This window comes from Procambarus clarkii, chromosome 9 (genome assembly GCF_040958095.1).
Source record: "Procambarus clarkii isolate CNS0578487 chromosome 9, FALCON_Pclarkii_2.0, whole genome shotgun sequence".
Taxonomy (NCBI): domain Eukaryota; kingdom Metazoa; phylum Arthropoda; class Malacostraca; order Decapoda; family Cambaridae; genus Procambarus; species Procambarus clarkii.
The window spans coordinates 40668337-40735501 of NC_091158.1; the positions used below are offsets into that span (position 1 = coordinate 40668337).

Sequence of the window (67165 nt, forward strand, 5' to 3'; positions counted from 1 at the left end):
ACCACCTTTGAAACCCTTGCTAATCAACTCAGTTGGCCTGTCGACCAATGGGCCACACTTCTCAGAGTCCATCTTACAGGTAGAGCTGCAGTCACACTCAGTACTTTGGCGTCTGAGAATGACTACCACACTCTGAAACAAGCAGTGTTGGACGCCTACCTCCTCTCTACTGAAAGTTATAGAAGGAAATTCCGTGACCACCTGAAGGCAAGTACCACTACCTTCCTTGAGTTTGCTAACACAAAACGGAGATATTTCATGAAATGGCTGGAAGCAGCACATGTCTCTACTTTTACAGAACTCGTCAACCTGATGCTAGTTGAAGAATTCTTGAGACGTGTGCCGCCTCCTGTCCGTCTCTACTTAGCAGATAAAGAAGAAACCGACTACCTGAAGTGTGCTAAGTCGGCTGACACTTACAGCCTCATCCACCGGCTGACACCCGAACCATCCTCCAGTAAGAAGTCGTGGTACAGTTACAAGAAAGTGAGCCCCGATCAAGCTGGCTCGCAATTGTACTGCAAGTATTGTAGACTCTATGGACATACCATAGACAAGTGTGGTAAGTCTCAATACAAGGGAACCACTGACCCACAGAAACCCAAACCAACTCCTCCTAAGTCCGGTAAGCCTGTGATGAATGTTGGTGTTAATGTTAATGATCTTTCTCTTTTCAGTAACCACCTGTATACTGGAACTGTCTCTGCCAACGGTTCAAATCCGGAGGGACGTTTCAAATTGAAGATCTTGAGGGACACAGCGGCTCTTCAATCGATCATCTTGAAGTCGGCTGTGCCCAACATCTTCTACACCGGAGAAACTGTCTTCATCACTGACCTCACTGCTACCACTCCATACCCTCTCGCCAGAGTCCACCTGGATTGTCCCTACGTGAACGGAGAAGTCCAAGTCGCCGTCAGGGAAAAGCCTTTTCCCATGCCTGGAGTGCAACTTCTCCTAGGCAACGACTTGGCAGAAGACCTGCAACCGACCAACCTGATCATCATGGACAAACCCCCAGGTGTGTAACTCTGTGCCAAGTAACCCTATTCTAGAGTATGTTCCAGCAGAGGTTCAAGAAAGTGATGAAGTTTCTCCTCCGGTTCTTGTGACCGCCCGTGCACAAGCCGCACGTCCACAGCCAGCTGACTCTACTGCTACCGCTGTCCCTCAAGACCCTCAGAAACTACCCCCGCATCTGACCAAGTTGGAGTTCCGTAAGTTGCAGAGGGAAGATCTTACTTTAACACCATTGTTTTTCCAGGCTGAGACTCAACCCGACAGTATTCCTGGGTTCTTCCTAGAGAACGACTTGCTCTACCGCAGATATAGACCCAGTAAACTGAAGGAGGAGGACGATTGGGCCAACATCGAACAACTTGTGATTCCTACCAGCCTGCGGCCCACTATTCTACACCTGGCCCACGGAGCACTCTCCCACTACGGCTTCAACAAGACTTACCATGGAATTCGTCAAGACTACTACTGGCCAGGTATGGTAAATAACGTCAAACAGTACGTAAAACAGTGTCATACATGTCAGATGGCAGGCAAACCGAACATCTCCATTCCCAGAGCGCCACTGATTCCCATACAGGTGCCTGCGGAACCTTTCCACAGACTCATAATAGACTGTGTTGGTCCTTTACCTCGGACCAGTTCAGGTAACGCCTACATCCTAACCATCCTGTGTCCTACCACCAGATTTCCCATAGCAGTTCCAGTGAAGAACATCACGGCTGCTACGGTTGTAAAACATCTATTGAAGATCTTCACTCAATACGGATTTCCCAGGGAGATTCAGAGCGACTGTGGTACCAACTTCACCAGTGATCTCTTCAAAAGGACACTGGAGGAGTTCAACATCAAACAGGTATTGTCCAGCCCCTATCATCCTGCTTCACAGGGTTCTCTTGAACGTAGTCATCAGACTATCAAAGCACTCTTGAAAAAGTTTTGTAGTGAAACCTCTAAGGATTGGGATAAGCAGATTGACCTTATAATGTGTATTTACAGAAGTCTTCCCAATGAGTCCCTAGGAGTATCTCCTTATGAGATGCTCTACGGCCGTAAGTGCCGTACTCCCCTTAAGGCTTTCAAAGACTCTCTCAGAGATGCCACCTTCAGTGAGCATCAGAATGTGCCCCAGTTTCTTCAAAACCTTCAACACATTCTAGAGAGAGTCCACCGTTTTGCCCATGATAATCTATTGAAAGCCCAGGAGAGGATGAAGACTCATTACGACCAGACCAGCAAAGTAAGAAAATTCAAGCCGGGAGACTTCGTCCTAGCATACTTCCCTATCCCAGGTTCACCTTTACAAAACAGGTTTTCAGGACCCTACCGCGTCAAAGAGTACAGAAATAACAACAACTACGTCATAGAGACTCCAGATAGGCGGCGGAAGACCCAGCTGTGCCACGTCAACCTCCTGAAGCAATATAATGGTACTCCTCCCACTGTCCTGATTAACTGTTCTACCTTCACAGAACCTTACATCCACAGTGAGACCTTCCCAGCTTCTCCCGAAAGCACTGACAAGGAGTCAGCACTTTCTAATTCCGAAATCCTTAATGATCTTCCCAAATACTTTCAGGATAATAATAGTGCTCCTTTGCCCTATTCTAATTCCACTCTCACCTCGTCAGATAAGCCCTTCATCCTCCATGTCGACGCCAGTGGTACCGACGTTGGTGGTGTCGCGATGCAGCAACGAGGCGAGGAGAATACACCTGTCAGCGACTACTGCTACAAGGAACTACGGAACAATTGGCAAGGAACTACTCTTCATCATCCTGAAGCTCCAGCACTTCACTCCACACCTGAAAAGTGCTCGGTCCACCATCAACACGGACCACACCACCCTACACCTCCTGCAGCACGCCCACTTCTCACCTCAACATCTTCTACTATGGGCTTGCTAACTGCAGAAATTCAACCTGGAGACACGCTATACCAAGATTCCGACAACATCTTAGCCAATGATCTCTCCAGAGTTTATGAAGTAGAAGCGACTCCATCTATTACTCCACCACATAACGAGGTACTTCTTCCAGAACCGCAGGCTTCGGGGGAGAGTTGTGACGATAATCTCCTTCAAGAGATTGAGCCTGCTCTTCCCTCCAAAAATACGTCGATACATCTATATAAAACTACTATGGAAGAAATGTCCAACAACGACAACAACATCTCCAAGGTTTGCCAGAGAGCAAAACGTATGCAGCCAGGAACACCTGCCTCACCTCAAACCGCCAAACTACCTGTCTTGTTGCCGGCTCCTCGCTGATTGGCCGCCGGTCTGGCTGCAACTGCACTCCACCCACAATACTACTTGATGTCTGGGGCCGCCACGACCTCAGTCCTCAGAATATTCAGTGCTTTCATACGGTTAACACTTCTCCCTGGTAGACTGAGCTTTGGCTTACGTGTACTAAGAGAGATGATAGCTTAAAGCCAATATTCCTGAACCTCTCATTTTATTGTATATTGCACAGCTTGTTATTGCTCACTTGTCTTAACGTAACTTTTCATTTTTTCATTTAATTATTCTTATTATTTTGATTGATTGATTTTATTATACGAATTTGTATGTCCATTTTATTCATGTTTTGTTTATTTAACGTAATTAAAATTTCATTGTTAAAATTTACTTGTGTTTTGTGTGTCTTCTCCTTACCTTACCACAGACGAAGTTCCAGATTTTCTATTTTTTTTTAATTCTATGTGACGAGGCCATACCCCTAGCTTTGAACAGCCGAACACCAACGCGTTACTGTCACAATATATATATATATATATATATATATATATATATATATATATATATATATATATATATATATATATATATATATATATATATATATATATATATATATATATATATAACTGAAAACTCACACCCCAGAAGTGACTCGAACCCATACTCCCAGGAGCAACGCAACTGGTATGTACAGGGACGCCTTAATCCGCTTGACCATCACGACCGGACATAAGAAAGTGATGGCCGAGGCTATTTGAACCACTTCCCCGCCGGCACTCGGATGGTAATCTTGGGCATAGCATTTTATCAAATCACCTCATTCTTTGGGGCACACGTGAGGAACACAAATGCAAACAAGCCTGAATGGTCCCCAGGACTATATACAACTGAAAACTCACACCCCAGAAGTGACTCGAACCCATACTCCCAGGAGCAACGCAACTGGTATGTACAGGGACGCCTTAATCCGCTTGACCATCACGACCGGACATAAGGAAGTGATAGCCGAGGCTATTTGAACAACTTCCCCGCCAGCACTCGGATGGTAATCTTGGGCATAGCATTTTATCAAATCACCTCATTCTTTGGGGCACACGTGAGGAACACAAATGCAAACAAGCCTGAATGGTCCCCAGGACTATATACAACTGAAAACTCACACCCCAGAAGTGACTCGAACCCATACTCCCAGGAGCAACGCAACTGGTATGTACAGGGACACCTTAATCCGCTTGACCATCACGACCGGACATAAGGAAGTGATAGCCGAGGCTATTTGAACCACTTCCCAGCCGGCACTCGGATGGTAATCTTGGGTATAGCATTTTATCAAATCTCCTCATTCTTTGGGGCACACGTGAGGAACACAAATGCAAACAAGCCTGAATGGTCCCCAGGACTATATACAACTGAAAAGTCACACCCCAGAAGTGACTCGAACCCATACTCCCAGGAGCAACGCAACTGGTATGTACAGGGACACCTTAATCCGCTTGACCATCACGACCGGACATAAGGAAGTGATAGCCGAGGCTATTTGAACCACTTCCCAGCCGGCACTCGGATGGTAATCTTGGGTATAGCATTTTATCAAATCTCCTCATTCTTTGGGGCACACGTGAGGAACACAAATGCAAACAAGCCTGAATGGTCCCCAGGACTATATACAACTGAAAACTCACACCCCAGAAGTGACTCGAACCCATACTCCCAGGAGCAATGCAACTGGTATGTACAGGGACGCCTTAATCCGCTTGACCATCACGACCGGACATAAGGAAGTGATAGCCGAGGCTATTTGAACCACTTCCCCGCCGGCACTCGGATGGTAATCTTGGGCATAGCATTTTATCAAATCACCTCATTCTTTGGGGCACACGTGAGGAACACAAATGCAAACAAGCCTGAATGGTCCCCAGGACTATATACAACTGAAAACTCACACCCCAGAAGTGACTCGAACCCATACTCCCAGGAGCAACGCAACTGGTATGTACAGGGACGCCTTAATCCGCTTGACCATCACGACCGGACATAAGGAAGTGATAGCCGAGGCTATTTGAACAACTTCCCCGCCGGCACTCGGATGGTAATCTTGGGCATAGCATTTTATCAAATCACCTCATTCTTTGGGGCACACGTGAGGAACACAAATGCAAACAAGCCTGAATGGTCCCCAGGACTATATACAACTGAAAACTCACACCCCAGAAGTGACTCGAACCCATACTCCCAGGAGCAACGCAACTGGTATGTACCTCGCCTCGGCTATCACTTCCTTATGTCCGGTCGTGATGGTCAAGCGGATTAAGGCGTCCCTGTACATACCAGTTGCGTTGCTCCTGGGAGTATGGGTTCGAGTCACTTCTGGGGTGTGAGTTTTCAGTTGTATATAGTCCTGGGGACCATTCAGGCTTGTTTGCATTTGTGTTCCTCACGTGTGCCCCAAAGAATGAGGTGATTTGATAAAATGCTATGCCCATGATTACCATCCGAGTGCCGGCGGGGAAGTGGTTCAAATAGCCTCGGCTATCACTTCCTTATGTCCGGTCGTGATGGTCAAGCGGATTAAGGCGTCCCTGTACATACCAGTTGCGTTGCTCCTGGGAGTATGGGTTCGAGTTACTTCTGGGGTGAGAGTTTTCAGTTGTATATAGTTCTGGGGACCATTCAGGCTTGTTTGCATATATATATATATATATATATATATATATATATATATATATATATATATATATATATATATATATATATATATATATATAACACTAAGAATTCTTTGACCCGGTCAGAATTCGAACCCATGCCGTCCAGGATCACCCCTAAACGTACACAGTACTGTGACCACCGCACCAATGATCGTCTCATTGGTGCGGTGTTGACAGTACTGTGTACGTTTAGGGGTGATCCTGGACGGCATGGGTTCGAATCCTGGCCGGGTCAAAGAGTTCTTTGTGGTATATGGCTTGTGGGTTCATGCAGCTTACACACACACACACACACACACACACACACACACACACACACACACACACACACACACACACACACACACACACACACACACAAAACAGGAAGGAAAACACAAAACACACACATACAAAAAGGGCGACAGACAAGAGGCACTGAACTACCGGCCAGTGTCCTTGATTTGTATACCATGCAAGGTGATGGAGAAGATCGTGAGAAAAAACCTGGTAACACATCTGGAGAGAAGGGACTTCGTGACAAATCGCCAACATGGATTCAGGGAGGGTAAATCTTGCCTTACAGGCTTGATAGAATTCTACGATCAGGTGACACAGATTAAGCAAGAAAGAGAGGGCTGGGCGGACTGCATTTTCTTGGATTGTCGGAAAGCCTTTGACACAGTACCGCATAAGAGGCTGGTACATAAGCTGGAGAGACAGGCAGGTGTAGCTGGTAAGGTGCTCCAGTGGATAAGGGAGTATCTAAGCAATAGGAAGCAGAGAGTTACGGTGAGGGGTGAGACCTCCGATTGGCGTGAAGTCACCAGTGGAGTCCCACAGGGCTCTGTACTCGGTCCTATCTTGTTTCTGATATATGTAAATGATCTCCCGGAGGGTATCGATTCATTTCTCTCAATGTTTGCGGACGATGCTAAAATTATGAGAAGGATTAAAACAGAAGAGGACTGTTTGAGGCTTCAAGAAGACCTAGACAAGCTGAAGGAATGGTCGAACAAATGGTTGTTAGAGTTTAACCCAACCAAATGTAATGTAATGAAGATAGGTGTAGGGAGCAGGAGGCCAGATACAAGGTATCATCTGGGAGAGGAAATTCTTCAGGAGTCAGAGAAGGAAAAAGACTTGGGGGTTGATATCACGCCAGACCTGTCTCCTGCAGCACATATCAAGCGGATAACATCAGCGGCATATGCCAGGCTGGCCAACATACGAACGGCATTCAGAAACTTGTGTAAAGAATCATTCAGAACTTTGTATACCACATATGTCAGGCCAATCCTGGAGTATGCAGCCCCAGCATGGAGTCCATATCTAGTCAAGGATAAGACTAAACTGGAAAAGGTTCAAAGGTTTGCCACCAGACTAGTACCCGAGCTGAGAGGTATGAGCTACGAGGAGAGACTACGGGTATTAAACCTCACTTCGCTTCGCTGGAAGACAGAAGAGTTAGGGGGGACATGATCACCACATTCAAGATTCTGAAGGGGATTGATAGGGTAGATAAAGACAGTCTATTTAACACAAGGGGCACACGTACTAGGGGACACAGGTGGAAACTGAGTGCCCAAATGAGCCACAGAGATATTAGAAAGAACTTTTTTAGTGTCAGAGTGGTTGACAAATGGAATGCATTAGGAAGTGATGTGGTGGAGGCTGACTCCATACACAGTTTCAAGTGTAGATATGACAGAGCCCGATAGGCTCAGGAATCTGTACACCTGTTGATTGACGGTTGAGAGGCGGGACCAAAGAGCCAGAGCTCAACCCCCGCAAACACAACTAGGTGAGTACACACACACACACACACACACATATATATATATATATATATATATATATATATATATATATATATATATATATATATATATATATATATATATATATATATATATATATATATATATATATTAATCTTTTGAGAATATATCTTTCAATTTTAATAATTTCTTTGGTGGTTCCAGGTATGCCAACTGGGCACGGTGTTCGTCCCATCAGCGGCGTCGGAAGTGTGGGCGGTGGTGACGGGATCTCTCCTGGGGGTGGCGTAGGTGGCCCTGAGGCAGGTGTGGGCGTGGGCAGCGTGGACGCCGAGGAGGATGAGGGCCCCGGTGGGAACAACAGGTTGTTGGAGCTGGTGCCTCCCATGATCATAGTGTTGGTGGCTTCCCTGACCACCATCCTGGTGATGGCGCTCCTGGTGATTCTTCTTCTGAAGAGACGGGGCAGGTTGAGACGCCTGGAGCAGGAGATGGAACAGGTGTGTGTGGTTAAGTAGGGGTGTTGTTAAGCAGGTGTGTGGGGGTGCTGGTGTGTTTGTGTGAGGAGTGGTGAGGCATGTGCAGTGGTGAGGCATGTGCAGTGGTGCAGGAGTGTAGTGGTAGACATATTGGTTGTGGGAGTGTCAGGAGGATCTGGTGTGAGACCGTGGTAGTGGTTCAGGTATGTGTTAGAGATCCAGGTGTGTGGTAGGGTTAATTTACGTGTGAAGACAAATGCAGAGCTTCTCTTAACAACTATGTGCCTTAATGTGCTAGAAACTATTTTTGAACTGCTATATTTAACGACCATTATAAGGAAAGGTTTCGTTTAAGGACAAAATAATCAGCATATAATAAACGACATACAAAGACAGATTGTGAATTCCATAAAATCAAAAGTAATATAATACCACAACTGTGAGACTATTAAGAAGTAACTGTTGTGACTTACTGTGAGATGTGCCAGTGCGGTATACACAGTTGCTGTGAGAAGTACCAGTGTGGTACACACAGTAACTGTGAGAAGAAGCTCCGTAATAATATACACAGCTGCAACTAAATAAATCCTAACAGAACAAACAATAATAATTAGGTAAAGCCCAGGTAAAGGTAGGTTAAAAAATAAACACAAGTCATCTTGGGTTGTTAATTCCTTCCTTTTGTCAAGCTCCTTCACAAGGCGTTATACTGCTCTGTTATGAGGCCTTGATCGTCTGTGACTCTCTGCTTCTCTGTGCTCTGTTATGAGGCCTTGATCGTCTGTGACTCTCTGCTTCTCTGTGCTCTGTTATGAGGCCTTGATCGTCTGTGACTGTCTGCTTCTCTGTGCTCTGTTATGAGGCCTTGATCGTCTGTGACTGTCTGCTTCTCTGTGCTCTGTTATGAGGCCTTGATCGTCTGTGACTGTCTGCTTCTCTGTGCTCTGTTATGAGGCCTTGATCGTCTGTGACTCTCTGCTTCTCTGTGCAACAGGTCAAGCTGAACAAGAAGATGGTGCCTGTACACAGCAGAGGTGAGGACAGCCCCTCCTCCAGGTACACCCCAGGTAAGCCAGCAGCTCTTCTGTTATTGTTACCTTTTCTTATGAAAGAGATTCAACCTTCTCTGGGCTGGTAAGTTGACATTTTCCTCGTTAGGAAAATCTTGTAACCCCTGATGGTGTATTGCATTATATAAATGTTTAGAAAATTGATACGATTTGGTTTATTAAACTTAAACATGAGAGGAAAGCATTTTTGTTTGGGGGAGGGGGGATGTTGTGACCACATATGCACACACACAAACACACACACACACACACACACACACACACACACACACACACACACACACACACACACACACACACACACACACACACACACACACACACACACACTCACACTTAGACACACACACACACACACACACAACGAATTTTCTCGATCTTTCTTATGTTTCTTTTCACTGTTGATGGTAATTGAAAAATTAATTCTCCAAAATTCATTTTTATTTCTAATCTGACGCGACACTTGAGCGCGTTTCATAAAACTTATTACATTTTCAAAGACTTTAGTTCACACACACACAACTATAACTGAATAGAGCTTAAACATTTTCGATATTTTATACCTGCATTTGGGTGAGGTGATATGTTAAAACAGTTTTGGATGAGGTGAAAACAAACTTTCAACACAAGACAGAACACGAAACAATGGGTATTTAAGGTAAGAATGGAAGTAATTGCAGAGGGCCTATTGGCCCATATTTCTTGATGCTTCTATATTGGAGCGGAGTCTTGAAGTGGGTAGAATATAGTTGTGCATTAATTGGCTGTTGATTGCTGGTGTTGACTTCTTGATGTGTAGTGCTTCGCAGATGTCAAGCCGCTTGCTATCGCTGTATCTATCGATGATTTCTGTGTTGTTTGCTAAGATTTCTCTGGTGATAATTTGGTTTTGGGAAGAGATTATATGTTCCTTAATGGAGCCCTGTTGCTTATGCATCGTTAAACGCCTGGAAAGAGATGTTGTTGTCTTGCCTATATACTGAGTTTTTTTAGGCTTACAGTCCCCAAGAGGGCATTTGAAGGCATAGACGACGTTGGTCTCTTTTAAAGCGTTCTGTTTTGTGTCTGGAGAGTTTCTCATGAGTAGGCTGGCCGTTTTTTTGGTTTTATAGTAAATCGTCATTTGCATCTTCTGATTTTTGTCTGTAGGGATAACGTTTCTATTAACAATATCTCTCAAGACCCTTTCCTCCATTTTATGAGCTGTGGAAAAGAAGTTCCTGTAAAATAGTCTAAATGGGGATATAGGTGTTGTGTTAGTTGTCTCTTCAGAGGTTGCATGGCGTTTCACTTTCCTTCTTATGATGTCTTCAACGAAACTATTGGAGAAGCCGTTGTTGACTAGGACCTGCCTAACCCTACAGAGTTCTTCGTCGACTTGCTTCCATCCTGAGCTGTGGCTGAGAGCACGGTCGACATAAGCGTTAACAACACTCCTCTTGTACCTGTCTGGGCAGTCACTGTTGGCATTTAGGCACATTCCTATATTTGTTTCCTTAGTTTAGACTGCAGTGTGGACCCCTCCGCTCCTTTCCATGACTGTTACATCTAGAAAGGGCAGCTTCCCATCCTTCTCCATCTTGTAAGTGAAATGCAACAAAGAATTCAGCTCAAATGCCTCCTTCAGCTCCTGCAGATGTCTGACATCAGGTACCTGTGTAAAAATGTCATCAACATACCTGCAGTATATGGCCGGTTTCAAGTTCATGTCGACTAAGACTTTTTGCTCGATGGTACTCATGTAGAAGTCTGCAAACAGGACACCTAGGGGAGAACCCATGGCGACCCCATCTACTTGCTTATACATGTGCCCATCCGGGCTCAAGAAGGGTGCCTTTTTAGTACAAGCTTGGAGTAGTGTCCTTAGAATATTTTCTGGTATGTCAAGAGGAGTACAGGCCGGATCACGATACACTCTGTCCGCTATCATCCCGATTGTTTCATCCACAGGTACGCTGGTAAACAGTGATTCTACGTCCAACGAGGCTCTTATCCCTGTGGCCCGTGTTCCCTGCAGTAAGTCAATAAATTCCTTTGGAGACTTCAGGCTGAAGGTGCAAGGGACATAAGGAGTCAGCAAGCTGTTGAGTCGTTTTGCCAGTCTGAACGTGGGTGTGGGTATCTGGCTGATGATTGGCCGAAGTGGGTTTCCAGGCTTATGTGTCTTGACAGTTCCACTTCGGCCAATCATCAGCCAGATACAGACACCCACGTACAGACTGGCATAACGACTCAACGGCTTGCTGACTCCTTATGTCCTTATGACGACGAGAGGACGAGAGTGAGGGATGGTACTGAGGAAGATGGGACAAGGGAGGAGGTAATGGTGGGGAGGATGAGGGGACTGGGGAGAGGGGGATTGATTGGGAGGACGGAGGGACGGGGAAGTGGGTGATGGAGGAGAATACGAGGGGAAATGTGGAGTTGGGAATAGTAAGGACGTGGTAACGGAAGATTGGGGGATGGTGGGGAGGAAATGGGGAATGGTTGGGAGGACGAAGGGACAGGAGAGTGATCAATGGTTGGGAGAACGAAGGGATGGGGGAAGGTTGGGGAGGACTGGGAGACAAGGGGAAGATTGCTTTGCCTCAGTAACGCATGTGCGTTACTTAGCCACAGCAACGCGTGGACGGGTACAGCTAGTATATATATATATATATATATATATATATATATATATATATATATATATATATATATATATATATATATATATATATATATATATATATATATATATATATATATATATATATATATATATATGCGGAAAAATACACAATGAAATGGGGAAGAGAGATGAACGTTTCGGCCTGTTAAAGCCGTTGTCAACACCAGACTGACTAGATAATGTGTTGGAACTTATCAAAATATGTATAAAAGACAATTATTTCATTTTCAATGGAAAATTTTTCAAACAAACATTTGGAATGGCAATGGGCAATCTCCTTTCCCCAGTTTTGAGCAATTTGTATATGGAGTTCTTCGAAACAAAAATCTTATCCAGGATTATCCCCTCTAATGTAGTCTGGTTTAGGTATGTCGACGATATTTTGTGCTTATGGTTGATGATTTTGACTTTCCGATGTGTAGGGCCTCACTGATGTCGAGTCTCCTGTTGTTGTTGTATCTGTCGATAATTTCTGTGTTGCTTGTTAAGATTTCTCTTGTGATGATCTGGTTGTGGGAGGAGATTATATGTTCCTTGATGGAGCCCTGTTGCTTGTTCATTGTTAATCGCCTTGAGAGAGAGATGTTGTCTTGCCTATATACTGATATCTTTGGAGCTGACAGTCCCCAAGTGGGCATGGGATGGCATAGACGACGTTGGTCACTTTTAAGGTGTTCTGTTTGGTGTCTGGAGAGTTCTTCACAAGTCGCTTTGTCGTCTTCTTGGTTTTTTAGTAAATTGTTAATTGTATCTTCTGATTTGTGTCTGTGGGGTCATTATTCCTATCAATAGTATAACGTTCCTATCAATAATATCTTTCAGTACACTTTCCACCGTTTTATGAGCCGTCGAAAAGAAGTTCCTGTAAAACAGTTTAATAGGAGGTACAGGTGTTGTGTTAGTTGACTCTTCAGAGATTGCATGACGTGTCACCTTTTATTTAATAACGTCTTCAACATAACCGTTAGAGAAGACATTATTGACTAGGACCTGATTAACTCTACAGAGTTCCTCATCGACATACTTCCAACCAGAGCTGTGAGAGAGCCACATAGACTAGCCAAGCGACTCAACTGCCTGCTGACTCCTTATGTGCCTTGTGCTTTTAACCTCAAGTCTCCAAAGGAATTCGTTGACTTACTGCGGGGTGCACGGGGAGTATGGAGCACAGGGGTAAGAGCCTCTCTGGACGTGGAGTCGCTGTTTACCAAGGCGCCTATGGACGAAACAATCAGGATGATGACGGCCATAGAGTATCGTGATTTGGCTTGCACCCTTCTAGACATAACAGAGAACATACTGAGGAAGTTACTCGAACACTGTACTAAAGAAGCACCCTTCTTGAGGCCGGATAGGCACATGTATAAGCAAGTAGATGGGGTCGCTATGGGTTCTCCACTAGGTGTCCTGTTTGCAAACTTCTACATGGGTACCATAGAGTAAAGGATCGTAGTTGACAAGGACTTGAAACCCGCCATATACTGCAGGTACGTCGATGACATTCTTATGCAGGTACCTGTGAGGGGAAATCTGGCTCTAGTTTAATACTAATTAAATGTATAATTCTATGAATGCAAAATAATAATTATTTCTAAGATAGCTCGAAAGACTAGAATTATATTCTAAATGAGAGAACCAGTGGCTTATGGATCTCTATGATTAAATGCAATAAATTCTATTATTCTATTATGCAATGAACCGTATATTCTATACATACTAGAACCATCTTCTCATTACACATTTTGGGGAGGTCTTCTATGAGTTTAGTCTACGTGATGCATATATAATAATTGTATACATGATAATGATGATACTATACACACACACAGATTATATTGATTAGTAAATTCTAATGCAAAAATAAACTACTACATGCTAAAGATTAAATATTATGTAATCAATATGCAATATAGTATGTGTTGACTCACACAGCTGAGAGAGAACTATCTACAATAAGAACTAATTAAATCTCAGCTGTGACAGAGGAACGTAGTTGGAGTCCAATCTCTACAACAGTCTGGAATCAGCTCTGAGATAGTGATCCTGGGAACACGTGAGCATATGAACAGTCACACGCCTCCTCAGTTGTGTTACTCCATGCTGCAATAATTAACTTCCATAACTTCTACTCCAGATTAATATTCACACACATAAATGCAATATCTAAATAATTGTAGGGGAGGAAACAGCACTTACATGGGGTTTATATTTTTGCCTGGAGCGTCACGACAGGGCACCTACATGAATATTATCTATTGAGCTCACAATAATAATACAAGAGGGAATAATGCCTGCCGATACTGGTGTCCGTGATACTGAAAGGCTGGGTCCTCAATCTGAAGCCCGATGATGAACGGATGCTTGCATTATTGTCTGATATAGAAGGACAGCTTCGGTATACCTTGCTGCCAGTAGATCTAATATGGCGAGAGTCCTCCTTCCCTCCCGGGGGACGCGCATGCACGATAACTCCCAGTAGGGAGCCCGAGCATAAATGCTTTTCATTAATTAAAGTTAAATAGGGAAGGAAGTGTTTATGACGACTGATGATATTATAATTGAATACATTATGTGGTAATATTTGATTATCGTAGTGCAAGTCAGTTAATGCAGACTGAACAATAAAACGAAAATCTTTGGAGGTGAAAATTATTTTAGATTATGATATTATTTACTACAACATCTATCTAGCTTGGTAAAGGAATTCTAGTAAACTGCTGTATACTAAATATAGGTAACCTATTACTAAATAATAATCCTTGATAAAGGAAAGTAAATGGTTGGACTTCTGTTAGATCTACAGATATGTGGAAGGACTACGGATTAGTGGTGTTAATTAATTATGACACTTAGTACAGGAAATACATCCCATTGTACTAAGGATTAGTAAATGAGTATTAAATGATTGTGAGGCCTAATACAGGAAATACATCCTATTGTATTAGGGATGAGAATAATTGTTGGAAATTTCCAACAACCTGATGACAGACGTCTGCAGCAGCTGAAGCAGACATTCGAGCAAAATTCGGTGTTAAGTTTCACTTACGAGATGGAGAGTGATGGGAAGCTGCCCTTTCTTGATGTAACAGTCACGGAAAAGAATAATGACTTCCACACTGCAGTCTACACTTAGGAAACAAACATAGGAATGTGCCTTAATGCCAACAATGACTTCCCAGACAGGTAAAAAGAGGAGTGTTGTCAACGCTTACGTCGACCAGGCTCTCACCCACAGCTCTGATTGGAAGCAGGTCGATGAAAAACTCTATAGGGTAAGGCAGGTCCTAATTAAAAAATGGCATATCTAACGGTTATGTTGAGGACGTCATTAAAAGAAAGGTGAAACGCCATGCAATCTCTGAAGAGTCAACTTACACAACACTTGTACCCCCTATTAGACTATTTTACTGGAACGTCTTTTCGACGGCTCTTAAAACGGAGGAAAGTGACCTGAAAGACATTATTAATAGGAACGTTATCGACACAGACAAAAATCACAAGATACAATTAACAATTTACTGCAAAAACAAGAAAACGGCCAACCTACTCATGAAGAACTCTTCAGACACCAAACAGAACGCCTTGAAAGAAACTAACGTCGTCTATACTTTCACATGCCCACTTGGGGACTTAGTTTATAGGCAAGACAACAACATCTCTTTCTAGGCGATTAACAATACACAAACAACAGGGCTCCATTAAGGAGCCTACAATCTCCACACACAACCAGACCATCACCAGAGAAATCTTAGCAAGCAACACAGAAATTATCGATAGGTACAGCGACAGCAAGAGACTCGACATCAGCGAGGCCCTACACATGAAAAAGTCAACACCAGCAATTAACAGTCAATTAACAAATAATTACATTCTACCCACTTCAAGACCCCGAACCAACACAGAAGCTGGAAAATAAAATAAACAATAATTCGTGTTTTCAGTATGAAAAATTATCTTTACCTCATGATCACCCATTGGTTCGTGTTTTATCACTTCACCCAAGAATATTTATGACTTATCACCTCACCCAAAAACAAATATAAGCATGAAACAGAGTACATAAAAATTTGTCTTTGTAAATTTAAGAAGTCTCTTACGAAATGCTTCTAGGCGTCACACCATCAATAAAAATTTGAAAATTAACTTTGGAGAGTTAATTTTTCAATTACCTTTGACAGCGAAGAAAAACGCAAGAAATATTTTAAAAATTCGTGTTAGAATCTTTCCCTTTCGGTCATATTGAACAAAATATGTTTACAAGAAAGATTGCTACCAAAATATACTAATATACATATATATATATATATATATATATATATATATATATATATATATATATATATATATATATATATATATATATGTATATATATATATATATATATATATATATATATATATATATATATATATATGTATATATATATAACTGAAAACTCACACCCCAGAAGTGACTCGAACCCATACTGCCAGAAGCAATGCATCTGATGTACAGGATCGCTTAACCACTCGACCAACACGACCGGAGAAAAGAGGGTGTTAGCCGAGGCTAATTCCCATCCCCCCCGCTGGCACTCTGTTGATAATGTTGGGCATGGTATTTTATCAAATCACCTCAATCTTTGGGTGACACGTGAGGAACAGAAATGCGAACAAGCCTAAACGGTCTCCGGGCATATATGCAACTGAAAATTCACACCCCAGACGTGACTCGAACCCATACTGCCTGAAGCAATGCATCTGATGTATAGGATCCCTTAACCACTCGACCAAAACGACCGGACAAAAGAGAATGATAGCCGACGCAAAATCCCATCCCCCCACCGGAACTCTGTTGGTAATGTTGGGCATGGCATTTTATCAAATCACCTCAATCTTTGGGTGACACGTGAGGAACAGAAATGCGAACAAGCCTAAACGGTCTCCGGGCATATATGCAACTGAAAACTCACACCCCAGACATGACTCGAACCCATACTGCCAGAAGCAATGCATCTGATGTACTGGATCCCTTAACCACTCGACCAACATATATGCAACTTGTTGCACATATGCCTGGAGACTATGCAACTGGTATACAGGGAGTCCTTAACCACTCGACCATCAGCGACCGTACAAAAAGAGGTGATAGCCGAGGCTATTTGAACCACCTCCCCGATGGCACTTTGATGGTAATCTTGGGCATGGTTGTTTTATCAAATCACCTCCTTTTTTGATTTGGTTGATTGGTTGATTTGGTTGATTAGGTTGATTTGGTTGATTTGATAAAACAACGTTGGTTGATTTGATAAAACAAGGTTGGTTGTTTTCCAACGTTGGTTTCCTTCAAGGCGTTCTGCTTTGTGTCTGGAGAGTTTTTCATGAGTAGGTTGGCGGTTTTTTTTTTGGCGATTCCACGACCCAGAGATGGCTTCTTGAACCTTGGTGGAATCAGCCTCACTAAGAACCAAATCACTCTCCTAAATCTGGTTATAAACTGTAACGTTAAGTCCAGACCAAGTGAGATGGCCCGGAAAGTGGAGTTGGCAATCCTATTGGACTACATATTCGACCTCGAGACGCAAAAGAAGGTAAGGAGTCAGCAAGCCGTTGAGTCGCTTAGCAAGTCTGTACGTGGGTGTGGGTATCTGCATAATGATTGGCAAAGTGTGTTTCCAGGCTAGTGGGTCTTGACATTTTCATACGCGGCAGTGTCCAAGTGGCTGCGTCCAAATAGCTGTGTCCAAGTGCCTGTGTCCAAGTGGCTGTACCCAAGTGGCTGTGTCCAAGTGGCTGCGTCCAAATAGCTGTGTCCAAGTGGCTGCATCCAAGTGGCTGTGTCCAAGTGGCTGTGTCCAAGTGGCTGCATCCAAATAGCTGTGTCCAAGTGCCTGTGTCCAAGTGGCTGTACCCAAGTGGCTGTGTCCAAGTGGCTGCGTCCAAATAGCTGTGTCCTAGTGGCTGCATCCAAGTGGCTGTGTCCAAGTGGCTGAGTCAAAGTGGCTGTGTCCAAGTACTCCAAGAATCAAGGGTTGAGCTTTGGCTCTTTGGTCCCGCCTCTCAACTGTCAATCAACTGGTGTACAGATTCCTGAGCCTACTGAGCCCTATCATATCTACATTTGAAACTGTGTATGAAGTCAGTCTAGACCACATCACTTCCTACTGCATTCCATTTATTAACTACTCTGACACTGAAAAAAATCTTTCTTACGTCTCTCTGACTCATCTGGGTACTAAGTTTCCACCTGTGTCCCCTTGTTCGTGTCCCACCCGTGCTGAAGAGTTTGTGTTTGTCCACCCTGTCAATTCCCCTGAGAATTTCGTAGGTGGTTATCATGTCTCCCTTTACTCTTCTGTTTTCCAGGGATGTGAGGTTCAGCTCCTTTAGCCTTTCCTTGTAGCTCATTCCTCTCAGTTCCGGGACAAGCCGGGTGGCATAGCGATGAATCTTCTCTAACTTAGTCCTGTGTTTAACTAGGTATGGACTCCAGGCTGGAGCTGCATACTCCAGGATTGGTCTTACATAAGTGGTATACAGGGTTCTGAACAATTCCTTACACAAGTTTCTAAAGGCACTTCTTATGTTGGCCAGTCTAGCATATGCCGCTGACGATATTCTTTTGATGTGGGCCTCTGGGGACAGGTTCGGTGTGATATCAACCCCCAGATCTTTCTCTCTATTTGACTCTTACAGGATTTCACATCCCTGATCAGAGACAGAACACCTTGTGTTCTGTCTCCTGTTCCCTTCGCCTAATTTCATTACCTTTCACTTTCCTGAGTTGAACTTTAGCAGCCATTTTCTAGACCATTCCTCCAGTTTATCCAGGTCATCCTGTAGTCTCTGTCTATCTTCATCTGTCATGATTCTTCTCATAATTTTTGCATCATCATCAAACATTGAGAGGAATGAGTCTATACCCTCTGGAAGATCGTTTACATATATTAGAAATAGGATGGGTCCAAGTACTGAGCTCTGTGGGACTCCGCTGATGTCATCTCGCCACTCTGATGTCTCCCCCCCTCACCGTTAGTCATTGTTTCCTGTTGCTTAAGTATTCCCTTATCCACTGGAGCACCTTCCCTTTTACTCCTTCTTGTTGCTCCAACTTTTGCAATAGCCTTTTATGGGGTACTGTATCAAACGCTTTCTGGTAGTACAGGAAAATGCAGTCGGCCCACCCTTCTTTTTCCTGAGAAGTGGTTGTGTCCAAGTGGTTGTGGTTGTGTCAAAGTGAGTGTGTCCAACTGGTTGTGTCCAAGTACCTGTGTACATGTTGTGGGGTATCTGGGGCTTGACTCAATTTATTTAATTATTAAATTAATGAAATCAATTACGAAGGACCACCCACTTTTAAGAAAAGAGGGAAACTAATAAAAAGTGATCATTAGAAACAAAGGAAGAACCAGTGTCTATGGATAAATATTAGAAAGCATAATCACTTAAATAAGTAATGGGCTGTATGGTTAATTAACTAAAGTCAAAGCCTCAAACACCTACATTGGGGGGGGGGGGGTATTGCTAGAACTTCATATACGTCTAGGAACTAGTGTGGTTCGTGCACCAGTTCATTGTTTGATAAATAATATTGTGACCAAAATATTAAAGAATCAATAGGCGATTACCAATAGAAATTATAAAGATTATTAGCATTAGCAAGCAATCATCTAAATAAACACATATTATCTCCAATGTACATGACGAGTATTCAATTTGAGAGAATCATGAACATATAACAAAAATTGGAGTAATTAAATGTGTACAAAAAAGTCTTAGCTTTAAAACGATTTCTATGGCATCATTCACGCCTCGTCCTCGTGATCTCAGGAATTCCACGTAGAAGCCCTTAGAGGTGAATAACACGAATGTAGGTAACAGCTCGTTGACTCCTCACATACGAGCTGTAATTTAAGGGATATTACGTAGCATTGAACTAGGCTACTTAAATCTCAGTATTCATGAAATATAAAATAAAAATTAGTGCGGTACTAACGTTGGATTTTTTGTAGTCGTTCGATATAACGACAAGCTGCCCCGACATATACAATCTCTAATGAAGCATCAAAAAAGAACTATATACTTATCTAAGGGTGCAAATTATGCTGAAGCTTGCCGGTATTGCGTCTCAGTCTCAAACTTCCACAATGTCATACACGTGGTTGAGAGCTTGGCCTGAATATCGACGCGTTATTAGTTGACCGAGCACTGCAGATCACGTAGAATAATAATTATTCATTCTGGGTTGAATATCAGTGTAATTCTTGCTGATAATCCCAACGTCACGTGTCTCAGACTCTGACGCCACGACTTTTGTTGCTCAATTCCGCAACACGAGTACACCACACACACACAATGGCGTCCCTCTTCCTTCTTCAACCCGCGTCCCCGCATTCACCACAGAAATTATTTATCACGAATAATATTATTTCGCGCAATTGTGGCTGAAAGACTTTAATAAAGACTGGGTTGTAATTCAAGGGATTTAAATATTATTACTTTCTCGTCTCATGGTGGTAAACAAGAAATGGAGAAGATTTTAGTTTTCTCCATGGCATTCACGCGTGACGGTAAATTTCTTACTTGATAACAATTGTAACTAAAAACTCTCGATTTAGAATTATCTGGGAGTTATGTTATCCATAAATAATTATCACACGGAAAACTGATGATTTTAGAGAATCACATTCAATTCTCTAACACATTGACTATAAATGTGTTTAACTAGATATAATCTGATGCAATACTGGTGCTTGGTTTCGTAAGAATTCCAGTATCCATATGCAGATATATTGGATAGTTCATGTGAACATTACTGTTAGTAAGTTTTAGTAACTACTGTAATTAGTATATTTTAATACTGATTTATATAATACAATAGTATTGTATTAGTGTTGGAAATTTCCAACACATGTCGCTTTGTCCAAGTGGCTGGATCCATGTGCCTGTGTCCAAGGGACTTTGTTCAAGTGGTTGTGTCCAAGTGACTGTTTCCAAGTGATTGTGTCCAGGTGACTGTGTCTAGGTGACTGTATCCAAGTGGTTGTGTCCTAGTGGCTGTGCCCAAGTGCGGTGTCCAAGTGGCTGTGTCCAAGTGGCTGCGCCCAAGTGGCTGTGACCAAGTGGCTGTGTCAAAGTGGCGGTGTCCAAGAGGTTATGTCCAAGAAGCTGTGTCCAAGAGGACACAGCTTATTGTGTCCCTCTGTGAAGCTTCTTGCTGTGAAGCTGTGAAGCTTCTTGCTTCTTGTGAAACTCTTGGACACAACCACTTGTACACAGCCACTTGTACACAGGACCAAGTGGCTGTGTACAAGTGGTTGTGTCCAAGAGTTTCTGTCCTAGTGGCTGTGGCGAAGATTTTGTGTCCAAGTGACTGTGTCTAAGAGGTTTTGTCCCAGTGGCTGTGGCCAAGTGGTTGTGTCCCAGTGGTTGTGTCCAAGTGACTGTGTCCAAGTGGATTTGTCCAAGAGGCTGCGTCCAAGTGGCTGTATCCAAGTGACTGTGTCTAAGTGGCTGTGTCCAAGAGGCTGCGTTCAAGTGGCTGCGTCCAAGTGAATGTGTCCAAGTGCCTGTGTCCAAGTAACTATGTCAATGTGATGGTGTCCAAGCGGCTCTGTCAAAGTGGTTGTGTCCAAGTGGTTGTGTCCAAGTGGCTGTGTCCAAGAGACTGAGTCTATGTGACTGTGTCCAAGTGACTGTGTCGAAGTGGTTGTGCCTAAAAGGCTGTGTCAAAGTGGCGGTGTCCAAGAGGTTATGTCCAAGAAGCTGTGTCCAAGAGGACACAGCTTCTTGTGTCCCTCTGTGAAGCTTCTTGCTGTGAAGCTGTGAAGCTTCTTGCTTCTTGTGAAACTCTTGGACACAACCACTTGTACACAGCCACTTGTACACAGGACCAAGTGGCTGTGTACAAGTGGTTGTGTCCAAGAGTTTCTGTCCTAGTGGCTGTGGCGAAGATTTTGTGTCCAAGTGACTGTGTCTAAGAGGTTTTGTCCCAGTGGCTGTGGCCAAGTGGTTGTGTCCCAGTCGTTGTGTCCAAGTATTTGTGCCCAAGTGGCTGTGTCTATGTGACTGTGTTCACGTGGTTGTGTCCCAGTTGTTGTGTCCAAGTGACTGTCCATGTGACTGTGTCCAAGTGGTTGTGTCCAAGTGGCTTAGTCCAAGTGGCTGTGTCCAAGTGGCTGTGCCCACTGTGATTGTGTTCAAGTGGTTGTGTCCAAGTAACTGTGTCCAACTGGTTGTGTCCAAGTGCCTGTGTCCTTGTGGCTGTGTCCAAGTAACTGTGTCCAAGTGGTTGTGTCCAAATGACTGTATCCAAGTGGTTTTGTCCAAGTGGTTGTGTCCAAGTGACTATGTCGACGTGACTGCGTCCCAGTGGCTGTGCCCAAGTGGCTGCATCTAAGTTGCTGTGTCCAAGTGGCTGTGTCCAAGTACTCACCTAATTGTGCATGCGGGGGTTGGGCTTTGGCTCTTTGGTCCCGCCTCTCAACTGTCAATCAACTGGTGTACAGATTCCTGAGCCTACTGGGCTCTATCATATCTATATTTGAAACTGTGTATGGAGTCAGCCTCCACCACATCACTTCCTAGTGCATTCCATTTATTAACTACTCTGACACTGAAAAAATTCTTTCTAACGTCTCTGTGGCTCATCTGGGTACTAAGTTTCCACCTGTCTTCACTTGTTCGTGTCCCACCCGTGCTGCAGAGTTTGTCTTTGTCCACCCTGTCAATTCCCCTGAGAATTTTGTAGGTGGTTATCATGTCTCCCCTTACTCTTCTGTTTTCCAGGGATGTGAGGTTCAGCTCCTTTAGCCTTTCCTCGTAGCTCAATCCTCTCAGTTCCGGGACGAGCCTGGTGGCATACCGCTGAATCTTCTCTAACTTTGTCTTGTGTTTAACTAGGTATGGACTCCAGGCTGGAGCTGCATATTCCAGGATTGATCTTACATAAGTGGTATACAGGGTTCTGAAAGATTCCTTACACAAGTTTCTGAAGGCAGTTCTTATGTTGGCCAGTCTAGCCAACTAGAATATCATGCCGCTGATGATATTCTTTTGATGTGGGCCTCTGGGAACAGGTTCGGTGAGATATCAACCCCCAGATCCTTCTCTCTATTTGACTCTTGCAGGATTTCCCCTCCCAGATGATACCTTGTGTTCATTCTCCTGCTCCCTTCGCCTAATTTCATCACCTGACACTTTCCTGAGATGAACTTTAGCAGCCATTTTCTAGACCATTCCTCCAGTTTATCCAGGTCATCCTGTAGTCTCTGTCAATCTTCATCCGTCTTGATTCTTCTCATAATTTTTGCATCATCAGCAAACATTGAGAGGAACAAGTCTATACCCTCTGGAAGATCGTTCACATATATTAGAAACAGGATGGGTTCAAGTACTGAGCCCTGTGGGACTCCGCTGGTGACATCTCGCCACTCTGATGTCTCCCTCCTCACTGTTACTCGCTGTTTCCTGTTGCTTAAGTACTCCCTTATCCACTGGAGCATCTTCCATTTTACTCCTGCCTTTTGCTCCATTATTATTAACAGCCTTTTATGGGGTACTGTGTCAAAGGCTTTTTGGCAATTCAGGAAAATGCAGTCGGCCCACCCTTCTCTTTCCTGCCTATTTTTCGTTGCCTGGTCATAAAATTCTATTAAACCTGTGAGGCACGATTTACCATCTCTGAACCCATGTTGGTGGTGCGTTACAAAGTTATTTCCCTCCAGATGCTCTACGAGCCTTTTCCTCACGATCTTCTCCATCACCTTGCATGGTATACTAGTTAAGGAAACTGGCCTGTAATTCAGTGCCTCTTGCCTGTCACCCTTTTTGTATATTGGGACCACGTTAGCTGTTTTCCAACTTTCTGGTAAGTCTCCTGTTTCCAGTGACCTGTTATACACCATAGAAAGTGGCACACTTAGTGCTTCTGCACCTTCCTTTAGTATCCATGGTGAGATTCTGTCAGGCCCAACAGCCTTTGTCACATCCAGCTCCAGCAGACACCTTTTAACCTCATCACTGGTGAGGTCAAATTCCTCCAAGGTTGCTTGGAGTGGTTGAAGTGGTTGTGTCCAGGTGACTCTGTCCAAGTGGTTGTGTCCATGGAGTTGTGTTCAAGTGACTGTGTCCACGCTTCTGTGTCCTAGCTGCTGTGCCCAAGTGGCTGCGTCTAAGTGGCTGTGTCCAAGGGGCTGTGTCCAAGTGGATGTCTCCAAGAAGCTGCGTCCAAGTGGCTGTGTCCAAGTAACTGTGTTCAAATGGCTGCGTCCAAGTGACTATGTTCACGTGGCTGTGTCCAAGTGACTTTATCCATGTGGCTGTGTCCAAGTGGTTGTGTCCATGTGGTTGTGTCCAAGTGGCTGTGTCCAATTGACTGTGTCAAAGTCTCTGTGTCTATGTACTCACCTAGTTGTACTCACCTAGTTGTGTTTGCGGGGGTTGAGCTCTGGCTCTTTGGTCCCGCCTCTCAACCGTCAATCAACAGGTGTACAGATTCCTGAGCCTATCGGGCTCTGTCATATCTACACTTGAAACTGTGTATGGAGTGAGCCTCCACCACATCACCCCCTAATGCATTCCCATATGTGGTTGTGTCCAAGTGGCTGTGTCCAAGTGACCGTGTCCAAGTACAAGTATCAATGTGGATATGTCCAAGTGGTTCTCTCCAAGTGGTTCTGTCCAAGTGACTGTATCCCAGAGCCAGTGTCCAATTGGCTGTGTCCAAGTTACTGTGTCCAAGTTGCTGTGTCCATTTAACAGTGTCCAAGTGACTGACTGTGTCCAATTGGTTGTGTCCAAGTGGCTGTGTCCAAGTGACGGTGTTCAAGTGGCTGTGTCTAAGTGATTGTCCAAGTGGCTGCGTCCAAGTGCCTGTGTCCAAGTGGATGTATCCTAGTTGTTGTTTCCAAATGGTTGTGTCCAAGTAATGTGGTGGAACCTTTTGCTGGAACCTTTTGTTGAGTTCTTCACACACCTCTTTGTCATTCTCTGTGTACCTGTCCTCGCCCACCCTAAGTTTCATCACCTGTTCCTTCACTGTTGTCTTCCTCTTGATGTGACTGTGTAGTAGCTTTGGTTCGGTCTTGGCTTTATTAGCTATATCATTTTCATACCTTTTCTCAGCAGCTCTTCTCACACTAACATACTCGTTCCTGGTTCTCTGATATCTCTCTCTACTTCCTGGTGTTCTGTTATTACGGAAGTTCCACCATGCTCTTTTGTTCAGCTCCTTTGTTTTCATACATTCCCTATTAAACCACGGATTCTTCCTTTGCTTCTCTGTTTTTCCCTGTCGGGCTGGTATAAACCTGCTTACAGCCTCCTGACATTTTTGGGTGACATAGTCCATCATGTCTTGTACGGACTTGGTTCCGAGTTCTGTGTCCCAATGTATATCCCATAGGAATTTATTCATCTCCTCATAGTTTCCCTTTCGGTACGCCAGCCCTTTGTTTCCCAGTTCTTTTTTTGGGGTTGATAATTCCTAGCTCAACCAGGTACTCAAAGCTCAATACACTATGATCAGTCATTCCCAATGGGGCTTCCAACTTAACTTCCCTTATATCCGATTCATTTAGGGTAAATATCTGATCAAGCAAGGCTGGTTCATCCCCTCCTCTCATTCTTGTCGGTCCCTTGACGTGTTGACTTAGAAAGTTTCTTGTTGCCACATCCAGCAGCTTAGCTCTCCATGTGTCTGGGCCTCCAAGTGGGTCGCTGTTCCCCCAATCTATCTTCCCATGGTTGAAGTCTCCCGTGATTAGAAGTCTGGATCCGTTCCTGCTAGCCACAGAAGCTGCTCTCTCTATTATATTGATGGTGGCCAAGTTGTTTCTATCATATTCCTGTTTGGGTCTTCTGTCATTCGGTGGGGGGTTATATATGACTACTACTATAATTTTCTGTCCTCCAGTTGCTATGGTGCCTGAAATGTAGTCACTGAAACCTTTACAGTTCTGAATTACCATCTCTTCGAAGCTCCAACCTTCTTTTAGTAGCAAAGCTGCACCACCTCCTCCTCTCCCTTCTCTCTCTTTCCTCACTACATAGTAGCCCTGTAGAAACACTGCGTTTGTTATAGTTTTCGTTAGCTTTGTTTCGTTTGCTTTGGTTGTGTCTAAGTGGCTGTGGCCAAGTGACTGTGTGAAAGTGGCTGTCTCCAAGTAACTGTGTCCAAGTGGTTGTGTTCTAGTGCCTATGTCCAAATGACTATGTCCAAGTCCCTGTGTCAATGTACTCACTTAGTTGTACTCACCTAGTTGTGTTTGCGGGGGCTGAGCTCTAGCTCTTTGGTCCCGCTTCTCAACCGTCTGTCAACTGATGTACAAATTCCTGAGCCTACTGGGCTCTGTCATATCTACTTTTGAAACAGTGTATGGAGTCAGCCTCCACCACATCACTTCCTAGTGCATTCCATTTACTAACTATTCTGACACTGAAAAAGTTCTTTATAATGTCTCTGTGGCTCTTTTGGGTAATCAGCTTCCACCTGTGTCCCATTGTGCGTGTGCCACCCGTGTTAAATAATCCATCCTTGTCCACCCTGTCAATTCCCCTGAGAATTTTGTATGTGATGATCATGTCTCTCCTAGCTCTTCTGTGTTCGAGCGACGTGAGGTGAAGTTCACGTAGTCTTTCCTCATTACTCATGCCTCTTAGTTCTGGGACTAACCTAGTGGCATACCTCTGAACTTTTTCCAGCTTCGTTTTACTTGACTAGGTACGGGCTCCATGCTGGGGCTGCATACTCCAGGATTGGCCTTACATATGTGGTATACAAGGTTCTGAAGGATTCCTTACACAGGTTTCTGAAAACAGTTCTGATGTTAGCCAGCCTCGCATAGGCCGCTGATGTTTTAATTTTGATGTGGGCTTCAGGAGACAGGTTTGCCGTGATATCAACTCCCAGATCTTTCTCTCTTTCCGTTTCTTGAAGGCGTTCATTTCCCATTCGGTATCCAGAGACTGGCCTCCTAGTTTCATTACCTTACATTTACTTGGGATGAACTTTAGTAGCCATTTGTCGGACCATTCCTTCAGTTTGTCTAGGTCATCTTGTAGCCTCATACTATCCTCCTCCGTCCTGATTCTCCTCATAATTTTCGCGTCATCAGCAAACATCGAAAGGAACGAGTCAATTCAATCTGGAAGATCATGTGGATGTGGATGTGGATGTGTCCAAGTGGTTCTGTCCAAGTGCTTGTGTCCTATTTGCTGTGTCCAAGTGTCTGTGTCCCAGTGGCTGTGTCCAAGTGGTTGTGTCCAAGTTTCTGTGTCCAATTAACTGTGTCCAAGTGACTGTGTTCAAGTGACTGTGTCCATGTCCCTGTGTCAATGTGGATGTGTCGAAGTGGTTCTCTCCAAGTGGTTGTGTCCAAGTGCCTGTACTCACCTATTTGCTCACCTAATTGTGCATGCGGGGGTTTAGCTTTGGCTCTTTGGTCCCGCCTCTCAACTGTCAATCAACTGGTGTTCAGGTTCCTGAGCCTACTGGGCTCTATCATAGCTACATTTGAAACTTTGTAAGGAGTCAGCTTCCACCACATCACTTCCTAGTGCATTCCATTTATTAACTACTCTGACAATGAAAAAATTCTTTCTAACGTCTCTGTGGTTCATCTGGGTACTAAGTTTCCACCTGTGTCGCCTTGTTCGTGTCCCACCCGTGCTGAAGAGTTTGTCTTTGTCCACCCTGTCAATTCCCCTGAGAATTTTGAAGGTGGTTATTATGTCTTCCCTTTCTCTTCTGTTTTCCAGGGACGTGAGGTTCAGCTCCTTTAGCCTTTCCTCGTAGCTCATTCCTGTCAGTTCCGGGACGAGCCTGGTGGCATACCGCTGAATCTTCTCTAGCATTGTCGTGTGTTTAACTAGGTATGGACTGTGGCTGTGTTCAAGTGATCGTGTCCAAGTGGTTGTATCCAAGAGGCTGTGTCCAATTGGCTGTGTCCAAGTTGTTGTTTCCAAGTGGTTGTGCCCAAGAGGCTGTGTCCATGTGGCTGTGTCCAAGTAACTGTGTCCAAGTGGCTGTGTCCATGCAACCCGTCCTCTGAAAAATTACGTCACTTTTGGCTCGTATGCGCGCTATGGCCAAATTTGGACGTAATTTGAAATGAAATCTACTCACAAAAGTGATGTTCTGTTCCGTTTTCTATTTGAGTCGTCCGGCTTACGCGCAGAGGTTATAAGATGACACTTTAAATTAACGTTTTTCATAACGTTTTGAAACTTTATGAGAATTTCCTGCCCACCTAACCTATCAGAGGACCCTCAACTTACTGTTGTTGAAAAAAAAATCCCAAATTTATTTTCATTTTTTTTCAATTTCAAATTACGTCCAAATTCGGATATACGGGCAAAGGGATAAAAGCGACGTTCTTTTTAAGAAAACAGGTTGCCGTGCCGTGTCCAAGTGACTGTGTTCAAGAGGCTGTGTGGAAGTGGTTGTGTTCAAGTGATTGTGTCGAATTAACTGAGTCCAAGTGACTGTGTCCAAGTAAATGTGTCCAAGTGGTTGTGTCCAAGTATCTGTGTCCAAGTGGCTGTGTCCAAGTGACTGTGTCGAAGTGGCTGTGTCCAAGTGGTTGTGTTCAGGTTTCTATGTCCAAGTAACTGTGTCCAAGTGACTGTGTACATGTCCCTTTGTCAATGTTGATGTTTCCAAGTGGTTCTGTCCAAGTGGTTGTGTCCAAGTGGCTGTGTCCAAGTGCCTGTGTCCAAGTGGCTGGGTCTAAGTGGTTGTGTCTAAGTGGCTGTGTCCAAGTGATTGTGAACAAGTGGTTGTGTCCAAGGGCCTGTGTCCAAGTGACTGGGTCTAAGTTGCTGAGTCCAATTGCCTATGTCAAAGTGGCTGTGTCCAAGTGGCTGTGTCCAAGTGTCCGTGTCCAAGTGACTGTGTCCAAATGGCTGTGTGCAATCGCCTGTGTCCAAGTTCCTGTGTCCAAGTGGTTGTGTCCAATTGGCTGTTTCCAAGTTGCTGTGACCAAGTGACTGTGTCGAAGTGGTTCTGTCCAAGTGGTTGTTCCCAAGAGGCTGTGTCCAAGTGGTTGTGTCCAAGTGGCTGTGTCCAAGTGACTTTGACCAAGTGGCGTGTCCAAGTAACTGTGTCTAAGTGGCTGTGTCCAAGTGGCTGTGTCCCAATGGTTGTGTCCAAGTGCCTGTGTCCAAGTGACACTGTCCAAGTGGTTGTGGTCAAGTGGCTGTGTCCAAGTGGCTGTGTCTAAGTGGCTGTGTTCAAGTGCCTGTGTCCAAATGGCTGTGCCCAAGTCAATGTGTCCAAGTAGTTGGGCGCAAGTGGCTGTGTGAAACTGGCTGTGTCCAAGCAGCTGTATCCAAGTGGGTGTGTCAAAGTGTCGTGCGCAAGTGGCTGTGTCCAAGGGGCTGTGTCCATGTGGCTGTGTCCAAGTAACTGTGTCCAAGCAGCTGTGTCCAAGTGGTTGTTTCCAAGTGTCTGTTTATAAGTGGCTGTGTCCAAGTGCTTCTTTATAAGTGGTTATGTCGAAGTTAATGTGTCCAAGAGACTGAGTCCAAGTGACTGTGTCCAAAAGACTGTGCCCAAGTGACTGTGTCGAAATGGTTGTGTCTAATTGGCTGTGTCCAATTAGCTGTGTGTAAGTGACTGTGTCCAAGTGGTTTTGTCCAGGTGGCTGTGCCCAAGTGCCTGTGTCCTATTTGATATGTCCAAGTGTCTGTGTCCAAGTGGCTGTGTCCAAGTGATGTGTCCAAGTGTCTGTGTCTAAATTACTGTGTCCAAGTGCCTGTGTCCTATTTGATGTGTCCAAGTGTCTGTGTCCAAGTGTCTGTGTCCAAGTGGCTGTGTCCAAGTGATGTGTCCAAGTGACTGTAACCAAGTAACTTTGTCCAAGTGACTGTGTACAGGAGACTGTGTCCATGTCCCTGTGTCAATGTGGATGTGTCCAAGTGGTTCTATCCATATGGTTGGGTCAAAGTGGGTGTGTCCAAGAGGATGTGTTCAAGTGGATGTGTCCAAGTTACTGTGTCCAAGTGGTTGTGTCCAAGTGGTTGTGTCCAAGTGGCTGTGTCCAAGTGTCTGTGTCCAAGTGTCTGTGTCTAAGTTACTGTGCCCAAGTGCCTGTGTCCAAATGGCTGTGCCCATGTCACTGTGTTCAAATGATTATGTCCAAGTGACTCTGTGGAAGTTACTGTGCCAAGGTGGCTGTGTCCAAGTGACTCTATCCAAGAGGCTGTGTCCAAGTAGTTGTGTCCAAGTGATTGTGTCCAAGTGGTTGTGTCCAAGAGGCTGTGTCAAAGCAGCTGCGTCCAAGTGGTTGTTTCCAAGTGGTTGTTTCCAAGTGGTTGTGCCCATGTGGCTGTGTCCACGTTAATGTGTCAAAGTGGCTAAGTCCAAGTGACTGTGTCCAAGTTGCTGTGTCCAAGTGGTTGTTTCCAAATGGCGGTGACCAAGTGTCAGTCTTCAAGTGGGTATGTACAATTCGCTGTGTCAATGTGGTTGTGCCCAAGAAGCGTTGTCCTAGTGGTTGTGTCCAAGTGGTTGCGCCCAAAAAACTGTGTCCAAGTTGTTGTTTCCAAGTGGTTGTGTCCATGTGGCTCTGTCCAAGTGACAGTGTCAAAGTGGCGTGTCTAAGTAACTGTGTTCAAGTGGCTGTGTACAAGTGGATATGTCCAAGGGGCTGTGTCGAAGTCGCTGTGTCCATGTGGCTGAGTCCAAATGACTGTGTCCAAGCAGCTGTGTCCAAGTGACTGTGTCCAAGTGCCTCATTATAAGTGGCTGTGTCCAAGTGGTTTTCCAAAAAAGTTGTGTCCAAGTGACTGTGTCCAAGTGATTGTGTCCTAGAGGTTGTGTCCAAGAGACTGAGTCCAAGTGACTGTGTCCAAGTGGCTGTGTCCACGTGACTTTGTCCAAGTGACTGTGCCCAAGTGGTTGTATCCAAGTGACTGTGCCCAAGTGACTGTGTCCACGTGACTTTGTCCAAATGACTGTATCCTCGTGACTGTGTCCAAGTGACTATGCCCAAGTGGCTGTGCCCAAGTGGTTGTATCCAAGTGGTTGTTTCCAAGTGGCTGTGTCCAAATACCTGTGTCCAAGTGGCTGTGTCCAAGTGGTTGTGTCCAAGTGGTTGTTCCCAAAAGGCTGTGTTCAAGTGAGTGTGTCCAAGTAGTTTTGTCCAAGTGGTTGTGCCCAAAAGGCTGTGTCCAAGTGACTGTGTCCAAGTGGTTGTGTCCAAGTGGTTGTGTCCAAAAGACTGAGTCCAAGTGACTGTGTCCAAGTGACTGTGTCCAAGTGACTGTGTCCAAGTATTTGTGTCCAATTGGCTGTGTCTAAGTGGCTGTGTCCAAGTGGCTGTGTCCAAGTGGCTGTGTTCAAGTGACTGTGTCCACGTGACTGTGTTTAAGTGACTGTGTCTAAGTGCCTATGTCCTAGTGGCTGTGTCTAAGTGGCTGTGTCCCAGTGGTTGTTTCCATATGGCTGTGTCCAAATGACTGTGTCCAAGTGGCTGTGTCGAAGTGTCTGTGTCCAATTAGCTTTGTGAAAGTGGTTGTGCTCAAGAGGCTGTGTCCAAGTGGCTGTGTCCAACTGGTTGTGTCCAAGGGATTGTGTCCAAAAAGCTGTGTTCAAATGAGTGTGTCCAAGTGGTTGTGTACAAGTGGTTGTGCCCAAAAGACTGTGTCCAAGTGGCTGTGTCCAAGTGGTTGTGTCCAAGTGCCTGTTTATAAGTGGTTGTATCCAAGTGACTGTGTCCAAGTGGTTGTGTACAAGTGGTTGTGTCCAAGAGAATGAGTCCAAGTGACTGTGTCCAAGTGACTGTGTCCAAGTGACTGTGTCCACGTGGTTGTGTCCAATTGGCTGTGTCCAAGTGGTTCTGTCCAAGTGACTGTGTCGAAGTGGTTGTGTCCAAGCGACTGTGTCGAAGTGGCTGTGTCCAAGTGAATATGTCCAAGTTGCTGTATCCAAGTGGCTGTGTCTAAGTGACTGTGTCCACGTGACTGTGACCTGTGACCACGTGAACTGCGTCCACGTGACTGAGTTCAAGTGACTGTGTTTAAGTAGCTTTGTCCAAGTGGCTTTGTCCAAGTGATTGTTTACTAGTAGCTGTGTGCAAATGCCTGTGTCGAAGTGGCTGTGTCCAATTAGCTGTGTCAAAGTGGTTGTGTGCAAGACGCTTTGTCCAAGTGACTGTGTACAAGTGGATAGTTCCAAGTGGTTGTGTCTAAGTATTTGTGTCCTTGTAGCTGTGGCCAAGTGACTGTGTCCAAGTCGCTGTGTCCAAGTGATTTTGTCGAAGAGTTTGTGTCCTAGTGGCTGTGTCCAAATGACTGTGTCTAAGTGGTTGTGACCAAGTGTTTATGTCCTAGTGGCTGTGGTTGTGTCCAAGTAGTTCTGTCCAAGTGACTGTGTCCAAGTGGCTGTTGCCAAGTGGCTGTGTCCAAGTGACAACGTCCAAGTGATTGTGTCCAGGTGTTTGTGTCCTAGTGACTGTGTCTAAGTGTCAGTGTCCAATTTTCTGCGTCCAAGTTACTGTGTCCAAGTGGCTGAGTCCAAGTGGCTGTGTTCAAGTGACTGTGGTCAAGTGGTAAGGCCAAAGTTGCTGATTCCAAGTGACTGTGTTCAAGTGGTTCTGTCCAAGTGGTAGTGTCCAAGTGGCTGTGTCCAAGTGCCAGTGTCCCCTTTGCTGTGCCCAAGTTACTGTGTCCAAGTAGCTGTGTCGAAGTGGTTATGTCCAAGTGATTGTATCTAACGACTGTCCAAGAGGTTGAGTCCAAGTGGCTGTCTCCAAGTAACTCTGTCTAAGTGACTGAGTCCAGTGCTTGTATCCTAGTGTCTGTGTCCAAGTGCCTGTTTCCAAGTGCCTGCGTCCAAGTAACTGCACCCAAGTGGATGTGTCCAAGTGACTGTGTTCAAGTGGCTGCGTCCAAGTGACTTTATTTATATGGCTTTGTCCATGTGGTTGTGTCCAAGTGGCTGTGACCAAGTAACTGTGTCCATGTACCAGTATCCATGTGGATGTGTCTAAGTGGCTGAGTCCAAGTGGCTGAGTCCAAGTGGCTGTGCTCAAGTGACTGTGGTCTAGTGGTAGTGCCAAAGTTGCTGATTCCAAGTGACTGGCGTTCAAGTGGATGCGTCCAAGTGACTGTGTCCAAGTGGCTGGGTCTAAGTGGTTGAGTCCAAGCGACTGTGTCCAGGTGGTTGTGTCCAAGTGGCTGTGTCTAAGTGGCTGTGTCCAAGTAGGTGTGTCCAAATGACTGTGCCCAAGTGACTGTGTCCAAATGGCTGTGTGCAATCGCCTGTGTCCAAGTTCCTGTGTCCAAGTGGTTGTGCACAAGTGGCTGTGTCCAAGTGACTGTGTCCACGTGATTGTGTTCAAGTAACTGTGTCCAAGTTGTTGTTTTCAAGTTGTTGTGTCCAAGAGGCTGTGTCCAAATGGCTGTGTCCAAGTAGCTGTGTCCAAGTGACCGTGCCCAAGTGGCGTGTCCAAGTAACAGTTTCCAAGTGGCTGTGTCCAATTGGCTGTGTCCAAGTGATTGTGTCCAAGTAGCTGTGTCCAAGTTGTTGTTTTCAAGTTGTTGTGTCCAAGAGGCTGTGTCCAAATGGCTGTGTCCAAGTTCCTGTGTCCAAGTGGCTGTGTCCATGTGGCTGTGTCCAAGTGATTGTGTCCAAGTAACTGTCTCCAAGTTGTTGTTTTCAAGTTGTTGTGTCCAAGAGGCTGTGTCCAAATGGCTGTGTCCAAGTAGCTGTGTCCAAGTGACCGTGCCCAAGTGGCGTGTCCAAGTAACTGTTTCCAAGTGGCTGTGTCCAATTGGCTGTGTCCAAATGGCTGTGTACAAGTGCCTGTGTCCAAGTGGTTTTGCCCAAGTGGCAATGTCCAAGTAGCTGTGTCCATGTGGCTGGGTCCATGTGACTGTGTCCAAGTGGTTGTGTCCAAGTGGCTGTGTTTAAGAGACTGAGTACAAGTGACTGTGTCCAAAAGACTGTGTCCAAGTGACTGTGTTGAAGTGGTTGTGTCCAATTGGCTGTTTCCAAGTTGCTGTGACCAAGTGACTCTATCCAAGAGGCTGTGTCCAAGTAGTTGTGTCCAAGTGATTGTGTCCAAGTGGTTGTGTCCAAGAGGCTGTGTCCAAGTGGCTGTTGCCAAGTTGTTGTTTCCAGGTGGTTGTGCCCATGTAGCTGTGTCCATGTGGATGTGTCAAAGGGTTTGTATCCAAGTGCCGTGTCCAGGTGGCTGTGTCCAAGTGGTTGGGCGCAAGTGGCTGTGTCAAACTGGCTGTGTCCATGTTGCTGTGTCCAAGTGACTGTGTCCAAGCAGCTGTATCCAAGTGGGTGTGTCAAAGTCCTGTTTATATTTGGCTGTGTCCAAGTGGCTGTGTCCAAGTGGTTGTGTCGAAGTGTCGTGCGCAAGTGGCTGTGTCCATGGGGCTGTGTCCATGTGGCTGTGTCCAAGTAACTGTGTCCAAGCAACTGTGTCCAAGTGGTTGTTTCCAAGTATCTGTTTGTAAGTGGCTGTGTCCAAGTGCTTGTTTATAAGTGGTTGTGTCGATGTTAATGTGTCCAAGAGACTGAGTCCAAGTGACTGTGTCCAAAAGACTGTGCCCAAGTGACTGTGTCGAAATGGTTGTGTCTAACTGACTGTGTCCAATTAGCTGTGTGTAAGCGACTGTGTCCAAGTGGTTTTATCCAGGTGGCTGTGTCCAAGTGCCTGTGCCCTATTTGATGTGTCCAAGTGTCTGTGTCCAAGTGGCTGTGTCCAAGTGATGTGTCCAAGTGTCTGTGTCTAAGTTACTGTGTCCAAGTGCCTGTGTCCTATTTGATGTGTCCAAGTGTCTGTGTCCAAGTGGTTGTGTCCAAGTGGCTGTGTCCAAGTGTCTGTGTCTAAGTTACTGTGCCCAAGTGCCTGTGTCCAAATGGTTGTGCCCATGTCACTGTGTTCAAATAATTATGTCCAAGTGACTCTGTGGAAGTTACTGTGCCAAGGTGGCTGTGTCCAAGTGACTCTATCCAAGAGGCTGTGTCCAAGTAGTTGTGTGCAAGTGATTGTGTCCAAGTGGTTGTGTCCAAGAGGCTGTGTCAAAGCAGCTGCGTCCAAGTGGTTGTTTCCAAGTGGCTGTGTTTAAGAGACTGAGTACAAGTGACTGTGTCCAAAAGACTGTGTCCAAGTGACTGTGTTGAAGTGGTTGTGTCCAATTGGCTGTTTCCAAGTTGCTGTGACCAAGTGACTGTGTCGAAGTGGTTCTGTCCAAGTGGTTGTGCCCAAGAGGCTGTGTCCAAGTGGTTGTGTCCAAGTGACTTTGACCAAGTGGCGTGTCCAAGTAACTGTGTCTAAGTTGCTGTGTCCAAGTGGCTGTGTCCCAATGGTTGTGTCCAAGTGCCTGTGTCCATGTCCCTATGTCAATGTGGATGTGTCCAAGTAGTTCTGTCCAAATGGTTGGGTCAAAGTGGGTGTGTCCAAGTAACTGTGTCCAGGTGGTTGTGTCCAAGTTACTGTGTCCAAGTGACTGTGTCCAAGTGGTTGTGTTCAAGTGGCTGTGTCCAAGTGCCTGTGTCCTATTTGCTGTGTCCAAGTGTCTGTGTCCAAGTGGCTGTATCCAAGTGACTGTGTCCATGTCCCTGTGTCAATGTGGATGTGTTCAAGTAGTTCTATCCAAATGGTTGGGTCAAAGTGGGTGTGTCCAAGTGGTTGTGTCCAAGTGGCTGTGTCGAAGTGGATGTGTCCAAGTGGGTGTGTCCAAGTTACTGTGTCCAAGTGACTGTGTCCAAGTGGTTGTGTCCAAGTGGCTGTGTCCAAGTGTCTGTGTCTAAGTGGCTGTGTTCAAGTGCCTGTGTCCAAATAGCTGTGCCCAAGTCACTGTGTTCAAATAGTTGTGTCCAAGTGACTGTGTCGAAGTGACTGTGCCAAGGTGGCTGTGTCCAAGTGACTCTATCCAAGAGGCTGTGTCCAAGTAGTTGTGTCCAAGTGATTGTGTCCAAGTGGTTGTGTCCAAGAGGCTGTGTCCAAGTGGCTGTTGCCAAGTTGTTGTTTCCAGGTGGTTGTGCCCATGTAGCTGTGTCCATGTGGATGTGTCAAAGGGTTTGTATCCAAGTGCCGTGTCCAGGTGGCTGTGTCCAAGTGGTTGGGCGCAAGTGGCTGTGTCAAACTGGCTGTGTCCATGTTGCTGTGTCCAAGTGACTGTGTCCAAGCAGCTGTATCCAAGTGGGTGTGTCAAAGTCCTGTTTATATTTGGCTGTGTCCAAGTGGCTGTGTCCAAGTGGTTGTGTCGAAGTGTCGTGCGCAAGTGGCTGTGTCCATGGGGCTGTGTCCATGTGGCTGTGTCCAAGTAACTGTGTCCAAGCAACTGTGTCCAAGTGGTTGTTTCCAAGTATCTGTTTGTAAGTGGCTGTGTCCAAGTGCTTGTTTATAAGTGGTTGTGTCGATGTTAATGTGTCCAAGAGACTGAGTCCAAGTGACTGTGTCCAAAAGACTGTGCCCAAGTGACAGTGTCGAAATGGTTGTGTCTAACTGACTGTGTCCAATTAGCTGTGTGTAAGCGACTGTGTCCAAGTGGTTTTATCCAGGTGGCTGTGTCCAAGTGCCTGTGCCCTATTTGATGTGTCCAAGTGTCTGTGTCCAAGTGGCTGTGTCCAAGTGATGTGTCCAAGTGTCTGTGTCTAAGTTACTGTGTCCAAGTGCCTGTGTCCTATTTGATGTGTCCAAGTGTCTGTGTCCAAGTGGTTGTGTCCAAGTGGCTGTGTCCAAGTGTCTGTGTCTAAGTTACTGTGCCCAAGTGCCTGTGTCCAAATGGCTGTGCCCATGTCACTGTGTTCAAATAATTATGTCCAAGTGACTCTGTGGAAGTTACTGTGCCAAGGTGGCTGTGTCCAAGTGACTCTATCCAAGAGGCTGTGTCCAAGTAGTTGTGTCCAAGTGATTGTGTCCAAGTGGTTGTGTCCAAGAGGCTGTGTCAAAGCAGCTGCGTCCAAGTGGTTGTTTCCAAGTGGTTGTTTCCAAGTGGTTGTGCCCATGTGGCTGTGTCCACGTTAATGTGTCAAAGTGGCTAAGTCCAAGTGACTGTGTCCAAGTTGCTGTGTCCAAGTGGTTGTTTCCAAATGGCGGTGACCAAGTGTCAGTCTTCAAGTGGGTATGTACAATTCGCTGTGTCAATGTGGTTGTGCCCAAGAAGCGTTGTCCTAGTGGTTGTGTCCAAGTGGTTGCGCCCAAAAAACTGTGTCCAAGTTGTTGTTTCCAAGTGGTTGTGTCCATGTGGCTCTGTCCAAGTGACAGTGTCAAAGTGGCGTGTCTAAGTAACTGTGTTCAAGTGGCTGTGTCCAAGTGGATATGTCCAAGGGGCTGTGTCGAAGTCGCTGTGTCCATGTGGCTGAGTCCAAATGACTGTGTCCAAGCAGCTGTGTCCAAGTGACTGTGTCCAAGTGGTTGTGTCCAATTGGCTGTGTCCAAGTGCCTGTGTTCAAGTGACTGTCGAAGTGGTTGTATCCAAGTGGCTGTGTCCAAGTGGCTGTGCCCAAGTGACTGTGTCCAAGTGACTGTGTCAACGTGACTTTGTCCAAGTGATTGTATCCTCGTGACTGTGTTCAAGTGACTGTGTCCAAGTGGCTATGTCCAAGTGGCTGTGCCCAAGTGGTTGTATCCAAGTGGTTGTGCCCAAAAGGCTGTGTCCAAGTGACTGTGTCCAAGTGGTTGTGTCCAAGTGGTTGTGTCCAAAAGACTGAGTCCAAGTGACTGTGTCGAAGTGACTGTGTCCAAGTCGTTGTGTCCAATTGGCTGTGTCTTAGTGGGTGTCCAGGTGGCTGTGTCCAAGTGGCTGTGTCCAAGTGGCTGTGTTCAAGTGACTGTGTCCAAGTGACTATGTTTAAGTGGCTGTGTCTAAGTGGCTATGTCCTAGTGGCTGTGTCTAAGTGGCTGTGTCCCAGTCGTTGTTTCCATATGGCTGTGCCCAAATGACTATGTCCAAGTGGCTGTGTCGAAGTGGCTGTGTCCAATTAGCTGTGACAAAGTGATTGTGCCCAAGAGGCTGTGTCCAAGTGTGTGTGTCCAAGTGGTTGTGTCCAAGTAGTTGTGTCCAAAAGGCTGTGTTCAAATGAGTGTGTCCAAGTAGTTTTGTCCAAGTGGCTGTGCCCAAAAGGCTGTGTCCAAGAGGCTCTGTCCAAGTGGTTGTGTCCAAGTGCCTGTTTATAAGTGGTTGTGTCGAAGTGCCTGTTTATAAGTGGTTGTATCCAAGTGACTGTGTCCAAGTGGTTGTGTACAAGTGGTTGTGTCCAAGAGAATGAGTCCAAGTGACTGTGTCCAAGTGACTGTGTCCAAGAGACTGTGTCCACGTGGTTGTGTCCAATTGGCTGTGTCCAAGTGGTTCTGTCCAAGTGACTGTGTCGAAGTGGTTCTGACCAAGTGGCTGTGTCTAAGTGACTGTGTCCAAGTGACTGTGTCCATGTGACTGTGTCCACGTGACTGTGACCTGTGACCACGTGGACTGTGTCCACGTGACTGAGTTCAAGTGAATGTGTCCAAGTTGGTTTGTCCAAGTGGCTGTGTCTAAGTGATTGTTTACTAGTGGCTGTGTGCAAATGCCTGTGTCGAAGTGGCTGTGTCCAATTAGCTGTGTCAAAGTGGTTGTGCGCAAGAGGCTGTGTCCAAGTGACTGTGTACAAGTGGTTGGTTCCAAGTTGTTGTGTCCAAGTATTTGTGTCCTTGTAGCTGTGGCCAAGTGACTGCGTCCAAGTCGCTGTGTCCAAGTGGTTTTGTCCAAGAGTTTTGTGTCCTAGTGACTGTGGCGAAGTGGCTGTGTCTAAGTGTCAGTGTCCAATTTTCTGCGTCCAAAATACTGTGTCCAAGTGACTGTTTTCAACTGGTCGTGTCCAAGTGGCTGTGTCCAAGTGACTGTAACCAAGTACCTGTATCCATGAGGATGTGTCCAAGTGGTTCTGTCCAAGTGGTTGTGTCCAAGTGACTGTGTCCAAGTGCCAGTGTCCCCTTTGCTGTGCCCAAGTTACTGTGTCCAAGTAGCTGTGTCGAAGTGGTTGTGTCCAAGTGATTGTGTCTAAGTGACTGTCCAAGTGTTACGGCCTTATTGGGTCGCAACTGGGGTTCTTCTCTGATGTTATTAGAGTTTGGGTATCCGGCCCTAAGTTAGTAGTGGCTTTCAAAGGGTGTGTTCCGTAACGCAAGTAAATTAAAGGGGAAGGGATACAAATTCACTAAATTAAATATATATTCACCACCACCAATAAATAAATATATAAACAGTCACTCGCTGGGGCTATGACTACACTTATGTACAGAATGGTCTTCCCCTGAAGACACAGGATGCTCCACGGTGCTCAACGATGCTTAGCCCTGGTTCTCTTCTTGTGGCCTCACTATGAATCCTTCGATTCTCTAGGCGAGTCTACCCTGGCCACAGGCCAGCCAAATCACAGTCCTACTGGGTGCACCGTCGTGGAGGCCTTCAACAACAAATCCAGCCTGTAGTTGGCAGGTTCCAATCAGCTCTGTTGCGTAGGCCACTCCACGAACGATACTAGGGTTGCAAGCCCTAGGCAGGAGCCTCGTGTGATTCCGCTGATCAATCTCCTCACCACAACACCCCAGTGGCTAGTCTTCTCCACCAGTCAGCCCCGGGTACGACAATTCCTGGTTCTGCCACGTCATAGGCAGGCTAACACAACAGTGTTCATCCGGGGGGTGACTCACAGCTTCTGCAGCAAACACGTGGAGATACTATGGCTGCCTTGGGTAGTCTGATCCATCGTCTAATACAGCAGTCCCAGGTCGACTCTGTAATCAGACACGTCATTAGTACTGGTTACACTCTAGGGCACCTCACTTACAGGCTTAGACACAAACGTCCACCTATCCACTCCATAGATGGCGTTGCTGTCTAAGCGTCACCTCACCAGAGGTCAGCAGCGGCTATGTTACGAGCTCAATAAGACGGGAAACCAGCCCCTGTGGCCGGTATATCTCGTCCTCACTAGATGGCGTCGTCCATTGGGAGGGGGTTTCGGGAGCTGACCCACAGATGGCGTTGTCTTCACCGCTCCGTGCTACGACGCTGGGCCCGGGTCCGTAACACCAAGAGGTTGAGTCCAATTGGCTGTCTCCAAGTAACTCTGTCTAAGCGACTGAGTCCAGTGCTTGTGTCCTAGTGTCTGTGTCCAAGTGCCTGTTTCCAAGTGCCTGCGTCCAAGTAACTGCACCCAAGTGGATGTGTCCAAGTGACTGTGTTCAAGTGGCTGCGTCCAAGTGACTTTATTTATATGGCTTTGTCCATGTGGTTGCGTCCAATTGACTGTGTCCAAGTCTCTGTGTCCATGTGATTGTGTCCAAGTGGCTGTGACCAAGTAACTGTGTCCATGAACCAGTATCCATGTGGATGTGTCCACGTGGCTGTGTCCAAGTGCCAGTGTCCAATTTCCTGCGTCCAAGTTACTGTGTCTAAGTGGCTGAGTCCAAGTGGCTGTGGCCAAGTGACTGTGGTCTAGTGGTAGTGCCAAAGTTGCTGATTCCAAGTGACTGGCGTTCAAGTGGATGCGTCCAAGTGACTGTGTCCAAGAGGCTGCGTCCAAGTGGCTGTGTCCAAGGGACTGTGTTCAAGTGGCTGTGTCCAAGTGGCTGTGTCCAAGTGGCTGTGTCCATGTGGCTGGGTCCAAGTGACTGTGTCCAAGCATTTGTGTCCAAGTGGTAGTGTCCAAATGCAACATTATTAGTGGCTGTGTCCAAGTGGCTGTGTCCACGTTGTTGTGTCCAAGTGGTTGTGCCCAAAAGGATGTGTCCAAGTGGCTAAGTCCAAGTGGCTGTGTCCAAGATGTTGTGCCCAGAAGGCTGTGTCGAAGTGGCTGTGTCCAAGTGGTTTTGTCCAAGTGGTTGTTCCCAAAAAGCTGTGTCCAAAAGGCTGTATCCAAGTGGCTGTGTCCAAGTGGTTGTGCCCAATAAGCTGTGTCCAAGTGACTGTGTCCAAGTGCCTGTTTATAAGTGGTTGTGTCCAAGTGACTGTGTGCAAGTGGTTGTGTCCAAGTGGTTGTGTTCAAGTGACGTTATTCATGTGGCTTTGTCCATGTGGCTGTGTCCAGGTGGCTGTGTCCAAGTGCTTTTGTCCAAGTGGTTGTGTCCATGGGGTTGTGTCCAATTGACTGTGTCCAAGTCTCTGTGTCCTTGTGGTTGTGTCCAAGTGGCTGTGACCAAGTAACTGTGTCCAAGTACCAGTATCCATGTGGATGAGTCCAAGTGGTTTTGTCCAAGTGGTTGTGTCCAAGTGACTGTGTTAAAGTGACTGTGTTCAAGTGGCTGTGTCCAAGTCGCTGTGTCCAAGTGACTGTGTCCAAGTGGCTAAGTCCTAGTGTCTGTGTTCAATTAGCTGTGTCCAATTGGTTGTTTCCAAGTGGCTGTGTCCAAATGCCTGTGTCCAAGTGGCTGTGTCGAAGTGGCTGTGTCCAATTAGCTGTGTCAAAGTGATTGTGCCCAAGAGGCTGCGTCCATGTGGCTGTGTCCAAGTGACTGTGTTCAAGTGCCTGTGTTCAAGTGGATGAGTCCAAGAGGCTGTGTCCAAGAGGGTGTGTCCAAGTGACTGTGTTTAAGTGGCTGTGTCCAAGTGACTGTTTTCAACTGGTTGTGTCCAAGTGACTTAATTTATGTGGCTTTGTCTATATGGCTGTGTCCAAGCGGCTGTGTCCAAGTACTCACCTAATTGTGCTTGCGGGGGTTGAGCTTTGGCTCTTTGGTCCCGCCTCTCAACTGTCAATCAACTGGTGTACAGATTCCTGAGCCTACTGGGCTCTATCATATCTACATTTGAAACTGTGTATGGAGTCAGCCTCCACCACATCACTTCCTAGTGCATTCCATTTATTAACTACTCTGACACTGAAAAAATTCTTTCTAACGTCTCTGTGGCTCATCTGGGTACTAAGTTTCCACCTGTGTCCCCTTGTTCGTGTCCCACCCGTGCTGAAGAGTTTGTCTTTGTCCACCCTGTCAATTCCCCTGAGAATTTTGTAGGTGGTTATCATGTCTCCCCTTACTCTTCTGTTTTCCAGGGATGTGAGGTTCAGCTCCTTTAGCCTTTCCTCGTAGCTCAATCCTCTCAGTTCCGGGACGAGCCTGGTGGCATACCGCTGAATCTTCTCTAACTTTGTCTTGTGTTTAACTAGGCATGGACTCCAGGCTGGAGCTGCATACTCCAGGATTGGTCTTACATAAGTGGTATACAGGGTTCTGAAAGATTCCTTACACAAGTTTCTGAAGGCAGTTCTTATGTTGGCTAGTCTAGCATATGCCGCTGATGATATTCTTTTGATGTAGGCCTCTGGGGACAGGTTCGGAGTGATATCAACCCCCAGATCCTTCTCTCTATTTGATTCTTGCAGGATTTCCCCTCCCAGATGATACCTTGTGTTCAGCCTCCTGCTCCCTTCGCCTAATTTCATCACCTTACACTTTCCAGAGTTGAACTTCAGCAGCCATTTTCTAGACCATTCCTCCAGTTTATCCAGGTCATCCTGTAGTCTCTGTCTATCTTCATCCGTCTTGATTCTTCTCATAATTTTTGCATCATCAGCAAACATCGAGAGGAATGAGTCTATACCCTCTGGAAGATCGTTCACATATATTAGAAACAGGATGGGTCCAAGTACTGAGCCCTGTGGGACTCCGCTGGTGACATCTCGCCACTCTGATGTCTTCCCCCTCACCGTTACTCGCTGTTTCCTGTTGCTTAAGTATTCCCTTATCCACTGGAGCACCTTCCCTTTTACTCCTGCCTGTTGCTCCAACTTTTTTAACAGCCTTTTATGGGGTACTGTGTCAAAGGCTGGTTGGTGGTTGTGTCCAAGTGGTTGTGTCCAAGTGGTTGTGTCCAAGTGGTTGTGTCCAATTGACTGTGTCCAAGTCTCTGTGTCCATGTGGTTGTGTCCAAGTGGCTGTGACCAAGTAACTATGTCCAAGTAGTTCTGTCCAAGTGGTTGTGTCCAAGTGGCTGTGTCCAAGTGGCTGTATCCAAGTAGCTGTGTCCAAGTGACTGTGTCCAAGAGGTTGTGTCCAACTGGCTGTGTCCAAGTGGCTGTGTCATGTGACTGTATCCAAGTGACTGTGTCCAAGTGGCTGTGTCCAAGTGGTTGTGTCCTAGGGACTGTTTCCAAGTGGTTGTGTCCATGTGGCTGAGTCCAAGTGGCTGTGTCCAAGTGGTTGTGTCCTAGGGACTGTTTCCAAGTGGTTGTGTCCAAGTGGCTGAGTCCAAGTGGCTGTGTCCAAGTGGGTGTGTCCAAGTGGTTGTGTCCAAGTGGTGGTGTCCAAGTGATTGTGTCCAATTGGTTGTGTCCAAGTGAATGTGTCCAAGTGACAGTGTCCATGTGACTGTGTGCAAGTACCTGTGTCCAAGGGACTGTATCCAAGTGGTTATGTCCAAGTGACTACGTCGAAGTGGCTGAGCCCAAGTGGCTGTGTTCAAGTGGCTGTGTCCAAGTGGCTGCGTCCAAGTGGCTGTGACCAAGTGGCTGTGTTCAAGTGGCTGTGTCCAAGTGGCTGCGCCCAAGTGGCTGTGTTCAAGTGACTGTGTCCAACTGGCAATGTCCAAGTGGCTGTGTCTAAGTGGTTGTGTCCAAATGGCTACGTCCAAGTTGCTGTGTGCAAGTGACCGTGTTCAAGTGCATGAGTCCAAGAGGCTGCGTCCAAGTGGCTGTGTCAAAGTGGTTGTGTCCAAGTGACTGTGTCGAAGTGGCTGAGTCTAAGTGACTGTGCCCAAGTGGCTGTGTCCAAGAGACTTTATCCAAGAGGCTGTGCCCAAGTGGTTGTGTCCACGTGATTGTGTCCAAGTGGCTTTGTCCAAGTCGCTGTTTCCAAGTGCCGTGTCCAAGTGACTGTGTCCAAGTGGCTGTGTCCAAGTAGCTGTGTCCAAATGGCTGCGTCCAAGTGCCTGTGTATAAATTTTTGTGCGCAAGGGGCTGTGTCCAAGTGGCTGTGTCTACGTGGCTGTATCCATGTGGTTGTGTCCAAGTGGTTTTGTTCAAGTCCAAGTGGGTGAGTCCAAGTGACTGTTTCCAGGTAGCTGTATCCAAGTGGTTGTGTCAAAGTACCTGTTTATAAGTGGCTGTGTCCAAGTGGCAGTGTCCATGTCACTGTGTTCAAATGGTTGTGTCAAAGTGGTTGTGTCCAAGTGGTTGTGTCCAAGTGAATGTGTTCAACATGTTGTGTATATATGACCGTGTTCAATTGGCTGAATCCAAGTGGCTGTGCCCAAGTGACTGTGGTCAAGAGGTTGTGTCTAAGTGACTGTGTCGAAGCAGGTTAGTCCAAGTGACTGTGTCCAAGTGGCAGTGTCCACGTGACTCTATACAAGAGGCTGTGTCCAAGTGGCTGTGTCCAAGTGATTGCATTCAAGTGGTTGTGTCCAAGTGACTGTGTCCATGTCGCTGTGTCTATGTGGCTGTGACCATGTGGCTGTGTCCAAGTGGTTGTGCGCAAGTGGCTGTGTCCAAGTGACTGTGTCCAAGTAGCTGTGTCCAAGTGGTTGTGATTATGTGCCTGTCTATAAGTGGCTGTGTCCAGGAGGCTGTGTCCAAGTGGTTGTGTCCAAGTGCCTGTTTATAAGTGGTTGTGTCCAAGTGACTGTGTCCAAGTGTTTGTGTCCAAGTGGTTGTGTCGAAGTGGCTGTGTCCAAGTGACTGTGTCCACGTGGCAGTGTCCAAGTTGTTGTTTCCAAGTGGTTATGCCCAAGAGGCTGTGTCCAAGTGCCTGTGTCTAAGTGACTGTGTCCAAGTGGTTGTGTCCTAGTAGCTGTGTCCAAGTGGCTGTGTCCAAGTGACTGTGTCCAAGTGACTGTGTCCAAGTAGATGTGTCCAAGTGGTTGTGTCCAAGTTACTGTGTCCAAGTGGTTGTGTTCAAGTGGTTGTGTCCAAGTGACTGTGTCCATGTGGCTGTGTCCAAGTGACTGTGTCCAAGTGACTGTGTCCAAATAGCTGTGTCCAAATGGTTGTGCCCAACTGACTGTGTCCAAGTGACTGTGTCCAAATAGCTGTGTCCAAATGGTTGTGCCCAACTGACTGTGTCCAAGTGGTTGTATCCAAATTGCTGTATCCAAGTGATTGTGTTCAAGTGGTTGTGTCCAAGTGACTGTGTCCAACTGGTTGTGTCCAAGTGACTGTGTCGAAGTGGCTGTGTACATGTGACTGTGTGCAAGTGCATGTGTCCAAGTGGTTGTGCCCAAGAGGCTGTGTCCAAGTGCCGATTCCAAGTAACAGTGTCTAAGTGGTTTTGCCCAAAAGGCTGTGTCTAAGTGGCTGCGTCCAAGTTGTTGTTTCCAAGTGGTTATGCCCAAGAGGCTGTGTCCAAGTGGTTGTGTTCAAGTGGCTGTCTAAGTGCCGTGTCCAAGTAATAGTGTCCAAGTAGCTGTGTCCAGGTGCTGTGTTAATATGGCTGTGTCGAAGTGGCTGTGTCCAAGAAGCTGTGTCAAAGTGGTTATGTCCAAGTGCCTGTTTATAAGTGGTTGTGTCCAAGTGCTTTTGTCAAAGTGACTGCATCCAAGTGACTGTGTCCATGTGACTGTGTCTTAGTGGCTGTGTCCAAGTGACTGTTTCCAAGTGGTTGTGTCATAGTGACTGTGTCCATGTGACTGTGTCCAAGTGGTTGTGTCCAAGTGACTGTATCCAAGTGACTGAGTCCAAGTGGCTGTGTCCAAGTGGCTGTATCCAAGTGACTGTGTCCAAGTGGTTGTGTCCAATTGGCTGAGTCTAAGTGGCTGTGTCCAAGTACTCACCTAATTGTACTCACCTAATTGTGCTTGGGGAAGTTGAGCTTTGGCTCTTTGGTCCCGCCTCTCAACTGTCAATCAACTGGTGTACAGATTTCTGAGCCTACTGGGCTCTATCATATATTCATATGAAACTCTGTATGGAGTCAGCCTCCATCACATCACTTCCTAGTGCATTCAATTTATTAACTACTCTGACACTGAAAAAATTCCTTCTAACGTCTCTGTGACACATCTGGAAACTAAGTTACTCCTGTGTCCCCTTGTTCGTGTTCCACCCGTGCTGAAGAGTTTGTCTTTGTCCACCCTGTCAATTTCCCTGAGAATTTTGTAGGTGGTTATTAAGTCTTCCTTTACTCTTCTGTTTTCCAGGGATGTAAGGTTCAGCTCCTTTAGCCTTTCCTCGTAGCTCATTCGTCTCAGTACCGGGACGAGCCTGGTGGCATAGCGCTGAATCTTCTCTAACTTTGTTTTGTGTTTAACGAGGTATGGACTCCAGGCTGGAGCTGCATACTCCAGGATTGGTCTTTCAAAGGTGATATACCGGGTCCTGAACGATTCCTTACACAAGTTTCTAAAGGCACTTCTTATGTTGGCCAGTCTAGCATATGCCGCTGATGATATTCTTTTGATGTGGGCCTCTGGGGACAGGTTCGGTGTGATATCAACCCCCAGATCCTTCTCTCTATTTGACTCTTGCAGGATTTTACCTCCCAGACGAAACCTTGTGTTCAGCCTCCTGCTCCCTTCGCCTAATTTTATTACCTTACACTTTCCAGAGTTGAACTTTAGCAGACAATTTCTAGACCATTCTTCCAGATTATCCAGGTCATCCTGTAGTCTCTGTCTATCTTTATCTGTCTTGATTCTTCTCAAAATTTTTGCATCATCAGCAAACATTGAGAGGAACAAGTCTATACCCTCCGGAAGATCGTTCACATATATTAGAAACAGGATGGGTCCAAGTACTGAGCCCTGTGGGACTCCGCTGGTGTCATCTCGCCACTCTGATGTCTCCCTCCTCACTGTTACTCGCTGTTTCCTGTTGCTTAAGTACTCCCTTATCCACTGGAACACCTTCCCTTTTACTCCTGCATGTTGCTCTAACATTTTTAACAGACTTTTATGGGGTAATGTATCAAAAGCTTTCTGGCATTCCAGGAAAATGCAGTCGGCCCACCCTTCTCTTTCCTACCTAATTTTCGTTGCCTGGTCATAGAATTCTATTAATACTGTGGGGCACGATTTACCATCCTTGAACCCATGTTGGTGGTGCGTTACAAAGTTATTTCCCTCCAGATGCTCTACGAGACTTTTCCTCACGATCTTCTCCATCACCTTGCATGGTATACAAGTTAGGGAAACTGGCCTGTAGTTCAGTGCCTCTTGCCTGTCACCTTTCTTGTATATTGGGACTACGTTAGCTGTCTTCCAACTTTCTGGTAAGTCTCCTGTTTCCAGTGATCTGTTATACACCATAGAGAGTGGCACACTTAGTGCTTCTGCACCTTCCTTTAGTATCCATGGTGAGATTCTGTCAGGCCCAACAGCCTTTGTCACATCCAGCTCCAGCAGACACCTTTTGACCTCATCACTGGTGATGTCCAATTCCTCCAAGGTTGCTTGGTTTGCCTTTTCCTCATTTAATGCAGGGGCTTCTCCTTGTTCTATTGTGAAGACCTCCTGGAATCTCTTGTTGAGTTCTTCACACACCTCCTTGTCATTCTCTGTGTATCTGTTCTCCCCTTTTCACAGTTTCATCACCTGTTCCTTCACTGCTGTTTTCCTCCTGATGTGTCTGTGTAGCAACTTTGGTTGGGTCTTGGCTTTACTCGCTATGTCATTTTCAAACTGTCTCTCTGCTTCCCTCCTCACTCTGATGTACTCATTTCTGGCCCTCTGGTATCTCTCCCTGCTCTCCAGTGTTCTGTTATTTCTGTAGTTTCTCCATGTTCTTTTACTCAGTTGCTTTGATATCTTGCATTCCTGGGTAAACCATTGGTTTTTCTGTTGTTTATCGTTTTTCTCCTTTTGGACGGGGATAAACATGTCTGCAGCTTCCTGGCACTTCTGGGTGACAAAATCCATCATGTCCTGCACATTCTTGCCTCTAAGTTCTGTTTCCCATGGTATTCCCAGAGGAAGTTCCTCATCTCGTCATATTTTCCTCTTCGGTAATTTAGTCTTTTCCCCTCCACTCCCATCCTTGGATAGGTTATCCCTACTTCCACCAAGTACTCAAAAGTCAGTACACTGTCGTCACTCATTCCTATGGGGGCTTCAACTTTGACTTCCCTTATTTCTGACTCATTCAGTGTGAATATCAAGTCTAGCTGGTTCATCATTGCCTCTCACTCACTCTTGTGGGTTCCTTGACATGCTGGCTCAGAAAGTTCCTTGATGCCACTTCCAAGAGTTTAGCTCCTCACGTATCTGCACCACCATGTGGATCCCCATTTTCCCAGTCTAGTTTTCCATGGTATAAATCGCCCATTGTTAAGATTCTTGAGCCATTCCTGCAGGCTACTGAAGCTGTTCTCTCTATTATATTAATGGTTGCCATGTTGTTCCTATCAAACTCCTGTCTAGGTCTTCTGTCATTTAGGGGAGGGTTGTAAATGACTGTCACTATTATTATTATAGTTCCTGTTATATAATCTCTTAATCCGTCACAGCCCGGAATTTCCATCTCATCAAAACTCCAGTTCTTCCTTATCAGCAGGGCCACTCCTCCACCTCCTCTCCCTTCCCTCTCTTTCCTTACTATATAGTAGTCCTTTGGAAACACAGCATCTGTTATGACTCCTGCCAATTTTGTTTCCGTGAGTCCTATTACATCAGGGTTTTCTTCTTGTGCCCTTTCTGCCAGTTCACTTGCTTTTTGCTGGCTTTCTTGCCAGTTCACACTTGTGTGTGTGTGTGTGTGTGTGTGTGTGTGTGTGTGTGTGTGTGTGTGTGTGTGTGTGTGTGTGTGTGTGTACTCACCAGTTTGTACTCACCTATTTGTGCTTGCGGGAGTTGAGCTCTGGCTCTTTGGTCCCGCCTCTCAACTGTCAATCAACTGGTGTACAGGTTCCTGAGCCTACTTGGCTCTATCATATCTATACTTGAAATTGTGTATGGAGTCTGCCTCCACCACATCACCTCCTAATGCATTCTATTTGTCAACCACTCTGACACTGAAAAAGGTCTTTCTAATATCTCTGTGGCTCATTTGGGCACTCAATTTCCACCTGTGTCCCATAGTGCGTGTGCCCCTGGGGTTAAATAGCATATCCTTATCTACCATATCAATTCCTTTGAGAATCTTGTATGTGGTGATCATGTCCCCCCCCTAACTCTTGTCTTCCAGCGACATGAGGTTTAACTCCCGTAGTCTCTCCTCGTAGCTCATACCTCTCAGCTCGGGTAGTATTCTGGTGGCAAGCCTTTGAACCTTCTCTAGTTTAGTCTTATGCTTGACTAGATATGGACTCCATGCTGCAGCCGCATACTCCAGGATTGGTCTGACATATGTGGTATATAATGTTCTGAAAGATTCCTTACACAAATTTCTTAAGGCCGTTCTTATGTTAGCCATTCTGGCATATGCTGCTGATGTTATCCTCTTGATATGAGCTTCAGGGGACAGGTCTGGCGTGATATCAACCCCCAGGTTTTTCTCTCTCTCTGACTCTTGAAGTAATTTATCTCCCAAAATGTACTTTGTATCTGGTCTCCTGCTTCCTACCCCTATCTTCATTACATTACATTTGCTTGGGTTAAACTCTAACAGCCATTTGTTCGACCATTCCTGCAGCTTGTCCAGGTCTTCTTGAAGCCTCAAGCTGTCCTCCTCTGTCTTAATCCTTCTCATAATTTTGGCGTCGTCAGCAAACATTGAGAGGAAAGAGTCTATACCCCTCTGGGAGATCATTAACGTATATCAGAAACAGGATAGGTCCAAGTAGAGAGCCCTGTGGGACTCCACTGGTGACATCACGCCAGTCTGAGGTCTCACCCCTCCTTACCTTGAGGTTACCTTGAGGTGCTTCCGGGGCTTAGCGTCCCCGCGGCCCGGTCGTCGACCAGGCCTCCTGGTTGCCGGACTGATCAAATTGGCTGTTGGACGCGGCTGCTCGCAGCCTGACGTATGAGTCACAGCCTGGCTGATCAGGTATCCTTTGGAGGTGCTTATCCAGTTCTCTCTTGAACACTGTGAGGGGTCGGCCAGTTATGCCCCTTATGTGTAGTGGAAGCGTGTTGAACAGTCTCGGGCCTCTGATGTTAATAGAGTTCTCTACCAGAGTACCAGTTGCACCTCTGTTTTTCAACGGGGGTATTCTGCACATCCTGCCATGTCTTCTGGTCTCATGTGATGTTATTTCTGTGTGCAGGTTTGGGACCAGCCCCTCTAATATTTTCCACGTGTAAATTATTATGTACCTCTCCCGCCTGCGCTCAAGGGAGTACAGTTTTAGGCTCTTTAGTCGGTCCCAGTAGTTTAGATGTTTTACTGAGTGGATTCTAGCAGTAAAGGATCTCTGCACGCTCTCCAGGTCAGCAATTTCTCCAGCTTTGAAAGGTGCTGTCATTGTGCAGCAGTACTCTACTCTAGAGAGCACAAGCGTTTTGAAAAGTATCATCGGTATAGCATCTCTAGTGTGAAAAGTTCTTGTTATCCAACCTGTCATTTTTCTTGCAGTTGTGACGGCTACTTTATTGTGTTCTTTAAACACACATAACACAATTTTAAACCTCACTGTAACTCTCTGCTTCCTATTGCTTAGGTACTCCCTTATCCACTGGAGCGCCCTACCAGTTACTCCGGCCTGTTTCTCCAGCTTATGCATCTACCTTTTATTGGGTACTGTGTCAAAGGTTTCCGACAGTCCAAAAAAATGCAGTCCGCCCACCCTTCTCTTTCTTGCTTAATCTTTGTCACCTGATCGTAGAATTCTATCAAGCCTGTAAGGCAAGATTTACCCTCCCTGAACCCATGTTGATGGGTTGTCACGAAGTCTCTTCTCTCCAGATGTGTTACTAGGTTTTTTTCTAACAATCTTCTCCATCACCTTGCATGGTATACAAGTTTAGGACACTGGCCTGTAGTTCAGTGCCTCTTGTCTGTCACCCTTTTTGAATATTGGTACTACATTAGCAGTCTTCCATATTTCTGGTAGGTCCCCTGTTTCCAGTGACCTACTATACACTATGGAGAGTGGTAAGCAAAGTGCTCCTGTACACTCTTTCAATACCCATGGTGAGATTCCATCTGGCCCAACAGCTTTTCTCACATCCAGCTCCAATAGGTGCTTCTTGACCTCATCTCTTGTAATTTCGAACCTATCCAAGGTCACCTGGTTTGCTGCCACCTCTTCTAGCGCCGTGATATGTCCCTGTTCTATTGTAAAGACCTCCTGGAACCTTTTGTTGAGTTCTTCACACACCTCTTTGTCATTCTCTGTGTACCTGTCCTCGCCCACCCTAAGTTTCATCACCTGTTCCTTCACTGTTGTCTTCCTCCTGATGTGACTGTGTAGTAGCTTTGGTTCGGTTTTGTCTTTATTAGCTATATCATTTTCATACCTTTTCTCAGCTGCTCTTCTCACACTGACATACTCGTTCCTGGTTCTCTGGTATCTCTCTCTACTTTCTGGTGTTCTGTTATTACGGAAGTTCCTCCATGCCCTTTTGTTCAGCTCCTTTGCTTTCATACATTCCCTATTAAACCACGGATTCTTCCTTTGCTTCTCTGTTTTTTCCTGTCGGGCTGGTATAAACCTGCTTACAGCCTCCTGACATTTTTGGGTGACATAGTCCATCATACCCTGTACAGACTTATACACTATGGAGAGTGGCAAACAAAGTGCTCCTGCACACTCTTTCAATACCCATGGTGAGATTCCGTCCGGCCAACAGCTTTTCTTACGTGCAGCTCCAATAGGTGCTTTTCTCTGAATACTTAATTGAATCTTAATTTTGTTACCCTATTAACGTAGCTTCCTGCTCTGAATACTTAACTACATCATTTACACAGGGATTACATACACATATGTGTGTGTGTGTACTCACCTATATGTACTCACCTATATGTGCTTGCAGGATCGAGCATTGACTCTTGGATCCCGCCTTTCTAGCTATCGGTTGTTTACAGCAATGACTCCTGTCCCATTTCCCTATCATACCTAGTTTTAAAAGTATGAATAGTATTTGCTTCCACAACCTGTTCCCCAAGTGCATTCCATTTTTCTACTACTCTCACGCTAAAAGAAAACTTCCTAACATCTCTGTGACTCATCTGAGTTTCCAGTTTCCACCCATGTCCCCTCGTTCTGTTATTATTACGTGTGAACATTTCATCTATTTCCACTTTATCAATTCCCCTGAGTATTTTATATGTCCCTATCATATCTCCTCTCTCCCTCCTCTCTCCCTTCTTTTCTCTAGTGTCGTTAGGTTCAGTTCCTTCAGCCGCTCTTCATATCCCATCCCTTGTAACTCTGGGACAAGCCTCGTCGCAAACCTCTGAACCTTCTCCAGTTTCTTTATGTGTTTCTTCAGGTGGGGGCTCCATGATGGCACGGCATACTCTAAGACGGGTCTCACGTAGGCAGTGTAAAGTGCCCTAAAAGCTTCCTCATTTAGGTTTCTGAATGAAGTTCTAATTTTCGCCAGTGTAGAGTACGCTGCTGTCGTTATCCTATTTTTATGTGCCTCAGGAGTTAGATTAGGTGTCACATCCACTCCCAGGTCTCTTTCTCGAATCGTTACAGGTAGGCTGTTCCCCTTCATTGTGTACTGTCCCTTTGGTCTCCTGTCACCTGATCCCATTTCCATAACTTTACATTTACTGGTGTTAAACTCCAGTAGCCATTTCCCTGACCATCTCTGCAGCCTGTTTAAGTCCTCTTGGAGGATCCTACAATCCTCGTCTGTCACAACTCTTCTCATTAATTTTGCGTCATCTGCAAACATTGACATGTATGATTCCACTCCTGTAAACATATCATTTACGTAAATTAGAAAGAGGATTGGTCCCAGCACCGATCCTTGAGGTACTCCACTTGTTACTGTTCGCCAGTCCGACTTTTCGCCCCTTACCATTACCCTCTGGCTCCTTCCTGTTAGGTAGTTCTTCACCCATACTAGGGCCTTTCCGCTTACTCCTGCCTGCCTCTCAAGTTTGTATAGCAGTCTCATGTGCGGTACCGTATCAAAGGCCTTTTGGCAGTCAAGAAATATGCAGTCTGCCCAGCCTTCTCTGTCCTGCCTTATCCTTGTTACTTTATCATAGAATTCTAAAAGGTTTGTTAGGCATGATTTCCCTGTCCAGAACCCATGTTGGTGCTTGTTTACAAACCCAATGCTCTCCAGGTGTTCAACAAGTCTTAGCCTAATTATTCTTTCAAGTATTTTGCAGGGGATGCTTGTCAGTGATACGGGTCTGTAGTTAAGTGCCTCCTCCCTATCACCTTTTTTGAAAATCGGTACGACATTTGCCTCCTTCCAGCAACTGGGCAATTCTCCCGACATAAGTGACTCATTAAAGATCATTGCCAGAGGCACGCTGAGAGCCTGCGCTGCCTCTTTAAGTATCCACGGTGATACTTTGTCTGGTCCAACAGCTTTATTTGCATCCAGTGTTGTCAACTGTTTCATTACATCCTCTGCTGTCACCTCTATATCTGATAGTCTTTCATCTTGGGTAATCTCTTCTAACAAAGGGAGCTGCTCAGGCTCGGTTGTGAACACTCCATGGAATTTTGCATTCAGTACCTCGCAGATTTCCTTGTCGCTTTCTGTATATGCCCCTTCTGTTTTCCTCAGTCTTGTCACTTGGTCATTTACCGACATCTTCCTTCTTATATGGCTATGTAGTAATTTTGGTTGCTTTTTCGCTTTGACTGCAATATCATTCTCATAATTTCTTTCCGACACTCGTCTTATGTTAATGTAATCATTCCTAGCTCTGTTACATCTAATCCTGTTGTCCTCTGTCCTTTGTCTTCTGTACTTCCTCCACTCCCTCCTGCTTCTCACCTTTGCTTCCTGACACTGTCTATTAAACCATGGGTTATTATATTCCCTCCTGCTTTTTTCCTTTATTGTTGGAATAAATCTATCTTCAGCCTCCTTGCATTTCAATATGACTTGGTTCATCATACCTTGCACTGTTATTCCTCTAAGTTCTTCCTCCCACTGCACTTCTCCCTTGTGTGTGTGTGTGTGTGTGTGTGTGTGTGTGTGTGTGTGTGTGTGTGTGTGTGTGTGTGTGTGTGTGTGTGTGTGTGTGTGTGTGTGTGTGTGTGAACTCACCTAGTTGTGTTTGCGGGGTTGAGCTCTGTCTCTTTGTTCCCGCCTCTCAACCGTCAATCAACAGGTGTACAGATTCCTGAGCCTATTGGGCTCTATCATATCTTCACTTGAAACTGTGTATGGAGTCAGCCTCCGCCACATCACTTCCTAATGCATTCCATTTGTCAACCACTCTGACACTAAAAAAGTTCTTTCTGTGGCTCTGTGTATATCTAATATCTCTGTGGCTCATTTGGGCACTCAGTTTCCACCTGTGTCCCCTTGTGCGTGTGCCCCCTGTGTTAAATCGCTGGTCTTTATCTACCCTATCAATTCCCTTTAGAATCTTGAATGTGGTGATCATGTCCCCCCTAACTCTTCTGTCTTCCAGCGAATTGAGGTTTAATTCCCGTAGTCTCTCCTCGTACCTCATGCCTCTCAGCTCGGGAACTAGTCTGGTAGCAAACCTTTGAACCCTTTCCAGTTTAGTCTTATCCTTGACTAGATATGGACTCCATGCTGGGGCTGCATACTCCAGGATTGGCCTGACATATGTGGTATACAAAGTTCTGAATGATTCTTTACACAAGTTTCTGAATGCCGTTCGTATGTTGGCCAGCCTGGCATATGCCGCTGATGTTATCCTCTTGATATGTGCTGCAGGAGACAGGTCTGGCGTGATATCAACCCCCAAGTCTTTTTCTTTCTCTGGCTCCTGAAGAATTCCCTCTCCCAGATGATACCTTGTATCTGGCCTCCTGCTCCCTACACCTATCTTCATTACATTACATTTGGTTGGGTTAAACTCTAACAACCGTTTGTTCAACCATTCCTTCAGTTTGTCTAGGTCATCTTGAAGCCTCAAACAGTCCTCTTCTGTTTTAATCCTTCTCATAATATTAGCATAGTCCGCAAACATTGAGAGAAATGAATCGATACCCTCCGGGAGATCATTTACATATATCAGAAACAAGATAGGACCGAGTACAGAGCCCTGTGGGACTCCACTGGTGACTTCACGCCAATCGGAGGTCTCACCCCTCACCGTAACTCTCTGCTTCCTATTGCTTAGGTACTCCCTTATCCACTGGAGCACCTTACCAGCTACACCTGCCTGTCTCTCCAGCTTATGTACCAACCTCTTATGCGGTACTGTGTCAAAGGCTTTCCTACAATCCAAGAAAATGCAGTCCGCCCAGCCCTCTCTTTCTTGCTTAATCTTTGTCACCTGATCGTAGAATTCTGTCAAGCCTGTAAGGCAAGATTTACCCTCCCTGAACCCATGTTAGCGATTTGCCACGAAGTCCCTTCTCTCCAAATGTGTTACCAGGTTTTTTCTCACGATCTTCTCCATCACCTTGCATGGTATACAAGTCAAGGACACTGGCCTGTAGTTCAGTGCCTCTTGCCTGTCGCCCTTTTTGTATATTGGGACCACATTCGCCGTCTTCCATATTTCTGGTAGGTCTCCCGTCTCCAGTGACCTACTATACACTATGGAGAGTGGCAAGCAAAGTGCCTCTGCACACTCTTTCAGTATTCATGGTGAGATCCCATCTGGACCAATATCCTTTCTAACATCCAGATCCAGCAGGTGTCTCTTGACCTCCTCTCTCGTAATTTCGAACTCTTCCAAGGCCGCCTGGTTTACCTCCCTTTCTCCTAGCACAGTGACCTCACCTTCTTCTATTGTGAAGACCTCCTGAAACCTCTTGTTGAGCTCTTCACACACCTCTCTGTCATTCTCTGTATACCTGTCCTCGCCTGTTTTAAGTTTCAATACCTGTTCTTTCACTGTGGTTTTCCTTCTGATGTGACTGTGGAGTAGCTTTGGTTCGGTCTTGGCTTTGTTTGCTATATCATTTTCAAAACTTTTCTCTGCTTCTCTTCTCACCCTGACGTACTCATTCCTGGTTCTCTGGTATCTCTCTCTGCTTTCTGGTGTTCTGTTATTCCGGAAGTTCCTCCATGCCCTTTTGTTCAGTTTCTTCGCTTCCATACATGCCCTATTATACCATGGATTCTTCTGTTGCTTCTCGGATTTTTCCCCTTTGGGCCGGGATGAACCTGTTTACTGCCTCCTGACACTTTTGGGTAACATAGTCCATCATACCCTGTACAGACTTATTTCTGAGGTCTGTGTCCCAAGGTATTTCACTCAGGAAACTTCTCATTTGTTCATAATTCCCCTTTCGGTATGCCAGCCTTTTGATTCCTAGTTCTTTTTGGGGGGAGATAAGTCCTAGCTCTACCAGGTACTCAAAGTTCAATACACTGTAGTCACTCATTCCCAAGGGCGCTTTCATCTTAACTTCCCTTATATCCCACTCATTTAGGGTAAATATCGAATCAAGCATTGCTGGTTCATTTTCTCCTCTCATTCTTTTTGGTTCTTTGATGTGCCGGCTAGAAAGTTTCTTGTTGCCACATCCAGCAGCTTAGCTCTCCATGTTTCTGGTCCTCCATGCGGGTCTCTGTTCTCAGAATCTATCTTCCCATGGTTGAAGTCTCCCATAATTAGTAGTTCAGATCCATTCCTGCTAGCAACAGAAGCTTCTCTATCTATTATGTTAATGGTGGCCATGTTGTTTCTATCATATTCCTATCTAGGTCTTCTGCCATTTGGTGGTGGATTATATATGACTACGACTATAATTTGTTTCCCTCCATTTGTTATGGTATCTGCTATGTAGTCACTGAAACCTTCATAAACCTGAATAACCATCTCCTCAAAATCCCAGCCTTTTCTTACCAGCAGAGCTACACCACCCCCACCTCTTCCTTCCCTCTCTTGCCTCATAACATAATAGTCCTGTGGGAACACTGCGTTTGTTATCGTTTTCGTTAGCTTTGTTTCTGTGAGGGCCTATTATATCTGAGTTTTCCTCTAGTACCCGTTCTCCAAGCTCATTTACTTTATTTGTAATTCCATCTATGTTAGTGTACAGTGCTATGAGGCTCACTTTCTTCTGTCCCTTCTCAAATCGCCTCCTTGGTGAGTGTTCTGCTGGTGGGGGAAGCTGTTCCATGGGTGTGAGAACCTGTGAGGTGGATAACAGGGTCTCAGACGATACTGGGATGAGGGGCGGGGGATCCAGTGAAGGGGGAGGGACAGGGAGGGTATGGGATGAAAGGGGAGGGAGGACAGGAAGGAAAGGGGGGGGGGAGGGAGTACTCGGCAGGAGGAGGGGAGGGGTAGAAGGGTGGGGATTGGGTGTGGAGGGAGGGAGATTTGGCTGAACATTTGAGTGGGGGTAGGGAGGGTTTGGGGTAAGGGGGTTTTCTATGCAGAGGAGGGTGGCTGGGTTGTTCTCCCTCTGGTGTTACTGGGTAGCTGGTTGTGGGTTGCCCCCTCGCCTCTGGAGGTGTTGTGTTGGGAGCTGTGACTTCTTGGTTTTCCCGTCTCGCCCTGTGCATCTTCCTTGCTTCTGCCGCCACGGCTCTTTCCTCCCTTGTCATGTCTCTCTCTGGAGGAATACATTTTTTAATTTTCCCACGTTTTTCAGGGAGCTCTTCCTTGATAGAATCTTCTCCTTTGTGCTCTCGTTTGCAAACACTATCTTTATCACTCGGTCTCGGTCTTTGTTGTACCAACCTAGCCTGAAAACTTTCTCAATGCTATGCTCAGCCCCTTCCATGTCTAGTGACTTTAGTACTTCATTCACTTCTTCTTTGTCCTTGTCATTCCACTCTGTCCTATTATAGCCTTCCTGCTCTTTAACCACAGCAACCTCTGATCTGTTCCTTTCCAGCAGTTGGGTAGTGGAGTGTGCCACCTCCTGTGAGGTGGCTGCTTTCATGGCCACCTGCATCACTGCAGTCATTACTTCAGAGTTATTTTTTTAGTATTTCTGCAAATGTTGCTTTTATTGTGGCATTTTCATCCAAAAAACTATTACCACCCTCTCCCTGGATGATTTTCTGAGTCTCAGCCTCAATACCATTCTCTTTGAGGGCTCTAATCTCCTCCTTTGCTGCTGTCAGCTCTCTTTTCAGGATGCTTATTTCGTTCTTCATTTCCTGCATCATTTCTTGCATCTCACACTTGATGTCCTCCAGAAACTGGGCGAACATTTCCTTCATTTCGTCACCTTGACTCTTCCCTGTTCCCCTGGTACCTCTGGCTGTCATGCTTGCCCCTGTTCCTATAGTTGTGCCTGATAGGATTTGTCAGGAGGGCAGAGTGGGATTGGGGAGAGGGGGAGAGAGAGAGAGAGAGAGAGAGAGAGAGAGAGAGAGAGAGAGAGAGAGAGAGAGAGAGAGAGAGAGAGAGAGAGAGAGAGAGAGAGAGAGAGAGAAAGGGAGTGATAAAGGGAGAGATAAATGGGTGGGTGGGGGCGATCCGACCCTTCCACTGAAGTGAAAAGAAAGTAGAAGGGGAGGGGGGAGGAGATGGAGAGAGGAGGGAGGGAGAGAGAGAGAGGGAGGAGAGAGGGAGAGGAGAGGGAGAGAGATGGAGAGGGAGAGAGCGGGTGAGGGAGAGAGTGGGGAGGGAGAGACGGGGTGAGAGGGAGACGGGGTGAGGGAGAGAGGGGGGGAGGTGTGTGTGTGTGTGTGTGGGCAGAGAGAGGTGGGGAGGAGGAAAGAGAGAGAGAGAGAGAGAGAGAGAGGAGAGAGAGAGAGAGAGAGAGAGAGAGAGAGAGAGAGAGAGAGAGAGAGAGAGAGAGAGAGGGGGGGGGAGGGTAGGGATGGCGAGAGGAGGAGAGAGAGAGAGAGAGAGAGAGAGAGAGAGAGAGAGAGAGAGAGAGAGAGAGGAGAGAGAGAGAGAGAGAAGAGAGGAGAGAGAGAGGGAGAGAGAGCGGGAGAGAGAGAGTGGGAGAGAGAGAGAGTGGGAGAGAGAGAGAGTGTGTGTGTGTGTGTGTGTGTGTGTGTGTGTGTGTGTGTGTGTGTGTGTGTGTGTGTGTGTGTGTGTGTGTGTGTGTGTGTGTGTGTGTGTGTGTGTGTGAGTATGCTTAGATCACAAAAAAAACTTGATGAATAATGTGAAAATGTATAACCAAAAAGGAAAACAAAACATGAAATATATGAAAACTTTGGTGTCTTTCAACACATCTTCAAATTACTGCTACATCCAATAATCTAAACCAAATATGTACTTGAAGAAATTCTTTTAAGTCTCAACACCTCAAACGACTGTCTCTCTCACTTTCTGTCAAGTGAGTGAGTGTACGAATGGGCGTAATACAGCAGTGGATATAACAGACTGGTATAAGAGGTGACCTTTAATGCCTATGCTGTGGTTAGGGTGGAAGGTCAGGCGATCATGTCCATTATTCATGGGGCTGTTATCTAGCCCAAGCTACGTTAATGGGGTAAAAAATTAAGATTCAATTAAGTATTCAGAGAGAAATTAACATATTCAAGGGCTTTGTAAAGTGGTTATTTCACACCTGGTTCTGAGAGACAGTTATTTCAATGTTCTTACTGAAAAAACCAACGGGAGCCCTAACCTAAGCTCCAGTTAATTTTCTCGTTGACATATATCACGTCGGTGTGATGTCTCTGTGTAAATAAACTTTCTGTTGTCAACTTTGCATTATATTTGTGTTGCAACAATGATATATGAGAGCTATAATGTTTTCACACTCGTGAAGGTGTTGCCCGCTTGTGCTCGTGTCGGTGTCGTCACAATTTGTTCAACACTTGCTGTTGTTGTTGTTGTTGTTCATAATGTGTGTCGTACTTGTCGTTGTCTTTGACACTAGTTCTCTACTCATTGCTTTCAACTCATTTTCTTTGCACTTTTCGTTGTCTTTACACCTTGTTTTGTGTTGGTCGTTGTCTTTACACAGTGTTATGTACTTGTCGTTGTCTTCACACAGTGTTATGTACTTGTCGTTGTCTTCACACAGTGTTATGTACTTGTCGTTGTCTTCACAAAGTGTTATGCACTTGTCGTTGTCTTCACAAAGTGTTATGCACTTGTCGTTGTCTTTACACAGTGTTATGTACTTGTCGTTGTCTTCACAAAGTGTTATGCACTTGTCGTTGTCTTTACACAGTGTTATGTACTTGTCGTTGTCTTCACAAAGTGTTATGTACTTGTCGTTGTCTTCACAAAGTGTTATGTACTTGTCGTTGTCTTTACACAGTGTTATGTACTTGTCGTTGTCTTCACAAAGTGTTATGTACTTGTCGTTGTCTTTACACAGTGTTATGTACTTGTCGTTGTCTTCACAAAGTGTTATGCACTTGTCGTTGTCTTTACACAGTGTTATGTACTTGTCGTTGTCTTCACAAAGTGTTATGCACTTGTCGTTGTCTTTACACAGTGTTATGTACTTGTCGTTGTCTTCACAAAGTGTTATGTACTTGTCGTTGTCTTCACAAAGTGTTATGCACTTGTCGTTGTCTTCACAAAGTGTTGTGCACTTGTCGTTGTCTTCACAAAGTGTTGTGCACTTGTCGTTGTCTTCACAAAGTGTTATGCACTTGTCGTTGTCTTCACAAAGTGTTATATTCATGTCGTTGTCTTCACAACTTATTCACAACCCGTTGTGTGTCTTGGCGAAAGATGCAAGTAATTTTATTGATTTAAATAACATATATAAATTTAATGAATAATTTTTGTTTAATATGAAAAACATACATTTATATTAATATACAGTACATTTTACCTTCATCAACACCAAGACGCAGCGCCCACTCTCCCACCCAACATGACTACATAGGTATTAATAAATTACAGAACCCCTATTGACCCATGCGCCTCCCCCCATATAATATATATATAAATTATATATATATCGACTTGAGAATGGTCCAGGACGGACCGAAACGACGTCGTCCCTTCACCTTCTAGTGTGTGGTCTGGTCAACATACTTCAGCTACTATATTAAATTATATATATATATATATATATATATATATATATATATATATAATATATATATATATAACTGAAGTTATATATATATATATATTATATAACTTCAGTTATGTTTTCAGTTATATATATATATATATATATATATATATATATATATATATATATATATATATATATATATATATATATAACTGAAAACTCACAACCCAGAAGTGACTCGAACCCATACTGCCAGGAGCAACACAACTGGTATGTACAGGACACCTTAATTCACTTGACCATCACGACTGGACAAAAACTGATGGTAGCCGACGCTATTTAGCCCATCAGCCCGTCGGCACTCTGATGGTAATCTTGGGCATAGCATTTTATTTTTTAATAAATAATTTATATTTTTAATAAATAAAAGACATTTTATTTTATAAAATGCTATGCCCAAGATTACCATCAGAGTGCCGGCGGGCTGATGCGCTGAATAGCGTCGGCTACCATCAGTTTTTGTCCGGTGGTAATGGTCAAGTAGATTAAGGCGTCCTGTACATACCAGTTGCGTGAGTTTTCTTGTGAGCCAGTCTTGTGTTGACAATGGCTTTAACAGGCCGAAACGTTCACTTACTTTCTTATTTCTCTGTGGATTTTCTGCATATATATATATATATATATATATATATATATATATATATATATATATAAGTGTCGTACCTAGTAGCCATAACTCACTTCTCGGCCTACTATGCAAGGCCCGATTTGCCTAATAAGCGGAGTTGTTTTCTATGTTTTAAGTTTGTAATTCGGTCCTCTTGGCACGACTTAAGTTCCCTATTTCACCTGCTGGATCGTTACGAAAAGCTTGGAGACGAAAAAAGGTGAAAAATAGCAAATAAATGTACAACGAATACTTGTGATATGGTAAGTGTCAGTAACAGGATAATGTTACAACTGGTAACTATCCTGTGGAATTTTATATTTAACAATTAAAGTAAATTTTAGTATGGTAAATGATTTGTCAATCAAAAGCGCAGGAAATCTTTTTACCCGGTACTCAATGTAAGAGAATAAGGGCAAGAAAATCCTACTAAATAAATGAAACTGAGTTTCTAAAACAAATGAAACATTTAAATTGTTCCAAAAGTGAATAAGGTAGTCCAAGAATGTAGGCATACCTGTGAGTCTATAGGACATAAGCAAGGGGTTTCCCACTAATGAATATGATACTACAGAATTAGCGAACTTTGTGCTCTGAAAAAATACAGCTAATTCCCTACCTAAGTAAATATCATCATCTCTGACCGACGTGTAGGGGTGCGAGTGTCAACTGGTGAGGAGAACTGCTGTTGAGGTCCCAACTCAGCAACGTAGTCCGTGCTAGAGGAACTATTGCCCTCTTTATCCTCCTTCCGTCGGATTGCAGAAGATAGGGTGCTTTGACCCGAAGACAAACCAAAGTACCAGGGTACCCAAAATGATGATCTGTCTGAGATTGAGAAATATCCTTGGGACAAAAGGTGGAAAACACGAGTAATAACACGGAGGGAGGGATGACGAGTTAAGAGAGTGACTGAGGCCTTCAGTCACCACGTAATCCAAAGTTATCCAACACTCAGCATATGCTACTCTCGGAATGCACAATACACACAGCACCATATAAATATTGAAAGTAATGAAAATATTGAAAAGCAACTGTATCAAAGCCAAGTACACTTACCACAAATTTACGTTCTGGTACTAGTACCTGAGTGAAGCTCCTAGGACAGGCCCCCCTTAAATGTGATGGGAAAGTGTAGGAGTGTAGATGTTCAGCAGTCCTCTAATGGCTGGTGTCAATGCCTAGTCACACTTACAAAAAAAAAAGACTGCTTGCGGCTGTTTATCTGTGGTAAAGTAAGGGAAGACACGCAAAACACATAGTACGAACAATGAAACTTTAATTAATATAGAAAACAAATTATAAACAAAGACAATACCTTGGCTATGTACAGTGCAAACAAACAAGTCAAAAACATGTAATATAAATGAATAATTGGGATGAAGTTTCTCTACAATAATATAAATACACAGTGAAAAATAATCAGGTGCTGAGAATATGGCGCTAGCTGAGAAACATCCTCCTGATACACACCGTATATCAGTTAGTTGTTCACTGCTTGAGAGAACAAGGATATTCTGACTTCAATTGCTGGTTCAAGCCCAGATATCGACTCAGGTAGAGGGCGCTGAGGTGCAGAAGTGCAGGTGTGCAGTCGGCGAGTCACCAATCAGGAGTAGGTAGGCTGGGAAGGGAAGTTGGCTGGTTGATGACGAGCCGGCGTGGAGGGAGTGGAGTAGGGGGTGAGTCTTGGGTACGTTTTGCCTCCTGGTCAAAACGTTTTGTGCTACTGGTAGACGTATCTTGAAGGTAGCACCGTATTGCTGTGTAATATACATAACTTGATGTAGAGAAGAGCAGGCTCAATCTCTCTTGAAAGAGATAATCGTCACATATATATATGTCGTACCTAGTAGCCAGAACACACTTTTTGGCCTACTATGCAAGGCCCGATTTGCCTAATAAACCAAGTTTTCCTGAATTAATATATTTTCTCTAATTTTTTTCTTATGAAATGATAAAGCTACCCATTTCATTATGTATAAGGTCAATTTTTTTTATTGGAGTTAAAATTAAAGTAGATATATGACCGAACCTAACCAACCCTACCTAACCTAACCAAACCTATCTTTATAGGTTAGGTTAGGTTAGGTAGCCGAAAAAGTTAGGTTAGGTTAAGTTAGGTAGGTTAGGTAGACGAAAAACAATTAATTCATGAAAACTTGGCTTATGAGGCAAATCGGGCCTTGCATAGTAGGCTGAGAAGTGCGTTCTGGCTACTAGGTACGATATATATATATATATATATAATATATATATATATATATATAATATATATTATATATATATTATATATATATATATATTATATATGAAAATGAAAACTCACACCCCAGAAGTGACTCGAACCCATACTCCCAGGAGCAACGCAACTGGTAACTACAGGGCGCCTTAATCCACTTGACCATCACGGCCGTCAAAGGAAGTGATAGCCGAGGCTATTTGAGCCACTTCCCCGACGGCAACTCGGATGGTAATCTTGGGCATAGCATTTCACCAAATCACGTCATTCTTTGGGGCACACGTGAGGAACACAAATGCGAACAAGCCTGAATGGTCCCCAGGACTATATGCGAATGAAAACTCACACCCAGAAGTGACTCGAACCCATACTCCCAGGAGCAACGCAACTGGTAACCACAGGCGCCTTAATCCACTTGACCATCACGGCCGTCAAAGGAAGTGATAACCGAGGCTATTTGAGCCACTTCCCCGACGACAACTCGGATGGTAATCTTGGGCATAGCATTTCACCAAATCACCTCATTCTTTGGGGCACACGTGAGGAACACAAATGCGAACAAGCCTGAATGGTCCCCAGGACTATATGCGAATGAAAACTCACACCCCAGAAGTGACTCGAACTTACTTCTGGGGTGTGAGTTTTCATTCGCATATAGTCCTGGAACCATTCAGGCTTGTTCGCATTTGTGTTCCTCACGTGTGCCCCAAAGAATGAGGTGATTTGGTGAAATGCTATGCCCAAGATTACCATCCGAGTTGCCGTCGGGGAAGTGGTTCAAATAGCCTCGGCTATCACTTCCTTTGACGGCCGTGATGGTCAAGTGGATTAAGGCGCCCTGTAGTTACCAGTTGCGTTGCTCCTGGGAGTATGGGTTCGAGTCACTTCTGGGGTGTGAGTTTTCATTCGCATATAGTCCTGGGGAATATTCAGGCTTGTTTGCATATATATATATAATATATATATATGGTGTAGCCAGAACGTCGTACTCGGACTATATATATATATATATATTATATATATATATATATTATATATATATATATATATTATATATATATTTATATATATATATATTATATAATATATTATATATATATATATATTTATATATATATATATATATATATATATATATATATATATATATATATATATATATATATATATATATATATATATATAATATATATATATATTATTAAATATGACCGAAAAAGTAAGATTAATAATTCTAACACGAATTTTCACGATCTTTCTTATGTTTCTTTTCACTGTTGATGGTAATTGAAAAATCAATTCCCTAAAATTCATTTTTATTTCTAGTCTGACGTGACACTTGAGCGCGTTTCGTAAAACTTATTACATTTTCAAAGACTTTAGTTTACACACACACACAACTATAACTGAATAGAGCTTAAACATCTTCGATTTTTTTTTATACCTGCATTTCGGTGAGGTGATATGTTACAACAGTTTTGGATGAGGTAAAAAAAAACTTTCAACACAAGCCAGAACACGAAACAATGGGTATTGAAGGTAAGAATGGAAGTAATTGCAGAGGGGCTATTGGCCCATATTTCTTGATGCTTCTATATTGGAGCGGAGTCTTGACGTGGGTAGAATATAGTTGTGCATTAATTGGCTGTTGATTGCTGGTGTTGACTTCTTGATGTGTAGTGCCTCGCAGATGTCAAGCCGCCTGCTATCGCTCTATCTATCGATGATTTCTGTGCTGTTTGCTAAGATTTCTCTGGTGATGGTTTGGTTGTGGGAAGAGACTATATGTTCCTTAATGGAGCCCTGTTGCTTATGCATCGTTAAACGCCTGGAAAGAGATGTTGTTTTCTTGCCTATATACTGAGTTTTTTGAGGCTTACAGTCCCCAAGAGGGCATTTGAAGGCTTAGACGACGTTGGTCTCTTTCAAAGCGTTCTGCTTTGTGTCTGGAGAGTTTCTCATGAGTAGGCTGGCCGTTTTCTTGGTTTTATAGTAAATCGTCAGTTGTATCTTCTGATTTTTTTATGTAGGGAAAATGTTTCTATTAACAATATCTCTCAGGACACTTTCCTCCGTTTTATGAGCTGTGGAAAAGAAGTTCCTGTAAAATAGTCTAATAGGGGGTACAGGTGTTGTGTTAGTTGTCTCTTCAGAGGTTGCATGGTGTTTCACTTTCCTTCTTATGATGTCTTCATCGAAATCATTGGAGAAGCCGTTGTTGACTAGGACCTGCCTTACCCTAGATGGTGTAAGCCATGGGTTCTCCCCTAGGTGTCCTGTTTGCAAACTTCTACATGGGTACCATCGAGCAAAAAGTCTTAGTCGACATGAACTTGAAACCGGCCATATACTGCAGGTATGTTGACGACATTTTTACACAGGTACCTGATGTCAGACATCTGCAGGAGCTGAAGGAAGCATTTGAGTGGAATTCTGTGTTGCGTTTCACTTACGAGATGGAAAAGGATGGGATGCTGCCCTTTCTAGATGTAACAGTCATGGAAAGGAGCGGAGGTTTCCACACTGCAGTTTACACTAAGGAAACAAACATTCAGGAAAACTTTGCCTATTATGCAAATCGGCCCTTGCATAGTAGGCCGAGTGCAACGTTCTGGCTACTAGGTACAAGATATATATATATATATATATATATATATATATAATATATATATATATATATATATATATATATATATATATATATATATATATATATGTCGTACCTAGTAGCCAGAACTCACTTTTTGGCCTACTATTCAAGGCCCGATTTGCCTAATAAGCCAAGTTTTCCTGAATTAATATATTTTTTCTAATTTTTTTCTTATGAAATGATAAAGCTACCCATTTCATTATGTATGAGGTCAATTTTTTTTTATTGGAGTTAAAATTAACGTAGATATATGACCGAACTTAACCAACCCTACCTAACCTAACCTAACCTATCTTTATAGGTTAGGTTTGGTTAGGTAGCCGAAAAAGTTAGGTTAGGTTAGGTTAGGTAGGTTAGGTAGTCGAAAAACAATTAATTCATGAAAACTTGGCTTATTAGGCAAATCGGGCCTTGCATAGTAGGCTGAGAAGTACGTTCTGGCTACTAGGTACGACATATAATATATATATTATAATATATATATATATATATATATATATATATATATATATATATATATATAATATATATATTATATATATGTCGTACCTAGTAGCCAGAACGCACTTCTCAGCCTACTATGCAAGGCCCGATTTGCGTAATAAGCCAATTTTCCTGAATTAATATATTTTCTCTAATTTTTTTCCTATGAAATGATAAAGCTACCCATTTCGTTATGTATGAGGTCAATTTTTTTTATTGGAGTTAAAATTAACGTAGATATATGACCGAACCTAACCAACCCTACCTAACCTAACCTAACCTATCTTTATAGGTTTGGTTAGGTTAGGTAGCCGAAAAAGTTAGGTTAGGTTAGGTTAGGTAGGTTAGGTAGTCGAAAAACAATTAATTTATGAAAACTTGGCTTATTAGGTAAATCGGGCCT

General features: G+C 44.8%; 3 protein-coding genes across 3 annotated transcripts; all 3 read right to left on the bottom strand.

Annotated features, from left to right (window-relative positions):
* Window positions 1-33297: 33297 nt before the first annotated feature.
* Window positions 33298-34083, bottom strand: LOC138362909 (buccalin-like). The gene has a single exon (XM_069321486.1). It carries the CDS (start codon window positions 34081-34083, stop codon window positions 33298-33300), a length of 786 nt encoding a protein of 261 aa, XP_069177587.1.
* Window positions 34084-34897: 814 nt separating this feature from the next.
* Window positions 34898-35506, bottom strand: LOC138362910 (uncharacterized). Its single transcript, XM_069321487.1, has one exon. The coding sequence runs from the start codon at window positions 35504-35506 to the stop codon at window positions 34898-34900; it is 609 nt and encodes a 202-aa protein (XP_069177588.1).
* A 24041-nt stretch (window positions 35507-59547) lies between these two features.
* Window positions 59548-60375, bottom strand: LOC138362911 (uncharacterized). Its single transcript, XM_069321489.1, has one exon. The coding sequence runs from the start codon at window positions 60373-60375 to the stop codon at window positions 59548-59550; it is 828 nt and encodes a 275-aa protein (XP_069177590.1).
* Between the last annotated feature and the right edge of the window lie 6790 nt (window positions 60376-67165).

Excerpts from the sequence above, each read along its gene's own strand:
- LOC138362911 (XM_069321489.1), bottom strand. The coding sequence starts at position 60,375 with ATGAATATAACACTTTGTGAAGACAACGACAAGTGCATAACACTTTGT.
- LOC138362909 (XM_069321486.1), bottom strand. The coding sequence starts at position 34,083 with ATGGACACAGCTACATGGGCACAACCACCTGGAAACAACAACTTGGCA.
- LOC138362910 (XM_069321487.1), bottom strand. The coding sequence starts at position 35,506 with ATGGACACAGTCACTTGGATACAGCCACTTGGACACAGACACTTGGAC.